This window comes from Lepus europaeus, chromosome 16 (assembly GCF_033115175.1).
Source record: "Lepus europaeus isolate LE1 chromosome 16, mLepTim1.pri, whole genome shotgun sequence".
NCBI lineage: Eukaryota > Metazoa > Chordata > Mammalia > Lagomorpha > Leporidae > Lepus > Lepus europaeus.
In genome coordinates, this window is record NC_084842.1 from 32,389,977 (window position 1) to 32,462,065 (window position 72,089).

The following is a 72,089-nucleotide window of genomic DNA, read 5'->3' on the forward strand; positions in this document are numbered from 1 at the left end:
TATCATAAAATCATTAGAAAATATAATTTCTATTCATTTATATTCTCATCAATTCCTGGCGATGATATTTGTCAAATTAATTAGTTGATCAATATCTGCTTAAAAATAACTAAAAATGAGGCTGGCGCCGTGGCTTAACAGGCTAATCCTCCGCCTTGCGGCGCCGGCACACCCGGTTCTAGTCCCGGTTGGGGTGCCGGATTCTATCCCGGTTGCCCCTCTTCCAGGCCAGCTCTCTGCTATGGCCCGGGAAGGCAGTGGAGGATGGCGCAAGTCCTTGGGCCCTGCACCCACGTGGGAGACCAGGAGAAGCACCTGGCTCCTGGCTTCGGATCAGCGAGATGCGCCGGCCACAGCGGCCATTGGAGAGTGAACCAATGGCAAAAAGGAAGACCTTTCTCTCTGTCTCTCTCTCTCTCACTATCCACTCTGCCTGTCAAAAAAAAAAAAAAAAAAAAAAAAAAAAAAAACCTAAAAATGAATATTAAAATGAAAAAATTAAAATTTAAGATACTAATACATCAATAGTATACAATTGTTTTTTAATTATTAGATTTGACTGTCTTAACTAAAAGGAGGATAAACCAATATCTGTGTTCTATTCAGTTCTATTCCATTTGGGAATTTCCCATAGTCTTATTTATGTATTATATTTGGGACATGCAGAAATAGAGTTTCCTTCTACTGTTCACTCCCAAATGTCCGCAATAACTGGGTTTGGCCAGATCTGTATCCAGGAGCCAGGAACTCAATCCAGGTCTCCAGCATAGATGGTAGGAAACCAATTACTTGAGTTACAACTGTTGCCTCCTAAGGTCTGCATTGGTGGGAAGCTGGCGTCAGCAACCAGAGTGGTACTCAAACCAAGGCCCTACAACCTGATGCAGGCATCTTAATCAATAGGCTAAATGCCCTCTCATACATATGTTCATTAATCTATAGAATATAAAATGCATTTTGATTTATATTTCTTTTTAAATTTTTATTTATTTATTTATTTTGGACAGGCAGAGTGGACAGTGAGAGAGAGAGACAGAGAGAAAGGTCTTCCTTTACCATTGGTTCACCCTCCAATGGCCGCTGTGGCTGGCGTGCTGCGGCTGGTGCACCGCGCTTATCAGAAGCCAGGAGCCAGGTGCTTCTCCTGATCTCCCATGCGGGTGCAGGGCCCAAGCACTTGGGCCATCCTCCACTGCACTCCCTGGCCACAGCAGAGAGCTGACCTGGAAAAGGGGTAACTGGGACAGAATCCGGCGCCCCGACCAGGACTAGAACCTGGGGTGCCGGCTCTGCAGAAGGAGGATTAGCCTATTGAGCCACGGCACCGGCCTGATTTATATTTCTTAATACCTGTTCACTTATATGAAAATAACTCATTATTGGTAATGTGAAAAAACAGAAGCACTGTTTGTACTACACTTCAAATATTACTGAGCCAGCTTTATTACAGTGAGTGCTTGCCCATTTAGACTGCTGATTTCTGCTGTTTTCACAATTACCTGCATGTAAATAGACTGAAAAGTAGTTCTTCCTTTCCTTTTGAATATTCCTGGGGTACTTTTGTACTGACTTTCTTGGTGTTAACAGCACACTATTTTAAAACATAAATAAACATGTTTGTCCTATATGCCATGTGTTTGATTTAAATTTGTAGCTATGAATCTAATTGTGATTAAAATAAAAGCCTGTTGGCATTTTTATGTAAATTAGAATGTTCTTCATTTCCAAATCTGTTTATCTTTTATAATTAGAGGGTTTTTTTTTTCTTTTCATTTCAAAGAATTTAAAATATTTACCTGGAGTTTAAATTAGTTGAGCAGTTTCTTGGGTTCTTGTTAATTAAACCAGACATAATTTTGTTAATATATGATAGATTGCTTTACATTTTCAAATGCCATAAACATCTGAACTTCATCTTAAAGAAGAGTAATATTTGTTTTAAGAGTAGATAGATGACAGACAAGAGATAAAATGTTTACTTTTTGAAATTAGATCACATTGTACTAATACTGTTTTCTCATCAGAATTTCATAATATATTTCAAAATATTATTCACGTGCTAGTCACATTTCATTTTTAAGTTCTATATCTTTAGGTTAGAAATTTATTTATTTAAATACATTTATCTATTTTTTATAAAATCATTCCAAAAAGAAATGTTTCAATATGTTAATGTCCACAACAGCATTAGATGTCTAATAGTCAGACTATAAATGTTTTTATAGGCATCAATGCAATTTTGAAGAATTAGTCCATTTCAAACTTCTTTCCAAATCGGGGAATGCAGTTCCTCTACTTTTCTTCTGTTTTCTTCCCCTGGTCAAAATCAGCATATCTTTCCCTTATTCAACCACTTTGTTAAAGAAAGAATTGAGATGCTGTGGAGCAGCATGTTCAGTACAAGCATACTACACTGAGTGGGTATATCACCTACAACTCTTACAGATGGAAGATGGTTAGATGACATCTTTGGAGAATGAGGTGAGAGCAAATTGTCACTGGTGATACTGCCTGAGGGCGAATCCTGCAGACTACACTGACTTTGAGTCTGGTGGGCAGGGTACTCAGCTAATCCTCTGTACAAAGAGCACGCCTCTTTCACCTGGTCCCTGGACAAGGGTACCTGGTGACCAGCAGGGAGAAAGCACCATTTTAACGCAAGTAGAGGCTGCAGTAGCTCATGTGTGTGCATGACTAGGAAATTTTTATCAGAGAGAGAAACCCATGTTCCCCACTGACTTTGAGTCTGGACTGGAGGGTCGCCAGGAGGTCTGGGTACTCATTTAGGACGCACTCATCCTTCCATTTTTTTTTTAAGATTTATTTATTAATTTGAGAAGTAGAGTTACAGACAGTGAGAGGGAAAGGCAGAGAGAAGTCTTCCTTCTGCTGGTTCACTCCACAAATGGCCGCAACGGCCATTCTTCCTGGTCCCCTGTGTGAGTGCAGGGGCCCAAGCACTTGGGCCATCTTCTACTGCATTCCCAGGCCATAGCAGAGAGCTGGATTGGAAGAGAAACAGCTGGGACTAGAACCGGTGCCCATATGGGATGCTGGCACTGCAGGTGGAGGATTAAACTACTGTGCCATGGCACCAGTCCCATCCCTCCATTCTATCATATCTCCGGGGCTCAAACTGCCAAGGTGGTGAATCCAGAGGCAACTGGCTCTGGGAATGCCTCTGCTGCATGCATGTATGGTACAGGCTCATGGGGCTGAGAATGGATTACCTGCACCCAGTGACTGTGGGAGCCCTGCACACCACGATTGTGGGAAATCTGTGACTGCACAATAGAGCTGGGGGGGTTGGAGCCTCTGAGCAAAGAAATCAAGAAACTCCACAACATCAAAACAAACAACCCACTTAAGAGATGGGCCAAGGACCTCAATAGACATTTTTCCAAAGAGGAAATCCAAATGGCCAACAGACATGAAAAAATGTTCAAGATCACTAGCAATCAGGGAAATACAAATCAAAACCACAATGAGGTTTCACCTCACCCCAGTGAGAATGGCTCACATTCAGAAATCTACCAACAACAGATGCTGGAGAGGATGTGGGGGAAAAAGGACACTAAACCAGTGTTGGTGGGAATGCAAACTGGTTAAGCCACTATGGAAGTCAGTCTGGAGATTCCTCAGAATCCTGAATATAACCCTACCATACAACCCAGCCATCCCACTTCTTGGAGTTTACCCAAAGGAAATTAAATTGGCAAACAAAAAAGCTGTCTTCACCTTAATGTTTATTGCAGCTCAATTCACAATAGCTAAGACCTGGAACCAACACAAATGCCCATCAACAGTAAACTGGATAAAGAAATTATGGGACATGTACTCTATAGAATACTATACAGCAGTCAAAAACAATTAAATCCAGTCATTTGAAACAAGAAGGAGGAATCTGGAAAACATTGTGCTGAGTGAATTAAGCCAGTCCCAAAGGGACAAATATCATGTGTTCTCCCTGATTGGCGACAACTAACTGAGCACCAAAAAGGAAACCTGCTGAAGTGAAATGGACACTATGAGAAACAGTGACTTGATCAGCCCTTGTCCTGACTGTTGATGTACAATGTAATACTTTATCCATTTTAGTATTTTTTTGTTCTAGTACTATTGGTTGAACTCTATAATTAACACACAATTATTCTTAGGTGTTTAAATTTTAACTGAAAAGTGATCCCTGTTAAATATAAGAGTGGGAATAAGAGAGGGAGGAGATGTACAGTTTGGCACATGCTCAATTGGACTTGCCCCAAATGGTGGAGTTAGAAACATGCCAGGGGATTCCAATACAATCCCATCAAGGTGGCATGTACCAATGCCATCTCACTAGTCCAAGTGATCATCTTCGGTTCACAATTGATCACACTGATAGGTCTAAGAGTCAAAGGTATCACACAAACAAGACTAGTGTCTGCTAATACTAACTGATAGAATCAAAAAGGGCGAGAACAATCCATCATGGAAAGCGGGATACACAGGAGACTCATAGAATGGCAGATGTCCTAAATAGCACTTTGGCCTCAGAATCAGCCCTTAAGGCATTTGGATATGGCTGAAGAACCCATGAGAGTATTTTAGGCATGAAAAGCTAAGACACTCAGGGAAAAAAAAAAAAAAAAAACCTAAATGAAAGATCTCTGCAAGTGAGATCCCAGTGGAAAGAACGGGGCCATCAAAGAAGGAGGTACCTTTCTCTGAAAGGAGGAGAGAACTTCCACTTTGACTATGACTCTGTCTGAATAAGATCGAAGTTGGAGAACTCAAAAGGCTTCCATAGCCTTGGCAACTCATGACTAGAGCCTAGGGAGATTTCTGATGCCATAAACAAGAGTGTCAAATTGTTAAGTCAACAACAGGAGTCACTGTGTACTAACTTATCAGGTGGGATCTGTCCTTAATGTGTTGTCCAATGTGAAGTAATGCTATAACTAGTACTGAAACAGTATTTTACACTTTGTGTTTCTATGTGGGTGCAAACTGATGAAATCTTTACTTAATATATACTAAATCGATCTTCTGTATATAAAGAGAATTGAAAATGAATCTTGATGTGAATGGAATGGGAGAGGGAGCGGGAGATGGGATGGTTGCGAGTGGGAGGGAAGTTATGGGGGGGGGGAGGGAATCCATTGTAATCCATAAACTGTACTTTGGAAATTTATATTTACTAAGTTAAAAAAAAAGAAAGAAAAAAAAAAGTGAGAGGAGAGAGAGAAACTCGTGTCCGTATTGGTCACTTTTTTTTTTTCCTCTTTCTTCTATTTAGCCTGGTGAACTTTTCCCCATGGGGTTTCAAGCCTCATTCCCTCTAGTCTCCTCTTTCCGCTTGCCCACCAGTGTCTTGGGCTATTGAGGTTCGGCTCACCTCGCGTTCCAGCGCTGGTGTGTTCATTCTGCCACTGGTGTCCCGAACCATGGGATCCCACGCTCTCCACGCAGGTCCACTGTGAATCACTAGTTCTGGAAGAGTTTCCTCTGCTGTTTCTTCCCCTACTCTTCCTTGAACCTGCAGTATCTCCACTTTTATTAAACTGTCTCTTCCTGGACTATCAGTGTGCTCCCTTCCTATTCTGCCATTTTGCTGCTTAAGGGATAGTACAAAAGCAGTGTGAAGAAGAATGTTTACAGCAATTAGTGTGTCCATCAAGGAAATAGGCATTAAGTAAATTACCTAAAAATGCTTCTCAATTACATAGAAGAAAGAATGTGAAATCAAATCAAAATTAGTTTTATAAAAGAATTAAAAACAAGAAGAAATAACCACAAATGAAACAAAAAATTACAAAAGATCAGTGAAATGAGGAGCTATTTTTTTAAAGAAACTAAAAATTGGCACACCATTAGCCAAATTACCCAAGAAAAGAGGGAGAAGACACAAATCAATAAAATTGGAGATGAAAAAGGAAATTCAACAATGAAAATCATAGAAATGAAATGAATTATCAAGAATTACTACAAACAGTTATATGACCACAAAATTTGAAAATCTAGAAGAAATGAATAGATTTCTGGATGCATGCAATCTACCAAACTTGAGTCATAAAGACACAGAAAACCTAAATAGATCAATAACAAAGATAGAGATAGAATTAGTAATAAAAACGTCCCCAAAAAAGAAAAACTCAGGACAGGATGGCTTCACTGCAGAATTCTTCCAAACTTTTCAAGGAAAAATTAATTCTAATTCTTCTTTAACTATTCTAAACAATCTAAAGGGAGGAAATCTTCCCAAAGCTTCTATGAGGCCAGCACCACTTAACTCCAAATCCAATATCTCTGATAAACACAGATGCAAAAATCCTCAACAAAATACTAACTATTCTAATCCAGCCACATATCAGAAAGGTCATTCACTCAGACCAAGTTGGATTTATCTCTAATATGTATGCATATTTCAACATATGCTAATCCATAAATGTAATACATCACATAGCCCTACTTGGAATGGCCATCATCCAAAAATAAAAAAAAAATGCTTGTGAAGATGTAGGGGAAAAGGTATCCTAGTATATTGTTTGTGGGAATGTAAACTAGTACAACTATTATGGAAGACAGTAAGATTATTCCTCAAAGATCTAAAAATTTGACCCATCCATCCCATTCACTGTAATTTACCCGAACAAAATCATCAGGATATGAAGCAATTATATGTACCTCCATGTTTACTGCAGATCAACTCACAATAGCTAATTTATGGAATCAACCCAGATGCCCATCAACTAATTACTGGATAATGAAAATGTGGAATATATACACATTGGGATATTACTCAGCCTTTAAAAACAATGAAAACCTTTCTTTTACCACAAAATGGTTGCAATAAAATAAATCAGCCTGAAGAAGGTAAATATATATTTTCTCTGAAATGTAGCAGCTAATATAGAATACAAAAATATGCATAGGGATGAATTGGACAGTTTGGGATATGATTTTCATTTTTAGCTCTTATTTTTACTCCTGTGAAACTGTTGTCTTCCTGCTGTTTCCTTGTTGAATATTATTATTAGTGATGAGTTAAGTCTGTGAGTACAGATTGGATTAAAATTAAGTCTTTGTGGAGCCAGCATTGTGGCATAGTGAGTTGGGCTACTGCCTGTGATGCCAACATCTCATAACAGTACCAGATCAAATCCTAGCTGCTCCACTTCTTATACAGATCCCTGCTGAAAAGCCTGAGAAAGCAGCAGAAGATGGTCCAAGTCTTCATTTACTAGTACCCAAGTGGGAAGTCCAGAAGAATCTTGGAGCTCTGGACTCCCGGCTTCTGGCTTTGGCTTGGCCCATCTCTAGCCATTGTGACCATTTGGGAAGTGAGTCAGGGGATGGGATATATATCTCTCCTTCTCTCTCTGTTGCTCTTTCAAATAAAATAAATCTTTAAAAAATATGTCTTTGCAAAAAATGATGAAGAGAAGGGAGGGAGGAGGATTGGCGGGGGTATGGGGGAGTAGGGAAGTATGTTTGTTTTCTTGGAGCTGTATCTGTGGAATGCATGAAATCTGTTCTCTTCATATTAAAAAAATTAAAGAGTCAATTTATTTCTATGAGACTGCACATTATTGCATATTTCCATTTAGTTTTTTATCCCTCTTCCCTGGTTCATTCATTTGGTCACTTGAAAAACATTTATTGAGTGTTACAATATGACAGACATTTTACATGTGACTGAACACACAATAATTATCTGCTTTCATAAAAATTCTGTCTTGCATGATAGGAGGGCAATAAATAAGATGAATAATACAAAAATGAAGAGTATGTTATACTGAAATTGGTAGTAATGACAAAAGTAAATTTGGAGAATGTTAATGTTGAGAAAAGCAATCTTAACTAATTCCCAGGAATAAACATCACTGTCATCTAAGTAATGACTAAAAGGAAGCAGGGAAATGAGCTGTATATCCAGTGGGAAAAGAGAATACCAGGCAGATGGAGTTACAGGAATGACAAAGGTAGATTTCTTGGGAAGAAAAGTTACTTAACAAGGTCAACAAAAATTCATGGTACCCATGAGACTAGCTCAACATAGGAAGTAAGAATAAAGTCACATCAGTAACAGTGAAGCATCTTGGGAAGGCTTTTGATTTATTGTATGAATTTCAGCTTTTTTTTTTTTTTTCTGAGTGTTATGAGAATCTGCTACAACACTGAGCAGTAGCCCGGTCTGATTTAGATTTAATAGGATCACCAACTTCAATGATGAAAATAACATGTTAAGGAGGCAAACAACTGGAAACAGGAACAGATAAGTGGCTTGTACAAAACTGCAAATGAAAGATGATTGGGAACAAGAAAGCTAGTAGGGAGAAGATCCCCTAATTCTTAGCATTTGACTTTTTTATACAGCTTTCAAGTAATTCCCATGCACTGTTAACCAGTTTCCTTTGCCCAAACTACTCTGAAAGCTTAGCAACAATCTTCCAAACACAAAAACTCAGTGTCATAAACTCTATTTCTGTGACTTATGTAAAATATTATTACAGTTGGCTTGGCTTTTATTGTTAAAATGATCTTAATTCTAGTCTTCTGGTAGTATCCACTCTCTCTTTTGCCTATTCATATTCCTTCTTTATACCACATACACACCATCCACCTCAACTCTCATCTATCACAGCATATTCTCATACTCCTTACACAAGAAATGTTCAACTGCTTTACTAACAAAATCAGTTAGGCCCTTTTACGAAATAAATTCTCCCGCAAAAGTTTTCTTGATTCCACCCAAACCCTCATCCTTCATAGCATGATTTATTCAGAATTTTACCAGTTGATCTGTATAAGATCCAGGAATATTATGTCATTTCTAATCTCTACAAAAACATAATCAAGATTATGCAATCCTCCTACCCTCCATAAAGGGCTTTAAGATATAGAGTATAAGTGATGTGTCAAAGCTGTCAAAGGCAGTCCCACTGGTAACATACAGGACTTTAAAACCAGTGCTATTTTACCTCAAAGCTGAAGATTACTTCATGATGCCACATAGCTGCCCCATGTGTAACTTACAACATGTATAAAGTTTAACATATGTGTAATAAAACAGCAATAATTTATGTTAAATGAGAATACTCTGAACTACTTCAGGAATGAACTTTCTCATCTAACTTGAAATTGCCTCCACTGCTCATGTGGAACCTTGATTACAATAAAGATCTTTGTTAGGGGCTAGCATTGTGGCATAGTGAGGTAAGCCACTGCCTGCAACGTCAGCCTACTATATGGTCCATGGTTTAAGCTGCAGCTGTTCCACTTCCAATCTAGCTCTCTGCTAATGTAGCTAGAAAAGCAGCAGAAGATGCCCAAAGTGCTTGGGCCCTTGCATCCTTGTGAGAGAGTTAGAAGAAGCTCCTGGCTCCTGGCTTCAGCCTGGCCCAGACCTGGCTATTGTGACCATTTGGGGAATGAACCAGTGGGTGTAAGATCTCTCTCTCTCTCCTGTATCTGTAACTCTGACATTCAAATAAATACATAAATTTCTTAAAAAAAAATTCTGGAGGAAAGAGGGTGTGAAGAAGAGAGGGGGAGAGGGAGGAAGGGAATATCATTGTGTTCCTAAAAGTGTATGCACAGGCCGGCGCCGTGGCTTAACAGGCTAATCCTCCGCCTTGCAGCCGCCGGCACACCCGGTTCTAGTCCCGGTTGGGGTGCCGGATTCTATCCCGGTTGCCCCTCTTCCAGGCCAGCTCTCTGCTATGGTCCGGGAAAGCAGTGGAGGATGGCCCAAGTGCTTGGGCCCTGCACCCGCATGGGAGACCAGGAGAAGCACCTGGCTCCTGGCTTCGGATCAGCGAGATGCGCCGGCCGCAGCGGCCATTGGAGGGTGAACCAACGGCAAAAAAAAAGGAAGACCTTTCTCTCTGTCTCTCTCTCACTATCCACTCTACCTGTCAAAAAAAAAAAAAAAAAGTGTATGCACAAATCACATGGAATCTGTTGAAAACAATTAAAAATGAAAATGAAAAAAATTTAAAAAGATTTCAGTTAGTTTAAATGTCTCTCTTTTGATAACATTTAATGATATCTTAGCGGTTTACTCTATTAAAAATAAAGTTCCATTATATATGAGTATTGTAATTTTGTATCCATCTCTGCTCTACTTTCACTTTTCCTCTTAAATTTTAATTTACATTTTTTCAAGTGGGGTAAAATGTGGGATATGGGTGCTCATAAGTCTATTCATATCTTAAAATTTAAAAATTAAAATTTATGTAGTGGGTATTGTGGGGCAGTGGGTTAGGCAGTGCTGCTTTGAGTTCTGCCTCTGTCTCTACTTCTGATCAAGCTTTCTGCTAATGTGTGCCCTGGGAGGCAGCAGATGGGCTCAACCACTTAGATTCCTGTCATACAAATGGGAGGTCAGCCAGGAATCCTGGGGCCCAGCTTCACTCTTGTGTAGCCCTGGTTGTTGCAGGCATTTAGGAAGTGAATCAGGTGATAGAAGACCTCTCTGTCTTTTTCCTTCTCTCTGTTTTTCTAACATTCAAATAAATAAAAATTAATAAATTTTAAAACAAAAAGAATTAAAAATGATTAAATAGGTACACTATAATGTACATGTAGTTTAAATAATTCTCAAATTTCATTTGAATCAAGATCTATAATTAAAATTATAATAATACAAATTTGCATCAACTTATATATTACATTTTGAAAGATTTATGGTTAACAATTACCTTGATAACATTATTATCATTAATATGACTACTAAATTTGTGAGATCATTTCAAATGACTAATGCTAGGGATTCTAATTTTAAAATACATATTTTCATATATCTCATAATTTCATTAGTTGAGATATGCCTAAGATTTGACAAAATATCTTAGGAAGATATTGCCAAAACCAAATATTTCGAAGGGAGAGTAAAAAGCTACAGCACCTGTGTTTCTAGAGCAATCCTAAATAAAGATACTCCCTATCCTTCAAAAGCATTAAATGTTTACAGGGAAATGAGAACACATTCTGGGGTTTTACTATAATTATTTAGCTTTCAAATATCATGTTCTAAAGAGCACCTTCAATATTCTCTGTGCAAGAATGTTAATGAAGAACATCTTTAAAATTTTTAAATGTATAAGAAAATAGAAGTATATGACTACCTATTTCTAATTTTATCATATGATTAATTTTAGACTGAACGTCTCTAAGATCAGCAGAATTAAAGAACAAAAGCATAATTAAACACTGAAGGAATTTATCTTTAAAAGTGTAATTTTGATGGCCATGCCATTTCTTTAATTTATCTGTCTAAAACTTCATTAACTCTCTTGGCATTAAGAAAATCTTATACAAAGTTTTGAATAAATGATAAATGGCTATATTTCTTATGTATTTTCAAAGTTGTACATGAAGTCACAGGCTTTTCTCTTATTTTTTTCTAAAAGTTTGATCAACTTAAATATTTAAATTCCTATTGTTGCAGTGGTGTTATGGTAACAGTTATTAAAAGTAATATATATATTATATAAATATTAAGTAAAAGTATTAAAAGTATTACATCTTTATCTATGACTTATAATAACTTAATTCCATTGATAATATTTTTCTCCAAAATTTTTTCTTTAGAGTTGTAGCATTTTTAAATGCTTTGGATTGAACAAGTTATAGTCAAAAGGTCAATTGCTACCATTTTATACCACTGTTTGGTATGGTAAACATTGATGTCAGGAAAATAAAGCCCCTCGATTTAATTATATTTCTCTTACCAATCTGCTTCTTTATTGTAATCCTCATAAACAATCAATTCAATATAGATTTGAGTGCTTTCTGCATCCTATGTGCTAAGCACTTTAGAGAATTTAAAAATGAATGGAAAACTGTGCAATTTATTCTATACTCTATTTTGAAGTGAATTGTACAAAGAGATGTGGTAGACTGAAGAAAAACATGCACACTTTTTATAAAGTATAAATTAAATAAGAAAGTATGTTTCAAAAAGATTATATGATAAAAGTCATATTTAACTAGTAAAATGAAATTTTAATGAAAAGAAATGCATGTAAAACATTCTATAAATGTACCTAAAATTACTGTATGATTATTTCCTGATATCTGTGTGCATGGCATATGTTTCAATTTTGGTACTTCCAATTTGTTTCTCTTTACACAGTACAGATTTGGATATACATTTTGTAACTGATAATATTTTCTTCTTCTAAAAAAAAGATTTATTTATTTATTTATTTATTTGAGAGGTAGAGTTACAGACAGAGGGAAGGAGAGACAGAAAGATAGATATTTCCTCCAGTGGTTCATTCACCAAATGTCTGCGATGACTGGCTGAGCCAATCTGAAGCTAGGAATCAAGGGCTTTTTCCACGTCTCCCATGTGTGTTAGGGGTCCAAGCACATGGACCATTTTCTAGTTCTTTCCCAGGAAATAAGCAGACAGCTGGATCAGAAGAGGAGCAGCCAGGACACAAAGCACGCCCAAATGGGATGCCAGCTCTGCAGGAGGAGCCTTAGTCTACTACACCACAGTGCCAGCCCCAACATTTACCTTTCTTAGTGAGTCTTCATCCATTTATTTTTAATATCATTATTTACATTTCTGCAGAGATTACATTTGTGGTGTATTATTGTTTCTCTTTTCCTCTTTTAATGCATTATTTTTTGAGTAGATGACTTCTACTGTAGTACTTTACTTCCTTAAAGCATTTTAAAATTGTATTTTTCTATTTTTTTCAAATTTTGCATTGACTTGCATCTTACAAAAATCATCTTTATAATAACAATACATTGACAATATGTTTCTCCAATATAGTTCTATCCTTTCCTTTTCTTGCATCATGTATATTAAGCCTACATATTTTTCAAATAAAATAATACAATACTACAGTTATTACTTTATATATTCTTATGTCTTCTTAAAAAATGTAAGAGGAAACCAGCATACTAGGTTAAACCACTGCCTGTGATGCCAGCATCTCAAATGGGCAACAGCTGGTGTCCTAGTTTCTCCACTTCTGATCCAGATCCCTACTAACACACATGGTAAAGCAGCGGAAGATGGTCCAAATGCTTAGGCCCCTATCAACCAAGTGGTAGCCGAAAGCTCCTGGATCCTGGCTGCAGCCTGGCCAAGCCCTGAACATTGAGGCATTTTGGGGAGTGATCCAGCAGATGGAAGATCTCTCTCTCTCTCTCTCTCCCTCTCCCTCTCTCTTAACTCCCTCCAACTCTGTCTTCCAATAAAAAAAAAAAATCTTTTTTTTTTAATGTAAGAGAAGAAGGCAAGTATTTATAAAGTTCTTTATATTAATCTTTCTGTGACTCTATTAAGGCTGCTATCTCAAAATGGCTGGGTGGCTTACCAATGCACTCTTTTTCTCACAATTGTGAGGACTGGAGCATCTAAGAACAGGGCGCTGAAAATTTCAGTGTCTGAGGAGAGCATGCCTCCTGGTTTCAATATTTGCTTTCAACTGTGTCCTCCCGAGATAGAAAGAGCAAACAAGCTTCTTCAGGCTTCATTATATGGGCACTAACCACACATACAAAGACTCTACACTCATGATCTAATTACTTTAAGGAAGCCATACCTATAAGTACATCACATTGGAAATTAGATTTCAATCTACAGATTTGGGAAAGACACAAGCATTCAAGTCATAAGAACTTACTTTTTCCCATTTGTGATTCTGTTCACATTTTCCCCCTAGAAACTCAAGTTACTACCTGATGTTATTTCCTTATTGCCATACATCTTGGTTCTCATCTATATCCACTGTGTTGTCATGGTTAAACGTGAGCTTTCTTCAAAGACTTAATGGAAAATGTGCATTAAAATGACTATGCATGGGGGTGGGCAAGGGAGACACTGATGAAGCTCCTGGATCCCAGTTTCAGCCTGGCCCAGCTCTGGCCTGTTGAGGTCATTTGGAGAATGAACTTGTGGATGGCAGATCTTTGTCTCTCCTTTCTGACTCATTCAAATAAATAAACAAATAAATCTTTTAAATATCAAACAAATAAAATTGTGAAAATAAGAAGTTATTTTAAAATAGATTCATTATATAGAAATATAAATTTTCGTTAACAATTTTATTTCACTCACATCTTTTAGGAAAACGTTGAGAGCTTTACTATGTAAAAGAAGAGTGCTTTCTTTCTAAGACATCTTGCTGCACAACGTCTTAGCTTTTTTTTCTAGTTTAATTATTGAAAAGCAATTCAATGCACTCAAAAATACTTCATTTTCTTTATGATAGCATGGATGTCTTTTAATCCTATTCGCATAGCTTCCAAAATCATTTATTGCTCATTACATTTTATTTCAAGAGTTAGTAGTTACTTTTCTCTTACAGCAATAACCTTTATGCCTACTGATTTACATGACAAGAATGTGTATAATTATGGCTACCTGGTCCGCTAAAATGCCATTTCAACAAAAGCATTACATTTATTTTATCTAGATGCATCCAGATTATGAAACTCAGCTAGTTTTAGATAATCCACATTAATATGAATGTCCGAGTAGGGCTCAAAAGAATAAAATTAATCTTCAGATGTTTGTAAATCAAATCAAATTTATAACATCTGTCATCATAACTGATAGTTATAGTAATTCTTCCAGATGTAAAGGTTTGCACCTTAATGTTAAAGGAAAATTTGTTTCAGCAATTGCATTACTAAGGTCTCCTGATTATAAGTAATAAAATAAAATAAAATAAAATCCAGAGGGGCTAGCTTAAACGATCGAAAAAAAAGCAGGGGGAAATTTATAATTTATTAATTTGTTTCTGATTTACATGCATGAATACTACTATAAAATGCAAATACTATTGTAAATGCAAATACTAATATAAAAAAGAGGGATGTAATTGTGAAATTACAGAGGTGATTCATAGATTTGGGCAGGGGCCGGCGCCGCAGCTCAACAGGCTAATCCTCCGCCTTGCGACGCTGGCACACCAGGTTCTAGTCCCGGTGGGGGCGCCGGTTCTGTCCTGGTTGCCCCTCTTCCTGACCAGCTCTCTGCTGTGGCCCTGGAGTGCAATGGAGGATGGCCTAAGTGATTGGGCCCTGCACCCGCATGGGAGACCAGGAGAAGCACCTGGCTCCTGCCTTTGGATCAGCGCGGTATGCAGGCTGCAGCGCGCCGGCTGCGGCGTCCATTGGAGGGTCAACCAACGGTAAAGGAAGACCTTTCTCTCTGTCTCTCTCTCTCTCACTGTCCACTCTGCCTGTCAAAAAAAAAAAAAAAAAAAAGAATTTGGGCAGGGATGTATTTTGAATTCAGATAGAAACTAAAATTAAAATGAATGTTCTTCAGAGTATTGCTTCCTAAATATTCATTTTATTTAATTAATTATATTTTCATGTGCAAACTACTATTAGCAATGATGTCTGGATAAAATATTTCTCTGGGATTGCCTGTGATCTGGGAAATTGCCTTTCAAATGAGCTCCCAGAAAATATTTATTCCCTCTAATTCACCTTATATACACTGATTAGCAAAGGTCTTGACAACTAAGGAATTCACTGTTGTTTCTTAACATCTAGACTTCAGTTTCCCTGACTAAATGTTTTCTTCCATTAAGTACTGGTTATCTCTTTTCTAGAGAAGAAAACTGAATCATACTTAATCAGTTATATTCCTTCTCTAGACTTTGGGCTGTTGTGCAATAAAGCACAGAGTTTGGGTACTAATGATATGATCTAAGTTGATAATTATTATATGGAATTAGAAAAACTGTGAAGCTTAGGTGCAGATTTTCTAATTATAGAGAAAATTGTACTTAATGTCAATCAATTATAATCGTATCCTCAATGACACATGATAAAGATACGGTACTCTGGAAAACCATACTTATCATTTGGGAATAGAGCTCAGAGAATCCATAAATATCCAAACTTCTCTTTTCAGAGAAGCTAGATAATAATTAATGTAATGTGGAGTTGTCATTATTGAATATGCTGGATTTTTTTTGTATAGCATTATTAATTAAAGAAAAGTATCAGCTTTACCATACTGGACTCAGAGGTTACTAAGAAGATGTAGATAAAGTGAACATTCTTCATCAAACTGTTCTTTATGTCATCAGCTGTGACTTCACTTGAGAAATTCAGAGGCAGAGACAAGTTACCTGTGTTTCTAGAAATAATTCTCTATTCCATTGATTCTTCCTGTGCTCCAGACTATCAGTCTGCTTTGGAAGGTAGCCAAGATAATTCAGAGGCTTCTCTAACTCAAGGAATGTTTTAACTTCCTGGTAGAAAAATATCCCTTCCATTTGGAAGTTTCTACACTCATACATAAATTATTGAGATTTTTTTCTTTATTTCCTAGTATGTGATTGAATTGGTTGTACCTTTTGCATTTTAAATCCCTTAATGCGATTTTCTAGTCACAACTCTCTGAAATTCTTTATTTTGAATAAATAAAATCCTCAAGAATGTATGGGGATGTTCAAAGACTAAAATCTGAATCACTTAAAATCTTAATGATGTTAATGTTTCCTTTGTATCAATTTCAAAACCAGTTATTCTAACTGATAGAATCAAAAAGGGAGAGAAGGATCCAACATGGGAAGCGGGATACACAGCAGACTCAGAGAATGGCAGATGTCCTAAACAGCACTCTGGCCCTCAGAGTCAGCCCTTAAGGCATTTGGATCTCACTAGAAGATCCATGAGAGTTTCTCAGGCATGGAAAGCCAAGATACTCTGGCAAAAAAAAAAAAAAAACCAACCAACCTAAATGAAAGATCTCTGTGAGTGAGATCCCAGTGGAAAGAATGGGCCATCACATCAAAGAAGGAGGTACCTTTTTCTGAAGGGAGGAGAGACCTTCTACATTGACTATGGCTTTGTCTGGACAAGATCGGAGTTTGTGAACTCAGGAGGTTTCCTTAGCCTTGGCAGCTCATGACGGGAGCCTCGGGTGATTGCTGACGTCATGAATGAGAGTGTCAATTGTTGGATCAACAACAGGAGTCACTCTGCACCTGCTCCCCATGCGGGATCTCTGTCCTTACGTGTTGTACTATGTGAATTAACGGTAAAACTACTACTCAAACAGTACTCTGTACTTTGTGTGTCTTTGTGGCTGCAGACTGTTGAAATCTTTACTTAGTATATACTAAGTTGACCTTCTGTATATAAAGATAATTGAAAATGAATCTTGATGCAGAATGGGATGGGAGAGGGAGTGGGAGATGGGATGGTTGTGGGTGGGAGGGAGATTATGGGGGGAAAGCCGCTATAATCCAAAATTTGTACTTTGGAAATTTATATTTATTAAATAAAAGTTGAAAAAAACACTTATGCTAGATTATATTCATAACAATATATCCTTATCTATAAGATCATAATTATTACTGTCATTCAATATCAATAAGTGTGAAGAAATAATAGCAAATAAATTTAGTTTTATTTATAGCCACGTGGAAGTAATTTTCATTGGGAGTCTGTAAAACAGTCAATTTTATGACCATAGACTTTACTGTGATATTTGGAGAATATTTATTTTAGACTTATTCTCAAATTAAAATGTTAAACTAAATGACATATGGACAGCAAAGAACCTAAAATATCTGGTGGAAGTGAAAATCAGGGTGACCAATTTTCACTTTTTAAAAAGATATTGAGTATACATATTTACATATTTATAAACACATACAAACGCGGGAGTATATATACACATAAATAGAAACATAATTTCACATAAATCCTATGTCAATAAATATTGTTTTTAGTTCTATCATCTCTATTTTCATATTACTCATTTCGTATTTTAAGAGGCAATTGCTAGCCGGCACCGCAGCTCACTTGGCTATTCTGCCAGCGTTGCCGGCACTCCGGGTTCTAGTCCCGGTTGGGGCGCCGGTTTGGTTGCTCCTCTTCAAGTCCAGCTCTCTGCTGTGGAGCAGGAAGGCAGTGGAGGATGGCCCAAGTGCTTGGGCCCTTCACCTGCATGAGAGACCAGGAGAAAGCACCTGGCTCCTGGCTTTGGATCGGCTCAGTGCCCGGGCCATAGCAGCCATTTGGGGGGTGAACCAATGGAAAGAAAGACCTTTCTCTCTGTCTCTCTCTCTGTCTAACTCTGCCTGTCAAAAAACTAAAATAAAAAAAGAGACAATTGCTAAATATTACATTAACACAAATGAAAGCTTTAAGGGAAATGTAATATTTCCATACTTCTATTTCATCAATAATAAAATATACATAAGCTTTTGTTCCATGTTAACATCTACTATGAGGAAATTAAATACATATATTTTTTATCCTTTACTATCATGGAGAGATTTTCAAATGATAAACAAGACCTTGAGGATTTTACAAATGCCATGTAATTTTTTTAAAAAAACAATAACATAAAGAATAGATTTTACATATTTCATAGGTTCAAATCTAAGAAGATGATCATAGGTCTCTCCCTTTCTCTCTCCCTCAGTCAATTCCCATCCTGAATTCTTTTTTTTTTTTAATTTTGATAAAAACTTAATTTCAATCCACTATGTAATCACAGGCTTAACACATCACTAACAATAATATTCAACAAGTAAACACTAGAAAACTTCCACAGGAGTATAAACAAGGACTAACCAACAATAAAATCTCAACATGTTCATTTAATTCTTATACTTCTTAATTATATACTAAATATCACATATCAGACAAAACATAGGCTATCTGTATTTTGGGGATTGGCTAATTTCACTAACTAAATAGATACAACTGGAACCATTATGCTTATATAAATCTTGATTATTCTATGGCAAAATAGTTTAAATCTAAGTGGTAATTTTCAAAAATTATTTTAATAAGCATATGTATTTTCACTAACTCAAAACATAATTTATTAAATGAATTTTAAAATATTCTGAATGCTTGGACAAGTAAGATTTTTTCATTATCAATGGAAATGCTGGGTTTTGAATGAAATATCAAAATCAATCATTTGGTGCAGTCTAATTTCCTTGCAACAGTGAATACCTTATAGCTGCTAAAACACTTGTAATATCTATGTTACTCCATATATACTCTGTCTCTAAAAATGCAAACAAAGATGTTGCACAGTCTATTAGTAAATCTGTCATCAAATTATAATACCAGTTCTTTGAAAGGGTTGTTCTAAAATCATTATGAAACTCAATATTTCAACTCATTTTCATTTTTAAAGTTTTAAATGACACATAAAAATTTCACTTAAAGGGTTGGGGACACGGCATAGCAGTTAAGCTGCCATCTGCAGCACTGGTATTGCATATGGACACTGTTTCGAGTCCTGGATGCTCCACTTTTGATCCAGCTTCCTTGTAATGTGTCTGTGAAAGCAGTGGAAGATGGCCCAAGTGCTTGGGCACTGCACCCACATGGAATTCCTGACTCCTGGCTTTGGATTGGTACAGCTCTGGCCGTTGTGGCCATTTGAGGAATGAACCAGTGGGTAGAAGATCTCTCTCTTTCTGTCTTAATCTAACTCTGCCTTCCAAATAAATAAAAATAAATCTTAAAAAAATTATACCTATGTAGTATCATGTGATATTTTGATATATGTATACATTGTGTAATGTCGAATCTTGGTAAACATCTGTTTATTCAAACATTTTATTTTTGACTTAACTTGAATGCTATAAAATATCCTTGAAAACTATTTTCTCTATAACAATTATTTGTGAAATTAATATAATATGTTCAGTTTCTTCTAAAACACATAAGAAACTGTATTTACTCTTTACTGAACATGAGAACGTTCTGCATCCTTATCTTTGTTCCTTATAAGAATTATGCAACAAAAATAGAGATTAATATGTTTATTTTCAGTCCAAAGAATTAATACCTCTTTTATGTTCATTTTAAAAGTAATGTAAAAATCTTATGCTCACATTTTTACTACTTTCTGTCACTTATTATCTTAAGAATTTTGAGAGATATTACACTAGACAGTTTTTAAATAATCAGACTTTGATAATTTAAATAGGTTAATGCCTAATTACCACAATTTAATAAAAAGATTAAATTTTAAGATATGTATAGACCACATACAGTTTTTATTAACTTTTATTTCCCATTATTACTCTTTTGAAATACATTTAGAGTTCATATGTTAGAGTTATGACCTCATAATTGTAGGTATTAGTATCTCTAGGTCAAAGTGTAAGAGAAATTATTCATGTTTTAGTACTTCAATAATAAGATGTAAGATCATAATCTTCTATCAAAGGAGTTGCCAGAAATGACTGAATCTCTAGTGATATGATGTCAAAGCCCTTTAAACGTTGCCCTCTTGACTCAGAAGTCCCTGTTACTCCTTATTCATTTTAAAATATTTTGTATAATACTATGCATGCATATAATCTATAAGCATAATTCAAAATGAAAATAAATTCAGGAAAAATCACATATACACATTTCAAATTATATGTACATATAATTTTGATTTTTATGATATACATAAAAATTTTTTAATAACCTCCAATAAATTGTTAGGACTGCAATAGGTTGCATGACAGAATTCTTTGCTTGATCTGTTGCCTATATATAATGGCTTTGAGGACATTTAAAGTATACAAAGTTATCCACATAATGATTTCATATTCAATGGTGTTTTAATTGAAGGAGCTATAAATTTGCAAAGCACATACCAGTCAGGGTTCCTATACATAAAAAAATCTGGTAGAAAAATGTATATATATATATATATATATATATATATATATATATATATAAACAAAAGATTTGTCTTAATGTCTTGGCTTACAAAATAAAAGGAGAATAGCTATACAAATCTGAAATTCACAGGGCAGGCCATAAGGAAGAGCATTGTAAAACTTTCTGGCAAGAGCTTCAGATGAAGACTGAATCAATAATACAGACCCTTCCAACAAAGAAAAGCCCATGATTGGATGGCTCCACTGCTGAATTCTACCACACATTTAAAGAAATAGTAATTCCAATTCCTCTCAAATTATTCACAATAATTGAAAGGGAGTGAATCCACTCATAATAGATCTTTGATACCAACACCACCATAATTCCAAAACCAGAAAAAATATACGAGGAAGTGAACTGTAGATCAATATCACTGATGAACATAGAATCTAAAATCTTCAACAGAATACTAGCTAATAGAATTCAACAACATATGAGAAAGATCATTCACCTAGACCAATGGGATTTAATCCTGGTATGCAGGGATGCCTGAACATTCACAAATCAATAAGTGCAATACATAACTTTAACAAACTGAGAAACAAAAAACATACAATTATTTCAAGAGATACAGAGAGAGCATTTGATAAAACACAACATCATTTCATGATGAAAACCTGAAGCAAATTTGGTATAGATGCAACATTCTTCAACACAATCCAGGCAATGTATGGTAAACCAAAAGCCAGTACCTTATTGAATGGGGAAAAGCTGGAAACTTTTCCTCTAAGATCCAGAACCACACAAGGAAGCCCACTATCATTATTGCTATTCAATACAGTCCTTGAAGTTTTAACAAGAGCCATTAAAAAAAAAGGAAATAAAAGGGATACAAATTGGAAAGGCAGAATCCAAGTTACCCTTATTTGCCGATGACATGAATCTATATATAGACGAACCAAAAGACTCCACTAGGAGACTATTGAAACTCATAGAAGAGTTTGGTAAACTAGCAGGATACAAAATTAACTTACAAAAATCAGTAGCCTTTGTGTACACAGACAATATCATGACTGAGAAAGAACGTCTAATATCAATCCCATTCATAATAGATCAACACATTCACAATACCTGCAAAAAAATTAAATATCTTAGAAGTAACCCAGGAAGTCAAAGATCTGTATGATGAGAACTATAAAACATAAGAAAGAAATAGAAGACACAAAAACATGGACAATATTCCATATTAATTGATTGGAAGAATTAATATCATCAAAATGCCCATACTACTGAAAGCAATTTACAGATTCAATGGATCCCAAAATACCAATGAAATTCTTCTCATTCCTAGAAAAAAAATGCTAACATTTATATAGAAACACAACAGACCTTGAATACCTGAAGTAATCTTATACAACAAAAACAAAACTGGAGGCATCACAGTAGCAGATTTCAAACATACTACAGAAGAGTTATAATTAAAACAGTCTGGTACTGGCAAAAAGACAAATAGGTATACCAATGGAACAGAATAGAAACAACCAACTTATCTTTGACAAAGGGTCTAAAATCATTTCTGGAGAAAGGACATTCTCTTCCACAAATGGTGCTGGGAAAACTGGAACTCCATATGAAACAAGTATGAAGTATGAAACAAGACCCTTACTTTACACATTACACAAAAATTCACTCAAAATTTATGAAATACATAAATCTATGTCCCAATATCATCAAGTTGAGAACACTGGAGGAAACTCTGCAAGACACTGGCATAATCAAAGACTTTTTGGAAAAGACTTCAGAAACACAGCAATAAAGAAAATATGGGAAATTGTATTATATCAAGCTGAGAATATTCTGCACTGAAAAGGAAACACTCAGCAAAGTGAAGATGCAATCAATAGACTAGGGGATAATATTTGCAAACTGTACAACTGATAAAGGATTGTTATCCATAATCTATAAGGAACTCAAGAAACTCAACAACAAAAACAGAAACAATCCAGTTAAGAAATGGTCAATGAATTTGAACAGGCAATTTTCAAGGGAGGCAATTCAAATGGCCAACAGACACATGAAAAAAAAAATGTTCATGATAACTGGCCATCAGTGAAATGCAAATCAAAGCCACAGTGAAGTTCATCCCAGTTAGAATGGCTTTCATATAGAAATCAACAAACAACAAAAGGCTGGCAAGGATTTGGGAAAAGGCTCCCTAATCCACTGTTGGGAATGTAAACTGACACAGACACTGTGGAAGACAGTATGAAGATACCTTAAAAATCTGAAAATAGGTCTACCACATGACTCACCCATCCCACTCCTGGGAATTCACCCAAACAAAATGAAATCAGAATATGAAAGAGTTATCTGTACCCCCATGTTTCACAATAGCTAAGGTATGGAATCCACCCAGATGACTGGATAAAGAAATTAGTATATATATACACACTATGGAATGCTATTCAGCTGCAAAAATAATGAAATCCTGCCTTTTGCAACAAAATGGATATAACTATAAAGCATTATATTTAGTGAAATAAACCAGTCCCAAAAAAGACAGATACCACATTTCCCTGATATGTGGCAACAAATAGAGTACCTACAATGTAATGTATTTGAGTGAATTGGACATTTTGAGATTCAATGCTTGTTTATAACCCTTGTCTCTAAGGTTGAGAAACAGTGGTTTTTTTTTTTTTATTTTTTCAATACTATTTGCTGAACTCTTAGTGTAGGGTTAAGCTTATGAGTATAAAGTAAACTGAAAATATATCTTTGTAAAAAATAAGAGTGGGTATAGTAGAGGGAAAAGGAAGAAGGGTAGGAATATGGGTATGAGGGAATTTAGGGTGGGAAGTATCTCTGTGCTCTGTGTTCAAATATCAAATACATGAAATTTTTATACCTTAAATAAAATTTTTAAAGAAAGACCTGAAGCCAGAGATACAACTAAAATTCCTTTTTAGGGAAGACTTGGTTCTCTAAATAAGATCTTTCAATTGATTGAATAAAGCTCATCAAAATAATCTGTTACCTAAAATCAAATAATTGTGAATTTTAATCACATTTACAAAATACTTTCACATCAACATCTGTATTAGCATTTGATAGAATACCTGCAATAAATAGGTTGACATAAAAACCTGGCCATTTAGATTATTTCCTGGTTTTATACAATTAAAATTATCTTGATACCAGAAAGATTAAAATATGAATGTTTAAGTCAGCTATCAGCTTATCAGGAGATCTTACACATTTAATACCATGAAAGCATTTATTTTTGCCATGTATTTTGGTATTTTTTACACATTTGAAGACTATAAGGCTAATAGATGCTTAAGATTTTAATCTCTGTTAATCAACATATTTGGACCAAGATCTAGACATACTAGTTTAATTAACTTTGTTTATGGTCAAATAACAAAAATAAATTTATATCAAATTACATCATGTCTATTTTTCCAAATGTAGATATTTTTTTTCTGTATTAGATATGTATACTGATTAACATACCTATGACTAATAACAATGATGTGTCTTGCATATAAGAACAATCTTCTAGTCTACATAGACACCAATATAAATAGATAAAATTAATCTTTAGTTTAAAAATTCATAATTATCACTTTGATAAATAATAGGAAGTAAGACTTCTATCTTTAGGATGTAATTATAAATTGTAGAAAATACATGAAATTATTTCAAAAAGTTTGAGGTACATGAAATGTAAGAGTATATTTATTTTGGTGTAAAAATTATTAAGATCCATGCATATTTTTTCATAATATATGTATTCTATGAGCTTTTTGAAGAAGCTTTTTATCATTTGTCTCTTTATTGCTTTTTCTTTTTTAAAAATTTATTTATTTGAAAGGCAGAGTGACAGAGAGGCAGAGGCAGAGATAGAATGAAAAAGAGAGAGAGGTCTTGCATCCGCTGGTTCACTCCCCAGATGGCTGCAACAGCTGGACCTGCATTCATCTGCAACCAGGAGGCAGGAGATTGTTCTGGGTCTCCCACACAGGTGCAGGGGCCCAAGAACTTAAGTCATCTTCTACCACTTTCCTAGGCCATAGGCGAATGATAGATCAGAAATGGAGCAGCTAGGAGTTGAATCGGCGTCCATATGGGATGCCAGCATTCCAGGCAGTGGCTTTACTCGCTATACCACAGCACTGGCCCCACCTTTTTTCTTACAAATAATATATTTTTATTTAACAAATATCATAGTATTTCTCTAAATCCCTACATTTGTTTTCTTTATGTTATGTGTTATTTATTGTTGTATAACAATTTGTACATGTTTAAGCAATACAAATTTCTTATCTGATAATTTCTATGCATCAGTATTCTAGGTAAGTCTTATGGGCTCATCTGATATTAATCTCTTACTTATGTGTCAGCCAGGGCTGTCATCCCAGCTCACTAGTGTCAGAATTCATTTCCTGGCAGTTGTAGAATAGAAGTCTTCTCCCTTTTTTTTTTTTTTTTGTTTCTTTTTGCTGGCTGTTGGAATTAAGCTTGTTCAAAGCAACTAAAAGCTGCCTTTAGATTCTTATCACATGACAATCTTTTTGGTAGATCACAATACTTGTTTGTTTCTCAAAAGCTAAGAGGAGTACCTCTTTTTCTTTGGATTTTTTCTGCTACTTTGAGATTACTTAAATTCCATCCAGGATAATTAATTAAAACAAAGCCAACTGATTAAGTATCTTAGTTACATTTGCAAAACAACTTTTCCCAATGTAATTGAACTACAAGAGTGATAACCTGTCACATTCACAAGTTTTGCCCATGCAAAGAAGAGATTATGCAATAATCTGAAAGATCATAGAAATTTGTCTATCAGGGTCTGGCACTGTGGCACAGTGGGGTAAACTGTAACTTGTGATGCCACCATCCCACATCAAGGGTGCCAGTTAGAGCCCAACGGCTCTGCTTCTGATCCAGCCAGCATCCTACTTGGAAAAGCAGTAGATGATGACCCGAGTCCTTGGGCCTATACCAGCAGATAAAAAATCTCTGTCTCTGACTCTTTCTCACTCACTGGTGCTCTGCCTTTGAAATAAGTAAATGATTTTTAAAAAGGAAATTTGCCTATCATGTCCTAAAATAAAAGTTCTCAACAGCATGTTAAAATAGCATGGTAATATACACAAATTTGCTTATAGATGACTTGTTTCAGGATTGTGTTTATGATAGGCTCTTATGAATACATAAAAGTATTAATAAATGAATACATCTCTCTATTCCTTTTAATAGTCTTATGAACAAAAGCTAACTACTGAGCCTGTGACTTACTAGACTATCTGTTCAAAGATAAATAATGCTTGCTTGTGAATTCCAGAAACTAGCCTTGGGAAAGCCAACTAAACTTGCAAAGTAATCTGGTAACCTGCCATCAGCATAATCAGAGGACTGAATTTATTATATGAAGGTAAAGGTGAATAAATAACTAAGAACACAAAACCATCAGCTCTGGGCTGACTGGGTTTTATCCTGTTTAAATAAACACTGAAGACTTAAAATAATACTTCCCCTCTTTTAGATCCCAGCCAGGTAACAACATTTTATAGGTACTCAGGTGTGCTGAACATTCTACTATAACCTCATGATAAAGTCAAGCTATCAAGCAAGTTTCTAAAGAAACTGTGTTGACATCCAAAATCGATAAAATGCCCTGTTAGCAGACTGACAACTAGCTTCAGCACCCGACTATCTACTGCTTACTTGCCATTAGTCAAAGTCATCAGCACCCAGCCTCCCTTTTGCACTTCTTCAAAACCCCAGACAGCACTAAGGAGCTGAACTGCATTCCTTGAGACTTTCAGTCTGCCTGCATTTTCATCTTCATGAAGATTAAACCTTCTCTTTGCTTTATCCTCAACTCTTTTTCTTTATTACTTTCATTTAGCATTGTTGACAAGGACTGGATTTTCAGTAACAGGTTAAATAGGAATTTTTAAAGTCAGCATTTCAAAGATATAATCAACTATTAGAAATCACATTTTTCTTTCTGCTATGATTTAGATATGAATTTGTCCTCAGTGAACATATAGTTGAAGTTTAGTCCCCATTGTGGTAACATTGAGAAAATAGAACTCTTAAGAAGTTAGGCCTGTTGCAAAGCAATTAGGTCATGGATCTGCTAAATTCATGAGTTAGTTCTCTCTTGAGTAAATGCAGAGTGTCTAGTAGGAGTGTATTAGTTTGTGTGACAGCAGCTATTGCAAAAAGGAGCAGTACTAGCCCCTTCCCAGACTTGTGCTTCCAGTTCAGCAATTTGACCTCTGTTTCCCTCTGTGCAGGAACTCCTGCCATTCCTATGCCATCTAATATGAAAAGTCCAGCAGAGGTAAGCAGATGCCACTGTCATGCTGTTGAATGCCATAACTTTGAGTTAAATAAAATTATTTTATCTAGACTCAGGTATTTTGTTATAGTAATCCAAACAGATGAAGACACCTTCATTTAGTCAACTCTGAGTTAATATGCAGCCTTACATGAAAAATGTAAAAATATTCAGCAGGCAGAATCAGTTTTCAGGCAGATATATTGCTTTTATCCACTAAAAAAATAAATAAATAAAAATTGGGCCAAACTGTGGTATGGCTGCCTAAGCTGTGGCCTACAATATTGGCATTTCATTTTGGGGCAGCAGTCCAGTTCTAGGTTCACTGATCCAGTTCCCTGAAAATGTGTTCAGGAAAGCAGTGGAGGATAACTTAAATACTTGGGCCGCAGTCACCCACATGACAGACCTGGATGGAGATCCACACTCTTGGCCTTAAAACTGGTGAAATCCAAGCCATTGCAATCATTTGGGAGGAAAACACTGAATGGAAGACCTCTCTCTCTCTCTCTCTTCTCTTTCTTTCTTTCTTTCTTTCTTTCTTTCTTTCTTTCTTTCTTTCTTTCTTTCTTTCTTTTTCTTCCTTCCTTCCTTCCTTCCTTCCTTCCTTCCTTCCTTCCTTCCTTCCTTCCTTCCTCTCTTTCTTTCTTTCTTTCTTTCCTTCTTTCTTTCTTTCTTTCTTTCTTTCTTTCTTTCTTTCTTTCTTTCTTTCTTTTCTTTCTCTCTCCCTCCTTCCCTCCCTCCCTCCCTCCCTCCCTTTGTCCCTCCTTCTCTCCCTCCTTTCCTACTTTTCATTTCTGTTAAAGTTTTCTTTATATAAGGTGAACAAATTTCATGTAATTCACATCTACAGAGTAAATAGCATAATCATACTTCCCACCTTGTTCTCCCTCCCACTCATGCTCCTAACCCTCTCTTCTCCTTTCTTTTAATTTTTAAAAATATTTATTTATTTATTTGAAAAGGAGAGATAGAGAGAGTCAGGGGCAGAGGCAGAGGTGGAGAGAGAGAGAGCGAGGGAGAGGGAGGAAGGGAGGGAGGGAGAGAAAGAGAAAGAGAAAAAGAGAGAGAGAGAGAGAGAGAGAGAGAGATTGAGACTTCCATCTGCTGGTTCAATTCCCATCTGGGCCAATCTGAAACCAGGAGCCAGGAGCTTCTTTCAGGTCTCCCACACGGGTGTAGGGGCCCAAGCACTTGGGCCATCTTCTACTGCTTTCCCAGGCCATCAGTAGAGAGATGCGGAAGTGGAGCATCCAGAACTTGAACTGCTGCCTATTTGTATGCCAGCACTGCAGGCTGAGGCTCAACCTACTCCACCACAGCGCCTGTCCCATCTGGCTTTATTTTTATTGTTTTAGATTACTATAGCTATTTTGAATTTTTTGTGCTTCCCTATGTATTTTATCACTTTTTAACAATATCTAAGAAGAGTATCATTGATATTTTGATTGAGATTGCATTGAGTCTCTTACTTGCTTTAGATAATATGAACATATTGATATTAATTCTTTTAATTCATGAATTTTGGAAGATTTTTCCAATTTTTTTTATTAAACTTTTATTTAATGAATATAAATTTCCAAAGTATAGCTTATGGGTTACAATGGCTTCCCCCCTCCCATAACTTCCTTCCCGCCCGCAACCCTCCCCTTTCCCGCTCCCTTTCCCCTTCCATTCATGTAAAGATTCATTTTCAATTCTCTTTGTATACAGAAAATCAGTTTAGTATATATTAGGTAAAGATTTCAACATTTTGCCCATATAGCAACATAAAGTGAAAAAACTACCATTGGATTACTAATTATAGCATTAAATAGCAATGTACAGCACATTAAAGACAGAGATCCTACATAATTTTTTTTTCAAATTAATTAATTTTCTATGCCATTTCCATTTTAACACCAGGTTGTTTTTTTTTTTTTTTCATTTCCAATTCTCTTTAGATACAGAAGATCACTTCAGTATATAATTAGCAAAGACCTCATCAGTTTGTGCCCACACAGAAACGCAAAGTATAAAAATACTGTTTCAGTCCTAGTTATAGCATCACTTGGCTTTAGACGACACATTAGGGACAGATCCCACATGGGGTGTAAGTACACAGTGACTCCTGTTGCTGATTTAACAATGTGATACTCCTGTTCATGGCGTCAGTAATCTCCCTAGGCTCTAGTCATGAGTTGCCAGGGCTATGGAAGCCTTTAGAGTTCGCTGACTTTGATCTTATTCCGATAGGGTCATAGTCAAAGTGGAAGTTCTCTCCTCCCTTCGGAGAAGGGTACCTCCATCTTTGATGGCCCCGTTCTTTCCACTGGGATCTCACTCACAGAGATCATTCATTTAGGTCTTTTTTTTTTTTTTCCATGATATCTTGGCTTTCCATGCCTGCTATACTCTCATGGGCTTTTCAGCCAGATCTGAATGCCTTGAGGGTTGATTCTGAAGCCAGAGTGTTGTTTAGGACATCTGCCATCCTATGAGTCTGCTGTGTATCCCACTTCCCATGTTGGATCTTTCTCTCCCTTTTTGATTCTATCAGTTAGTATTAGCAGATACTTGTCTTGTTTGTGTGATCTCTTTGACTCTTAGAGCTATCAGAGCTATCAATTGTGAGCTGAAATTGATCACTTGGACTAGTGCGATGGCATTGGTACATGCCATCTTGATGGGATTGTGTTGGAATCCCCTGGCACATTTCTAACTCAACCATTTGCGGCCAGTCCGATTGAGCATGTTCCAAATTGTTCATCTCCTCCCTCTCTTTTTCCACTCTTAGATTTAACAGGGATCACTTTTCAGTTAAAATTTAAACACCTAAGAATAATTGTGTGTTAATTACTGAGTTCAACCAATAGTACTAGAACAACAACAACAACAACAAATACTAAAAAGGATAAAGTATTACATTGTACATCTAAAGTCAGGACAGGAGCTGATCAGTTCATTGTTGCTTATAGTGTCCATTTCACTTAACAGGTTTCCCCTTTGGCGCTCAGTTGTCACCGATCAGGGAAAACAAATGATATTTTTCTCTTTGGGATTGGCTTAATTCACTCAGCATGATGTTTTCCAGATTGCTCCATCTTGTTGCAAATGACTGGGTTTCGTTGTTTCTCCAATTTTTGTATCTTCTATTTCTTTCCTTATTGTTTTGTAATTTTCATTTTAGAGATTTTTCTCATCCTTGGTTAATTTGATTCCAAGGTATTTAATTTTTTGTAGCTATTGTGAATGACGTTGACCTTATAAGTTCTTTCTCAGCCATCACATTATCTGTGTACACAAACTTTTGCTTTTGTGTGTTAGTTTTATATCCTGTGACTTTATGAAATTCTCTTTTGAGTTCCATTAGTCTCATAGTGGGGTATTTTTGTTGCCCTATATGTAGGATTCATGTCATCTGCAATCAGGGATAATTTGACTTACTTGTTTCCAATTTGTATCCCTTTGATTTCTTTTTCTTGATTAATGGCTCTAACACTTACAGAATTATATTAAAGAGCAACGTTGAGAGTGGGCATGCTCAACTGGTTCCTGATCTTAGTGGAAATGATGCTGGCTGCAGGGTTGTTATATACTGCTTTGATTGTGTTCATGAATGTTCCTTCAATACCCAATTTTCTTACAGTTTGTAATATGAAATGATTCTGCATTTTATCAACTGCTTCATCTGCATCTATTGATATCATATGGTTTTTACTCTTCAATTTTCTACTGTGATTGATCACATTTATTGAATTATTGAATCATCCCTATTTACCAGGTTAAATCCAGCTGGGTCCAGGTGAGTGATCTTTTTGATGTGTTGTTGGATTGGATTAGCCAGTATTTTGTTGAGGATTTTTGCATCTATGTTTATCGGGGATATTACTCTATAGTTTTCTTTCTTTCTTGTATCTTTTTCTGATTTTGGAATTAATGTGATGCCAGCCTTATACACGGAGATTGAGAGGATACCCTCTTTCAACTCTTAATAATAGCTTGAGAACAACCGGAATCATTTTTCTTTAAAAGTTTGATAGAATTCAGCAGTGAAGCCGTCCAGTCATGGAATTTCTTTGTTGGGAGTGTCTTTATTACTGGTTCAATCTGTCTTGGTTATTGGTCTCTTTAGGCTATCTTTCTCTTCATGACTCAATTTTGGTAGATTGTATGTGTTCAGGAATCTATCCATTTCTTCTAGATGTTCTAATTTGATTGGATATAGTTCTTTATAATACTTCATGATGATTCTTTTCATTTCTGTAGTATTCATTGTAATATCCTTTTCATCTGATTTGATTAACATGGGTCTACTCTGTCTTCTTAATGTGTGTCAATTAAGTTTACTTTTTCAAAGAAAACCTGCTCTTAACTTCATTGATCTTTTGTTTTTTCTTCAGTTTCAATTTTATTTCTTCTCTAGTGTTAACTCTGTCTTTCCTTCTACTAATTTTGGCATTGGTTCTTGTTTTTTGAGGTCCATGAGATGCACTGTTAGATCATTTGTTGGATGTCTTTCCAATTTTGATGTAGACAGTAGTTGCTACAACCTTCCCTCTTAACAATGCTTTTGCTGCTATCCCATAAGTTTTGATTTGCTGTGTTGTCATCCTCAACCACGTCTGGGAATTTTTGCATTTCCCCTTTGTTTTCTTCTTGTTTTCTTCTATGACCCTCTGTTCATTTAGGAGCATGTTGTTTAGTATCCATGCATTTGCTTATTTTCTAGAAATTCTTATGTTATTAATTTCCAGCCTCAATCCATTGTGATCAGAAAATATATATGGTATGATTTCAAGTCTTTTGAATTTGTTGAAACTTTCTTTAGGGACCAGAATATAGTCCATCCTACAGAAAGAAAGTTCCATGCCCAGATGAAAACATTCTGCAACTGTGGGATGAAACGTTATGTAGATATCAATTAGGTCCATTTGGTCCACTTACGTCCACTTGGTCTGTTGCTTTTTGTTGATTTTCTGTGTATCTGATCAGTTCATTGATGAAAGTGGGATGTTGAATTAACCACTACTAATTTTTAAGATTTTATTTATTTTTTGAGCAGTAGAGTTACAGAGAAAAGTGGAAACACAAAGGTCCAGCGCAACTCCTGCGGTTGTGGCCATCTGAGGTATGAACCAGCAGGTGGAAGACTCTCTCTGTCTCTACCTATCTTTGTAACTCTGTCTTTAAAATAAATAAAAAATAAATCTTAAAAAAATGTAAAAGAATAGGACAAGAGAATGGAATTTTAAGTAGATTTTTAAATCTGCTATTTTTGAATAATGCATATTTAAAGAAAATAAGAATAGCAAAATATTTATTTCTATCTTTAAAAATTTAGCTTTAAGGTAAATCATAAGTATATCATAGATATGAAATGCTTTAGGGGATCTATACTTCACTTATATACTATAATAAATATACTGTTCTTTTCAATTACTATGTATTATTAAAATTTTCAACATAGTTATGTCTTGCTTTATGGCCCTTAAATACAGAGTTTTTTCATGTAATATATTTCAGTTTTATATTAAACAGTAAAGGTTTAATCAAATTTCACTTTATAAGAAATTGATTTCCTTTGACTCATACAACTGATAATACTCACTGTATATTATTCATTGCTTTAATGTGTTTGATATTGCCCTTTGTGAAAAAATGCCTCTGTCTCAAATTCTTACAGTAGTGCAAAGTAGTTCTATGCCCTTGTAGAAACAAATAGTATATGTTGTGAAGTAATTTGAAAATACATTAGAAATTATAATTTTTGAGTTTAAAAACATGTATTTATGAGAAACAGAATAGTGTTACAAAACATTAAATATAAGAATTAATTACTTTCATCAGACTGTATAAATTTCAAGTCACATTTGAGTAATTCACTACAAAAATAGGCAGATAATTAACTTTAATAAAAATTATAGGGTTTTTATTTCATGTAATTAATCACAAATAATGCAAACTATTTGCTCATAATAAAATAATTATTATAAAATAATTTACTTTATTAAAAATAATTTATTTGTTACTGTGATAATTTTTAAGAAGTACTAATACATAAATTTTTAATATCCTATTATTAAAGCTAAATAAGCATGCACATTCATAAGTAAAAATTAATGATATATAATACTGGTGACAATATAGTTAGGAATATTAAAAATGCTTAGATAAATTTTTTTAAAGCAATCTTAATGGATTGTTGCCATTACTCATTATTCTTGGATAAAGTTGTATGCTACATCATAAAATGTGTGCTTTGCAAAATAATATGACATTGAAACACCATATGAGTCTGAATAGTAAACCTTTGGGAAATGATCTAATGGTACCAATTACACAACATATAACAGAATCAAAGTTCAACCATATGAATATTGATGGTAATTATCTAAGAATTAAATGCATGGTTAATACTGTAAGTGCCATAAGAGAATTAAATACTTCAGAAGAAATATTGTTTGGAAATATAATGAGACACAATTTTATAAAATGGTACAATATTATAAATGCATCATTACATAGAGATTTCAATTTGATAGTCTTAGAGCAGGTTACACAGTTCATTCAAAAATGAAATGATGCTCTTGGGGGAATTCAGAAGTAGCTTGAACACATACAAAATTATGAAACAGTAGCTTATATAAGTATAGCACCTAAGTACTAATATTTAATTTAAAAATATCAAGTTGAAAAAATATTGTTTCATGAAAAAAAATTACAAGTCTTCATGTACATTGTATTATGAGATTATTCAATGTCATGTGTGAAAAATTTGAAATTAATATTATCTGCAAATCAGCAATATTATTTTAGTTTAAATGTACAGTCACATTTCAATTTTATCATGCATTATATTCAAAGTTGTATAAGACACAAACTTTTACAGACTCCTTAGATTTATTTGCATTTTTAAGAGAAGTTATGGTATTCACTTTACTATAATTACGTCACTTGACTAATTACCATAAACATAAATTTTGCATGTAGAATTGATTCACTATTTTTTAAAAAAGATTCATTTTTGATAACAATAATCACATTACATATGAACGAAAATATCTAATAAGATCATATATTTTCAGAAAATAATATTTATTTTAAATGGTATAAGATATTCCTCTAGTGCATTGTTTCAGATTTAATACCATAGTAATTTTCGTCAATAACAAGCAAATGTGGTTAAATAATTTCAGTAAACAATGTATTTGTAAAAGATTTTGTAACCAAACAAAAAATAAAAATATTTTCTATTTGTAGTAATTTTAAAAAGTCATAGGGGAAATGTACTTTCTAAAATGCAATCTAAAATAATAGAAAGGAGAAAAATTATTTAAGAGTTTTGTTCTGGCTTAGGTACTCCCCTCAATGTAATGTACATCTATTTTTTCAAATTATTGTGGCTTATAAACTCCTTATTGAAGACTAAAACACAACTTAACAAGAGCCACAACAAAAAGACCACTGATGTGTATGCTAATTAAAGTTCTGTTGAAGAAAACACATTTTAAAATAAGGTAAAAAGCAAAATTCTTCTGTTATACTCACTGAGGATTATTTGAGCTTAACAATGGTTTGACATACTTAATGACAACAACAACAAATTACTGCTGGACTCATGTATTTGTAGAAAGTAAAAAAAAAAAAAGAGAGAGCGAGAGAAAGAAAGAGTAGAACCAAAAATGAAGACATAAATATCATTCTCTGTAATACATCAGTGATTATTTTCTTCATTGGATAAACGACTTTAAATTGACTCTAAAACAAGACACTTTCTGAACTGTCTCAATTTTGTTTTCTTTCAAGTTTTAATTAGATTCATATATTTCTATGAATTTTATGTTTGAAAAATTGAGGCATTTCTGCTCTGTATTACGCTTCTTAGTAGAGTGCAATTAAATGCATATTCAGTTTTTGATTTGCTGGCTTCACTGCTTTCAGGTAATACTGTTTTTAAAACCAGATTATAGTGATTTTCATTTTACAATTGCTAAGCCATTAGAAATTCGTACAGATTTACTTCCATACAAGTGATACACTTAATACTGTTTTAAATTTTTTGCTATGAAAAGGATGTTTTGGTTGATTCATGGCTGGAAATATTTCATGGAGAAAGGACTAATGAGTATGTGATTGTGTTAGGGCAGAAAAAGGTAAGACACAGAAAGTCATGCAGAGAATGATGGCTATGCCAATGATGATAACTAGCCTTAATTGTTATCTATCTGTGTAGCAGGCACTAAACAAATACATAAAATAATTTAGTCCTCACAATCCTATGAAATACACAATCCTAAGGAATACACAATTAATATTGCTGGTTTTCTGATGTGTACCATTAGAGATCTAACACTTAGCCAAGTCCAAATAATACAACACATTTAATCAACACAATATTCATGCAAATAAATGTGTAATTATAATAGCTGATTGCATAATGGAAAAAATAACCTAAAAAAAAAAAAACACTTAGATAGGAGAAGAATCCCTTAGAAAGGATCATTAGGTTGATATCCAAAGAAAGAACTCACAAAGGCTGCTTAAGCACTATTTACATGTCTATTTGAAAATTAACAACACCAAAATCATAGAGAAAATATTCTAATATCTAAGTAAGTAAACAGGAGCTACATTGTGAAAAGATATTGACAAGGAAGAGGGGTGTGTATGTAAATTCAAAAATAGTCTCTTTTGGTTGGAGAATGGACATAGATGGTATAAAATATATATCATGGCATTATATTAAAAGACATCAATATGAATCGAATGTGAAAATCATAGGGAATAGTGTGACAGAATAGGACTGGAGTAGCAGAAAGCAGACTGGGCAGTCTTCTGTTATGTGTGATATTTAATTTTTTTTCTTGGACCGAATGAAATTCACCAAATATTTTTAAGCAGGTGTAATGTAGCATAATCACAAATGTATTTTGAAGACAACACCCTGGCTGTAATGGATGTGGGAATACAGGTAAGGAAGCTAAGTGTTGAAGTAAGAGGGAATAAAAGTTTGGAAAAAGAGTGAAAATGGAAACTGAAATGACATAAAAATTGACAGATTAGAGGATGCTTTGGGTTTCTTGCCATAATCCACACAGTTTGTGTCAAGTTCCATACATGTTGAGAGAACACTGTGTATCTCTGTCTCAAAATGTTTTCTTGCCAACAGAAAATGTTCTAACAATTTGTGGAGCAGGTGGGATCAGCTACAGAATTAATGTTCCAGTAACAGATCCTCAGATGGAAGGAGGCTGATGGAAGAACATATAAATTCTTCATCCTTCCAAAAACAGGAACAACTTGGAGGTGTACATTATGTGTCTATCACAGGTTCCCGAGAAAGTATTTGCAGTAGTAATCTCCCTGATGGCACAACTATTACTGCCCTTTCTCCTTTCCTATTAATAATCCATACATCCTTCCCACAGAGCTTGATAAATTCTTTCCCCAAATAAAATCCTTTCTATCCAATTCATCTTTTAAGCATATCTTTGTTGGAAACACAAACAAAAATGATAAGATGTGGTGATTCACTGGCTATGGAAAAGCAGGATAAAAGGAAAAAGGTGCTAATGATTCTGACATCTCTGCCAGCAGGACAAATGTTGCAATTTTCTCAATAGGGATCATTGGAGAATGCTTATGAGATTCATGTTTTAACATTTCGTGCTTGACTTGTGGAGACAGTAATGACAACATCAGAGTGCAAATCTATTTGCATGGATATAGGACAGAGTTAAGAGTCTTTAGAAATCATTAGCATATATGTGATAAAATTCTGGATGAAATTGCCCAGGCAGAGAGTATACCAAAAGATGAGGATCTAGAAGGTAGTCACAGAATCATCACATTTCAATAGCAATTGGAGAAGACTTAACTTGAAGAAAATATGGGAAATAGCAGATTAACTCACATCTGAGAAAATGAGAGTGAGATATCAGAGAAACAAGAAAAGACTGCCTTCTTCCACACTGTGAGTCTTACTGCAAATATCCAGGGGATTTTCAAGGCATATAAGGGACTGTGCATGGGAACAATTCACTGACTTCAGATTTTTTTTTTCCTTTTAGAGAATCAGCTAATTACAAATTTAGAATATGCTACTTTAATTCTATATTTAACAGTCCTGTGTAAAACACGGACATCATTACCATTTTTTTACATTTTATGCATACTAATGCACAGTACAGTGATGCTTTTACTCACTGTCAAAAGAAAGGCCATCTAGAAAAAGGCAGGACTCATTTAAATTACAATCTCCTTGGATTGTATAAAAGAAATAATTACAGAGCAATCACCAGCAGAAATGCTTGAGTCATTTCTGGTGAAAAATTACAGAACTAAAAATCTAAAACTTTTATTTTTAATGTATCATTAATCGCATTTTTATTTCCTTTTCCAAAGGGAGGCTTATTAGGGGAAGGGTTAATGACATTGACCTTGAACACCTGCAGTTATGTTCATTTAATCTATATCACTTGTCCAGAAAAGAGTATGACTAATAATTCTATGCATGCATGGCTTATTAGCTTATTGGTCCATCAGTGCTATTTTGAGTTTATAAAATGTCCTATTACTAATATTGCCTAAATATTTAATAATCTTATTCATAATCAGTAGAGGAACATCTGAGAAACTATTGAATCATATATGATTACTCAAAACTCAAGTGATGGTCTTCTGATTGGGGGTAATTCAGGATATTGAATAAAATATTTAAAAGAAAAATTATCACATTTTTGATGTGGGATGAATAGGCAGGAAGCTAGATAGGTATGCATAGCTGAAGTCTGTAAAGTCCAAATGCAATTCCAAATGTGCTACTTGTTAATCAAAATGACCCTCTTCAAGGATGCACTTGTTCAATACAGGAATATGAGAAGATTTGGAGAAAAAACAGAATAGTTGATGTAGTATAAACTTGAAGGATTAACAAGAAGTCCTAACTGTGACTAGGATATTTTTGAGAATTTTTTATTATTTTAAGTATTTTTCATATTTTAAAGAAAGAGAGGGATGTCCCATTTCCTGATTTCTTCCACCAAATGCCTACAACAGTTAAGGCTGGGTCAGACTGAAGTCAGGAATCTGGAACTCAATCCAGGTCTTCCAGATGGATAGCATGGAGCCACACTCTGCTATCTCCCAGGACCTGCATTAGCAGAATTAGGAAGCAGAGCAGATTCCTCTTCTTGTGCACCCACAGGTGCAAAATTTCTCAACAAAGTAGTAGCAAACTCAATTCAAGAATGCATTAAAAGGATCATCTGCCCTAATCAAGTGGTGATTTCTTTTGAATGCAAGAGTTTATTCCTACCTGAAAATAATTTCCAAACCAACTTGGAACAAAATACACAAAATCAGTAGCATCATTTATCTGGTTTCAAATCCACAGCAAGTCTACAGCAATCAAAACATTATGATCTTGGTATAAAAATGGACACTTAGACCCAATGTACAGAATAGAGGGCTCAGAAATAAATCCACACATTTATTTTAAGAAAATCATGCGTACTAGACATGGCTGTCACAGTCTAAAACATTTAAGAGATAAAAGAAAGAAGCAGAGATCTCTAGGATTATGTCTGATATAACGTATTAGAAACTTATTGACAGATGCATATCATAGGCAGCAGCAAGGTATGAGTTCCCAACACCACAACAAAGAAGAAAAAGGGTTTATAAGGTAAAGAAAGCTGACCTACATCCAATCATAATGTACATGGCCTTTTTCAAGAAAGATGAACATTTATGAGATATTCAAGTTGTCATATGAAATATATTCCAAGTATTAGACAAGAACAGAATATTATCTTAATAGCATTATTTATCCTATAGGGATTGGGATAACTGCCAGAGACATTAAGATGGCAAAGTTGTGGTAATAATCAGGATGGCCTCTGTCATAGCGAGCTGGGCACCTATAACATTCTTAGTTGATTCATTTTCAACACAGAGGTCAAGAACACTCAATGGGGGAAAAAGTAAATGCTAATAAATAGCACTGGGAGATCTGCTTACAGAAGAATAAAACTAGATGTATTTAATACTATGTGTTAAAATCATGTAAAATGGAATATGAAATGCATTCAATTTTATAATTCAATGAAAGAAGAGGTATCACTACAGAAGTGGTGAAAATTAAAAGCATAATATGGAATGTTACTGCTCTATGTAAACATGTGATAACTCAGAAGAAATGAGCTAATTCCTTCCTTAATCACACAATCTGGCAGAATTAAGTGCATTTTATAATCAGCAGGTATCTACTGAAGAAATTGAAATAATTATTAATACCATTTCAAAATAGAAAGTATAAACCCAAATGGGTTCACTCTTAAATGTTTCCACACACATTAAATGAAGAAATTTTATCTATTATCTGTAATTGAAGGATGGATAAAAAGAATACTTATTTATTCAATATATAAGGCCAGCATTACAATAATAACCCTGATACCCCCAAATTTAGACAAAAAAGAGAGAAAATCAGCAGGCCAATATCACTCATAAATATACATGCAAAATTTCTAAAATAAATATTAGAACACTGAATTCAGCAGTGTATAGAAAAATGTTTATATTAGGATCAAATGAGTGATATTTATTGCAAGTATGACAAACCAATTCCATATTCAGAAATCAAGTAATCTATTTTATTTATTTATTTATTTATTTATTTATTTTATTGACAGGCAGAGTGGACAGTGAGAGAGAGACAGAGAGAAAGATCTTCCTTTACCGTTGGTTCATCCTCCAATGGCCGGCGCAGCCGGCACACCGCGCTGATCCGAAGGCAGGAGCCAGGTGCTTCTCCTGGTCTCCCATGCGGGTGCAGGGCCCAAGCACTTGGGCCACGGCAGAGAGCTGGCCTGGAAGAGGGGCAACCGGGACAGAATTTGTCGCCCCAACCGAGACTAGAACCTGGTGTGCCGGCGCCGCAAGGCGGAGGATTAGCCTATTGAGCCGCAGCATCAGCCAGAAATCAAGTAATCTAATCCATCACACCTATACATTCAGAGAAAGCATTTTAAATAAAAATGCACCTTCTGTTTGATGTCAATAGAAAACCCAGAGCTACTTACTAAGAGAAAATACAAGTGTATCCAAAAGGATCAGGACAGAGGTAAGGGTATCCTCTATCACTACTCCTGTCACATCATACAGAACTTGTACTTAGTGCAATAAGACAAGAAAAGTAAAAATAAGGTATTCATACTAGAAAAGAGAAAATATTTTCTCTTCACTTTCAACTGACATGATCATCTTTGTAGAAAGTTTTTACATTAACAGATTATAACTAAAAAGTAATAACAAAAAGGTAAAAGATTACAAAGCTAATATATAAAGCTACTTTCTTTCCTACCTATTTATCATAAACAAATGAAATTCAAAAATTCAATATAAAATACAATTAACATTAATACTATAGAAAAATAAATCTAACAAGATATGTATAAGATCTATATAAGAAAGAGTACAAGACTCCAATGAAAGATGGCCTAAATGAAAGATCTCTGCAAGTGAGATCCCAGTAGAAAGAACAGGGCCATCAAAAAAGGAGGTTCCTTTTTCTGAAGGGAGGAAAGAACTTCTACATTGACTATGACTTTGTCTGAATAAGATCGGCGAACTCAAAAGGCTTCCATAGCCTTGGCAACTCATGACTAGAGCCTAGGGAGATTACTGATGCCATAAACAAGAGTGTCAAATTGTTAAGTCAACAACAGGAGTCACTGTGTACTTACTTCTCATGTGGAATCTCTGTCCTTAATGTGTTGTCTAATGTGAATTAATTCTATAACTAGTACTGAAACAGTATTTTATACTTTATGATCTGTTTGGGTACAAACTGATGAAATCTTTACTTAATATATACTAAATTGATCTTCTGTATATAGAGATAATTGAAAATGAATCTTGATGTGAATGGAATGGGAGAGGGAGTGGGAGATGGGAGGGGTGCGAGTGGGAGGGGAGTTATGGGGGGGAAGCCATTGTAATCCATATACTGAACTTTGGAAATTTATATTTACTAAATGAAAGTTAAAAAACAAAAACAAAAAAATGAAAGAATTAAATACAGAGAGACATTGCAAGTTTATGAATAGAAAGCCTCAGTATTTTCAAATGTCACATTTCCCACCTTGATATATGGATTCAATGTTATCTGAGTTAAAATTCTGGCAAGTTATTGCATGAATATTGGCTTGAAAATTTATATGGGGAGACAAAAAAATCTCAAGCAGCTAGAAAAATGATGAAGGGTAAAAAAGTGGGGGGACTGACATTAAGAAAGACAGTGTGGTACTAGAGGAAGAAATATGCTAAATAAGTCAGTGAAACAGAACACAGTGCCCACACCTTGACATACATAGATAGATGATAGAGAGAGAGAGAGGGAGGGGGGGAGAGAGATATAGAGAGATGCTATCAATATAGCACCTGAGAGTTATGATGTGAAAAGAGCACCAAACATGCATGTGGCTCAAAATAAGCAATGAATATATTAATTATCTGTAAACTATGTCTCTAAAATTTAACTAGGAGCTGAAACTATTCTCTTTTTTTGTACTTTGGAAATTTATATTTATTAAATAAAAGTTGAAAAAAATGTAATGAGGGTGAAACAAAATCATTATTTTTCTATACAAACTTTTTACATTTGCAAAAGCACAGTATCTGTTTTTTTTAAAGATTTATTCACAGGCTGGCGCCACGGCTCAATAGGCTAATCCTCCGCCTGCGGCACCAGCACCCAGGGTTCTAGTCCCGGTCGGGGCGCCGGATTCTGTCCTGGTTGCTCCTCTTCCAGTCCAGCCATCTGCTGTGGCCCAGGAGTGTAGTGGTGGATGGCCCAGGTCCTTGGGCCCTGCACCCCATGGGAGACCAGGAGAAGCACCTGGCTCCTGCCTTCGGATCAGTGCAGTGCACCGGCCGCAGCACGCAGGCCCCAGTAGCCATTGCGGGGTGAACCAACGGAAGAGGAAGACCTTTCTCTCTGTCTCTCTCTCTCTCACTGTCCACTCTGCCTGTCAAAAAAAAAAAAAAAAGATTTATTCACTTATTTGAAAGTCATAGTTAAACAGAGAGAGGAGGCAGAGAGAGAGCGAGGTCTTCCATCCACTGGTTTACTCCCCAGGTGGCCGCTCTGTTCAGAGCTGCACTGATCCGAAGCCAGGAGCCAGGAGCTTCCTCCAGGCCCCCCACATGGGTGCAGGGGCCCAAGGACTTAGGCTATCTTCCCCTGCTTTCCCAGGCCACAGCAGAGAGCTGGACGGGAAGAGGAGAACTGGCTCCCATATGGGATGCTGGCGCCTCAGGTCAAGGCGTTAACCTGCTGCACCATAGCGCCAGCCTCTGAAACCATTCTTTGAAGTTGTATTTTTACACTTAAAATTCTTAATCTGCAACCATAGGTGAAAAGTTATCCAAAATCTGCAGCTACAAGGAAAATGAACATCTTTGTTAAGTATAGTTGCAGAGTAGAATATATACTTCAATTTGTTATTGAAATTACTTAAAAATCATCTCATTTATGCAGTGACATGTCTTCATTAGGGATATTTCAGGACCTGCTTATAGGTTTTGGATTGGTTTATCAAGAATTTTACAAATGAATTATATAAAATACAAAATGAAAACAATTTATAAAATGAAAAACAATTGTTTTACAAAATGAAAACAATTGTTTTTTCTTAGTACAACATTCTAGAAAGTATCGAGCATAAATATTACCTACTGTTTCTCTAAAGATTTTTTCATAAGATGCAAAACTAAATTTAGTACATGAACTAAGTTTCATTCACTGAGAATTCAACAATGATAAATATTAATTAAAATTTTCTTTTAATTGTAAAAAGGGAAAACAAGCTGTGAAAAATAATGCATCAAATTTACAGAGCCTATTTTTTTAAAGATTAAAAACTAAGTGAATGCTTCGTTGCTCTTTGAGTACAAAGCTAAATTGATAAATCTCAAAGTCTGCTGTGTTGTAAAATACAAAGAGCAAAAAAGTTGCAGAGCAATGATGACTAAGTTAGTGGATTTCCTCTAGGACAGCTAGATTCAAACCTCCCCATTCAGATCTGTTCTCTTACAGATGATAAGTTTTTACTCATCCATCTTTTGTCAAGAATCTAGATTGTAGCTGTTTCTTTTTAGACAGTTTTTACAAACTTCACTGTACTTAATTTTATTACATATATGATCAAGATTTATGTATAATTGTCATATGGAAGTCTTTCAATTTTCTTTTCCTGGAAGACTTGAGGTAAGTAATTTTGAATTTGCTCATTAATTTTCTAAGGTAACACACTCTGGCTTTAATATGGTTCTGACAAGTGAATGCTGCACTATCTTGGAAATCATTGATCATTCGAAATGATTTTACCATTTTAATTATAATGTGAGTGATTTTTCTGAAGTAAAATATTTTTCCAAATGTTAGAAATACCATATAACATCATACTATGCATATCAATTTCCATTTGCCCATTATCTTAGCATTTTAATCAATATAATGTATACTTCATATCATTTACATTATCATTTAATATGTAAAGCATTATATATTTACATTTACATTACAACTTAATATGTAGACATACAAATTTATGACATTCATACATTCTGAAAGACAGATACAGAATCTCCCTTAGAGCAGAGGGAAGTCTGGGAAAAGCATTATACAAATATGTGCACAGAAGTATTGCAAGGATTTGAGGAAGTATTAGGTGTGCAAAAGGAAGTGGGGAAAGGGCCGGCTCAGTGGCTCACTTGGTTAATCTTCCACCTGCAGTGCTGGCATCCCATAAGGGTGCCAGGTTCTAGTCCCAGCTCTCTGCTGTGGCCCAGGGGGGCAGTGGAGGATGGCCCACGTGCTTGGGCCCCTGCACCAGCATGGGAGACCGGGGGGAAGCACCTGGCTCCTGGCTTCGGATCGGCACAATTCCAGCCGTAGCAGCCATTTGGGGGGTGAACCAAAGGAAGGAAAACTTTTTTCTCTGTCTTTTTTTCTCACTGTCTATAACTCTACCTGTCAAATAAATTTAAAAAAAAGGGGGGGGGGTGGAGATACATGCTTTTGGTCTGGTGGTTTCCTCTGCTTGAGACACCCCCAACCCATATGGGAGTGCCTGGATTCTAGTCAACACTCTGCTTCTGATTCTAACACATACTTGGGAGGTTGAAGTGATGGCTCAAATACTTGGGTCCCTGCCCCCAACTGGGAGTGAGCCAGTGGATAGAGCTTTCCCCATGTTTCTCTGTCCCCAAACTTAAAAAAATAATTAATGAATTAATCAATTTTAAAAAATGTAGAAAGGAAAATAAATTTTAAAAAAAGGCAAAGGCATTCTAGTTAAAGAGGGACATAAGCAGAAGATATGACACAAAGTAACATGATATGCTTGAGAAAAATCAAACTTCAGTGTACCTAGAGTGTGGAGAAAAATAGTTGGATATGAAGCTGGACCAATGGGCAGTATTGATCTCAAGAGGTATTTTTGCATAATCAGGCATTTATATCCATCTTGACAATAAGGGAGGCAATGACCTTGTCAGACTGGCATTTCACAAAGACCATGCAGCTTGTGATATAAAATCTATTCAAAGCTGGGAGACAGGAAGGTGAGAACGGGAATCATATTATAAAATCAGTACAAAATGTCAGAAGAAAAAGTATATTTGAAAGATAAAGAGAGAAAAGGACAATACTTAAATTATAGTTTGGGGCAGTATCATCAAGTTTTGGTGATTACTTGATTGGCAGTGTGCATGTGAGGAAATCTGGGAATGCAGATTACAGATTTTGGCAGCAAAGTGATTTTTCTCTACATTAAACAAGACAGAGACTCCTAGTAATGAAAAGAGGCTGGGTGAATGTTACTCCCTTAGGCACTCAGGAATGGAAGTTTCTGTGGGGATATCCAAAAGAATATAACCAAAAATTTAGGGTTGATATGTGAATTTGGAAATGAGTACTTCACATATGATAATGTAAACAGAATTGAAAGTATCAGAAGTAAAAAGGCCAAGAATGTTGCATTAGGGAGAAATTCAGGGGGAAATGACCCCCACTCCCAGTTAAAGAGTTCTCAGATGAAGACAAGCCCATGAAGAAAATTGAAAATGGATATCCAGGGAGTTATGAAAGAACTATAATAGAATGATGTCAATTAGTAATATTTCTTGACCTTTGTAACAATTATGTTGTTCTTGATGACTAAGATCATTAGTCTAATAATGATAATTAGTTATAATTATGCAAAATGGGAATGTAATTTAATGTGTTCTCTACTTACTGTTCTCAATAGATCTCATTAATAGTGTTTATGAACAAAGTGTTTATCTACATTCTTAGACCATCTCTAAGGTCCTTCCAGCTATAAAACTAAGAGGCACATGAATTCATGCTATATTTAGAACTAAAGATTGTTTACTAGGCATGTAAGTGACTAACATAGGACTCCATATATAACAGCTGCTGAAAAACTTTAAGGGACTCATTTAACAGATAAGTAAATCAAGCCCAGAAAGGTAATTCAAAAGTTCAAAAGGATATCAATTGTCAGAGTTAGGATGACAACAGAGATACATTTATTTCCTGTGTTATCATCCATGTTTTTTTCTCACAATAGTATACCTCCTCCTCTTAGACCATTAGGGGTATTTTCAAATCAATAATTCTTAAGTGATGATAATGGAAACTATTAAATGAAATGTGATTTTTAATAATATGCTAAACTTACATTGCTCCAAATACCCATTTTTTGTTTTTAATCACTTAATATGATGTCTTGATATTACATAAACATAGATGACTCTGACCTTTACAAATAGCATACCTATCCCCATAGTCATAAATAAATGGTAGGCTAAGCATTTTCTTTCTTATTATGTTGTCTTATCTAGTAGCCAATTTACTTTACACGTATACTTTATCTTTAAATTGGCTCATAGTGATTGTAGGTAAATATAGGGTACACTGTGACAGTTTCTGTATATAATGAATAATGATCATTTCCTTGTGCTGCAAACATTCAAAATTGTTGATAGCAGATTTTTAAAATAAATTCATTGAATTGTTGTCAACCCATATTTAAATTTATGACTCACTCATCCTATCCAGTTGCTTCCCCGTACCCTTTAACCATCCTCTCTTCACATTCTTTTCCCTTCCTAGACATCATTCCGGATCATTGCTGGAACTATATGAAAAGCTAGGTAAACAGGTTGACTAATAGTGTCAAGATTGCATGCTCCTAGGCCTTCTAATCTATGCCTCTATGGCACCTGGGCAGGTCCCAGTGATAGATACATTTTCTCCTGGTCAGTAGGCCCAGTAAGGCTTATACATCTTCTGCTAGGGAACTCCTTGGCTAATGGCCACGACTGTTTAATCCTGTATGTGAAGAGTCAACCCTTGTGGTCTGCTTCTGCTGTGTTCTTGTCATCTATGTGCAGTTGCTACTCCTGGCTGAATGGAAAATGACTCATCATACCTATAGCTCCACAAGTGTTCTTTCAGTTCCCAGCCTCAAGTGCCTCATTGTCCAGAAGGCAGAGGACAGGTTCATCATCACTATCCTTTTCTCTACTTCCATTAAATCAAATTTTGAGCTTCAAATATAAATGAGAAGATACAGTGCTTTGCTAAGCACTTTAAGATTATAAGATATTCCTATTACATCCTATGAACTAAGTTATTTTCATCTATTTCTACTCTATATGTGTCTACACCTCTAATTGTACTGAGAAAATCAACTTTGAGCCCAACTGATATGAGGGTGCAAGAACCCCAGCACATGGAAAAACCATTAAGCCAAACCATCCAGAACTCCATGCCAATCTACCACTTAGTCCTCTACATTGGTACCATAGCTGAAATACAAACTGAACAGATTCTGTTTTATATATCACTTTCCAAGGTGCTAAATTTTGTGGGCTTTTTGAGGGGATATATTGCTATTTATGGATTATAGAATATATATAAATACAAAAACTAAGGGGTGCTTAGAAGCATCTGATAAAACTGTCCAAATAGTGGTTCTCTACCTTTCCTGCTGAGTTATACTTTCATGATACACAAGATTAGTGGTATCTGAATACCAAAGGGTAATATATCTTTAAAATAATTCGTGTTGGGGTCAATATCGTGGTAAAGTGCGTTGAGCTGCAGCCTGCTCTGCTTCCAATTCAGCTCCCTGTTAATGCACCCTGGAAAGCATCAGAGAAGGTTCCAAGTTATTTGTGCCCTTGACACCCAAGTGGGAGACCTGGATGGATTTCCTGGCTTTTGGCTTTGGTCTGGCCCAGCCCCAGCTGTTGCAGCCATTTGGTTAGTTAATCAGTAGAAGGAAAAATTTCTATATCTATCATCTATTTGTGTGTGTGTGTTCCTCTGTCTCTGTAACTCTGCCTTTCAATAAAATAAATCTTAAAAAATCCTTGTCAAATATTTATAAATAGATGAAATATTTATAGTATATTCTACTCTTCAAACTGAAAAAGTTGAGTATTTCATAACACTTTTAAATACACTGATCCTTAAAATATTCTTTTAACTAATAATTATTGATTGTGAAAGTGAACATAAATATATGAATACAAATCATGTTAGCAATTGTAATGGTATAATGGGAAGCAGACATTTTTCATTCAACTATCCACATAGGTAGTCAACTACTTTTACACACACTAAAGATGCATTTGTGCAACAGTCTACCTTAATTTTAATGAAAGCTCTTTCTAAAGGTAATTTGTATTGGAAAAAATAGGTTTGCTATAAAAACATGGAAACATAAGATGTTTATAAAACCATAAAAATGAACATATCAGGATTCTTTGAGCATTTATTTATCATACAAGAAATTGAGTTTACAGTGTATTAAAGTCCATTTACTTATAAAACATCAAAACAAGATATGTGATTTTCATACTTAAGCTAAAAGCATTTTTAAAAATAGTATTTTGTGTTTATTCTGAGGAGCCTCACAAATCTCCAAATACTTAAATGTATTGTATAATAAAAATTGATATTAAAAAGAGCGTATTGAGTACTCTGAAACTGCTGTAGCTACATACACAAGATATTTAAAGCCATCAATCTACAAAGTATATACACAAGACTAGACGATCTTTACAATCAAAAGAGGAAAAATGTCACAACTAAAGTGCTTCTACTCTGCAAAGTCTCTAAAAATCTTGCACGATTTTGTGTGATCATTTAAATGGTAGAAAAAAATAAGGATGAATATTGAAAAGCAATATAATATCCTTTTGTATGTTAACTCTAATAGTCCCTTAATAAAGCAGCTAATAAATTCTGAAATATTTCACTCTGTAAATCAAATTTGTTTTTCATGCAGTTCTTGTAACTTGTTTGAGAGACGATTCACATTGATGTTTAAAATTACTGAAACTCAAATAGAGTTTATATAGAGGTTATAAGTCCAAGTAAGATCAGAACTGACATTAGGAGTCTGACAGTCAACTTAGTCCCTTGTCCTCTAATCTTCCTCAAACCTTCTTCCTTCTACAAAATCCTCTTGCTAACTTAGAAACTGGGAAAAGCTGTTTTGATAAAGAAATCTTTCTTTTTCCCCCAATATCATTAAGCCTTTGGAAAAAAATTTATTTCTTTACACAAATTCTTATATCTGTTTAATTGGCCTTCAAGCAACTCACAGCACTGGCCTTTATTTTCTGATATAAAAAATTAAACTAAAATTGATTTTGTCCTCATAAAGTAGTATTTTAGGACTGTGTAATTTAATGTTTCACTTAGAAATTGAGGAACCATCATTGTTTAATGATTCTAGAATCACCAGTCATGTATGAGTTTTGAAAGAAGAAAGGAACTTGATAGTGTGCATACCATGGCACGGATCTCTTTTGGGTCATCGTAAGGGAAGTAATTTATTAGATAGAAGACATTATACTAAGTCACATATTTTAAAAGAACCATTAATATACTGATGTAGAAATACCTAATACTGCAAGAATACAGAAGTCTCAAACTTCTGCTGACTTGAAACATTCAATAAAACAAAATTTAAAAACAGTTTCCACCTCACAAATTCCAAGGTTTTAGCAGAGAGAAACTCAATTACAAAAAAAAAAAATGAGTGTGATTGCCTAGAAGCAGCTTACAGGCTTCATTTAACATATTTGTTGGCAGCCTCTGTGGAGGAACTAATTATTAGGGAGAAAAGCAAGCAAATAGAAAAAAAAAAAAAAAGATGAAACCAACTTAAGCACCAGTGTGAGGCTATCACTTCTTTTACGGAATGACAATCTATAATATTAGAATTCAAATGACCTTTCCAAAGTACTGAAAACACAAATACAGAAACAAATTTGGATGAGCTTTATGATCCCAACTGTAGAGAAAAAGGAAAACAAAAACCAAAGCCTTGGACCTAGGACATAAAGAAATCCTGAACGTTTTTACAAGTACTAAAATTTTATAGATGTGGTCCTTTGGAACAGTGCAAAAGATATGAAAACAAAAAAATGATACTTAAAAAATCCCTAATGACCTAGAAATTAGACTTCAGAATATCTGAAGAGTTAAAGAAAAAAATGACTGGGGCCAGCGCTGTGGTGCAGGTTAATCATCCGCCTGCGGTGCCAGCATCCCATATGGGCATCGGTTCTAGTTCCGGCTGCGCCTCTTCCAATCCAGCTCTCTGCTATGGCCTGGGAAAGCAGTACAAGAGGGCCCAAGTGCTTGGGCCCCTGCACCCTCATGGGAGACTAGGAAGAAACACCTGGATCCTGGCTTTGGATCAGCACAGCTCCGGCCATTGCAGCCATTTGGGGAATGAACCAATAGAAGAAAGACCTCTCTGTTTCTCCCTCTCACTGTGTGTAACTCTACCTCTCAAATAAATAAATAAAAATCTTAAGAAAAAAATTAAAAAATGATATGAGAAAACATTTTGAAAAACTGATAAAGTCTATATTAAAATTGTATATGACAGCTAATACACTGTCTATAAGAAAATCTTTTGTCTTAAATGCATTTCTTAGCAATGAAAATTGAAAAGTTAAGTTCTGAAACCTCCTCTTAACAATTTAGGGAATAACAGAAAATCAACATAAAGAAAAGAAACAAATCACAAAGACAAGATCTGAAATTAATGAAATAGAAAAAACAAAGCTAAAAAGTAAATCAACACAGACAACAGTATATTATTGATTTAAACAATGTTAAGTCAATTAATTTGTCATTCAGAATGCAATAAAGGGGTACCACACTGTGGTGTAGAAGGTTTAGCCTCTGCTTACAGTGTCAACATCCAACATGAGGGCACTGGTTTCAGTCTCAGCTGCTCTACTTCCAATCCAGCTCCCTGCTGTTGCACCTGGGAAAGCAGCAGAATGGTCCAAGTGCTTGGACCCCCGCACCCAGGTGGGAGACATGGAGGAAGCTCCTATTTGGGCAATGAACCAGTAGATGGACAATCTCTGTTTCTGTCTCTCTCTCTTTCTCTCTCTCTCTCCTTCTTTCTGTATGTCTACCTTTCAAATAAATAAATCTTCAAATAAAAGAATGCAGTAGGAAATTTATCAAAAAGGCAGCATTATTTTCAATATCATCAAATAGTTAATACCTAAATCCACTGGCAAAAGTTATGTAGATTATGTTATTTATTTATTTGAAAGGCAGAGCAACAGAGAGGGAGGATGTGGGAGAGAGAGAGAGAGAGAGAGAGAGAGAGAGATTCAATCTTTCCTTAACTTTTTCACTCTCCAAAGGCCCACAACAGCCAGAATTTGGCCAGGTTGAAGCCAAGAACCATATACTCCACCACAGACACATAAACAAGAAGGTGGATAAGAAGCAGGGTAACTGGAATTTGAACCACCACACGTACATGCTAGGGTTGTATGCAGCAGCTTAACATTCTACACATGTGCCCAGGCAAAAAATCTTAAAATCACAAAATTATTTTGAGGTAATATAAAGAGTCTATATTAATGCAAGAAGCATATCATGTTTATAGAAGTTTAATACTATACAAATAACCATAATTTTCTAAACAGTTAACTATTGTTAATGAAATTCAATTTAAAGCCAGTCACATTTGTGGGAGAGCAGGTAATAGACAAGCTATTTCTAAAATTTACATAAAATAGTGAATGGCCAATAATAGCCATAGTGGTCACAGAAAAGAACAAAACTGGAAGATATACTTTATCAAGATCAAGAAAACATAGAGGCTAGAAACAGAGCCATAATTCTAGATCCATTTTACAAATGATAAAAGCTATAGAATGCTATGAGAAAAGCATTCTTCAATAAATTTGTCTAGTTTAATTAGATATTCTTGTTAAAAATAAAATGTATTGTGATCCATATCTTAACCTCTATATATACATACATTCAAAAGATGAATACAAATGATAAAATAGATATCTACAGATGGAAACACAAATTAACAACTCTGTAACATTTTTTTAAGATTTATTTTATTTATTTCAAAGATAGAGTTACAGAGAGAGGTAGAGACAGAGAGAGAGGTCTTCTATCTGCTGGTTCACTCCCCAGATGGCCGCAATGGCCAGAGTTGTGCTGATCCAAAGCTAGGAGCCAGGAGCTTCTGACAGGTCTCCCACGTGGGTGCAGGGGTCCAAGGACTTGGGCCATCTATACTGCTTTCCTAGGCCATAGCAGAGAGCTGGATTGGAAGTAGAGCAACTGGGTCTAGAACTGGCGCCCATATGGGATGCCAGCACTTCAGACCAGGGCATTAACCCTCTGTGCCACAGTGCTGGCCCCCAACTCCATAACTTTGATGTAGGGAAACTTTTATCAAAGAAAAAGAACCAACTACAGAGGGAAAATAATACATGGAGATGTACTCAGATTATTGAGATGCATTCATCAAGATACATTATTAAATGAATGAAAAGGTATGCTACAGGGGTCCAGCACTGTGGCTCAGTAGGCTAAGCCTCTGCCTGTGGTGCCAACATTCCATATGGGTGCTGGTTCAAGTCCCAGCTGCTTCTCTTCCCATCCAGCTCTCTGCTATGGCCTGGGAAAGCAGTGGAAGGTGGCCCAAGTGCTTGGGCCCCTACATCTGCATACAAGACCCTGAAAATGCTTCTGGCTCCTGGCTTCGGATCAGCCCAGCTCCAGCCTTTGTGGCCATCTGGGGAGTAAATGAGTGGATGGAAAACATTTCTGTCTCTCTCTCACTCTGTCACTCTACCTGTCTCAAAAAAAAAAAAAAAAAAAGTAAGCTACAATATGGGAGGAGATATTATTTTGCAATAACAGATTGCTTCCAAAAAAGTAAAACAAAATTATAAACTCATTCAACAATTTATTCAAATTGGCAGTAAATGCATAAAAATATGCTGCAACCTTCCTTAACTATAAGGCAAGTGCAAACAAGATAGGCGGTAATGCATTTGTAACAAAATTACTAAAATAAAGAAAGGGTAAATTCTTGTTCATGGCTGGTGAGTAAACTACTACAGTCACTTTGAAGTTATCTGACAGAATGAGGTGCTTCAGAATGTTCAAGGGTACACCTATTTAGAAAAATAACTGCATGAAGAATTTAAAAATGTCTTCTAGCAAAACTGACTTCTTGTTTTATTTAACCAATCATTTGATTATTTTATTTGAAAGAGAAACAGAGAGAAAGGTAGACCAAGATGGATAGAGATCTTCCATTGGCTGCTTCATTCCCATGGGTGGAAGGGAGGGGATTTTTACAAAATCCATCGTCAATGAAAATATTTTTTTATATTCTTCATTGAAACCTAGAGTAGTTTAAAACTCTTTAAATGAGCTTTGAAAAATATTGCACCTTTAAAAACATTCCAAAGCAAGAAACAAGCTATAGATTTGGTTGACATTTTACAATCTCCTCCTGCTTGTAAAGCCTTGGGTTGAAAAACAATTTGTTTCCCTATCAATGGCTTATAATGAGGGTCACCCTGGCTGACCCCAGGCATAACAAATTAGGCGTAGCTTTTATAATTAATTGTTGTGATTTATGGTCCTCACACTCAGATATAAATAAGCTATAATTTTGTTTTCTCTAAATCAATTCAATCTTTGACTCTGAATCATTATTCACTTGCATCATTTGGAAAACCAGACCTCAACTGTTTTCTAATATTCATACTGTCCTAAGGACCTGAAATGCCCTCTTGCTCATTGCTGTAGACTCAATTTTCCTTCCAGTTACTTCTTAAACAAAAAGGCATTCTCCTTCCTATCCATGGCATTTGTACATGCCACACCCCTGGCATTTGCCCTAGTTACAATTCTGTAGATCCTGCAGTCTCAGATGTCCTCAATATTACTTTTTAAAATTGCAAATCTTCTGGCAAAGATATTGGGGGGGAGGTACCCTAATACACTGTTGGTGGGAATGTAAACTAGTGCAGCCAAGTGGAAGACAGTAAAGGGATTCCTCAGAAACCTCAAAATACATCTACCATATGACCCAGCTCTCCCACTCGTGGAAGTTTACCCAATTGAAATTAAGTCAGCATATGAAAGATTTGCCCGTACCCTATGTTTACTGCAGATTAACTTACAAGAGCTAAGATGTGGAATCAACAATCAACCCAGATGTCTATCGATCATCAATGATGACTGAATAAAAAAATTGTGGGATATATATATATATATATGTGCGTGTGTGTGTGTCTATATATATCCATATTTATCCCATATATGTTTATATATCATATATATATATATATATAACTCAGCCATTAAAAAGAATGAAATCCTACTTTTGCAACAAAGTGAATGAAACTGGAATTCATTATACCAAGTGAAATAAGCCAGTCCCAAAATGAAAAATACCATATATTCTCCCTGATCTGTGGTAACTAACAGAGTACCAAACATGTAATTTATTGGAGTGAAATGGATATATTGAGATTTGATTATTGTTTATAGCCCTTGTCTCCACTGTTGAGGAACAGTGTTTTTTACTTCATACTATTTGTTGAACTCTTTAATTAGTGTAGGGTTAATCTTTTTAGTATAAAGTAAACTGAAAATAGATCCTTATAAAAATTAAGAGAGGAAGGAAGAAGTAGGAGGGAGGTGGGACTGTGGGTGGGAGTTTAGGTAGGGTGGGAAGTATCACTATGTTCCTAAATCTGTGTATATGAAATTTGGTCACCTTATATAGCTAAAAATATTGCAAACCTTCAACATTCACTATAGCCACTTCACTGCACCATGTTTTTTGACAGTAGTTATCATCATCTCACTTCATACATTATATTCTATATTAACCATCTCCCTTTTTCCTAATCCCCTGTAGCTTTCTTTTCAGCATCTAGTGTGATGCCTGGCACAGAGAAAATGTTAACAGAATACTTCTTGAATAACTGAATTAAAGAATTGTGCAGCAGCAGTGCATCTAAAAGTATTTCATTTCAGGTCCCAGTCTTTGATTCCTAAGGTCCAAGTTTAGCTACCCATCACTAAGTCTACATGGTGCTCAGAAAGCATTGGTTGGTTCTCTGTAACCTGTATGCAAACTGTGAAGCACAGTAAACTTACATTGCCTTTGATTGTCCTGGTGACCCAGGTTCTTCCACAAAGCTATTTTTCACCCCACTTTTGCAGCTGCCCTAATAATACCACTTAAAAGGAAGTTATAATTTTACTTTGCTTTTGACTGGGGATTTCTTATTCTATACTTTCAAAGAACTAACTTTCTAATAATGTATGCACTTCTTAAAATATTTAAAATTTTTCACCCATGTAAAATTGGTCATGCTCCCATGTCTTGATCATACAGCTTAAGAAATAGAAACTAAGCTTGTTTTATAAAAGACTGTGTGCATCCTATTTATCCATGTACATTCTAAAACATTGTATTTTACTTGTCCTCAATAATTTCTTATGTTCAGTTTCTTTATCATATACAGAAAATGCCAGTTTAATACATAACCCTAGATTTTAGATACAATAAATCAAGGCACTCTCACAGGAATGTGATTGGTACACTATGATCAAAGTAGCAAATAGTTGAAATTATTTTTAGACTTTTTCCTAAGGTATATTCTACTATGAACATATTAGAGTACTTTAAAAAGTTCATTAAAACATAATTAAAGAATAAGTATATTTTGGAACAAAACAGTTTTGAAATACATTTTCATAGTATTCATTCTCATGAATTTTGGGGTCTCCTCATAGATTCAAAATTATATTTTAAGATCTCATGAAAAAAATCCTCAGGATGTATTATGCAAAAGGCACATATACTAATATTAGTTTTATTTTCTTAATATCATTAGTGATTAACATTTTAGTAATGTAGAATTTTTATTTATGGAAAGGATTTATAAAATTCAAAATCAAATTCTCTGAAAAAAGTAAACTTCAAAAAATTTGGCTTCTAATCTTGATTATCTCTAAACTGGGCACTTTAATTCTTATGCCTCTACCTTATGTGTAACCATTTAAAAAAACAATTTGGAGATACACAGACAAGACACACACGTATGTACACACATCGTCTAAATGGATTTAAATTCTTAGATAAGTAGTGACATATTATACACACTGTAGTGTGCTTTTAAAATAACGTATATTGAAAATAATCTCATAGATCATATATAAAAATACATCTTCCTTTTCATGGCTGCCTAATACCTCATTATATGTACCATGGTTTCTTTAATGATTTTCTGATTGATACACACTTGGAGTATTTTTGTAAATACTACAAAAATAAACGTAAACACTAATACTAACTTAAAGACAATTCAAAGTTACTGTAAACAAGAAAGATGCCAATACATACACAAAAGTTTTTGTACCAACTATGATGCTTGACACACTTTTTCCCAGTTGACTATATTATATTTATATATTTTTTTATTTGACAGGTAGAGTTACAGACAGTGAGAGAAAAAGAGAGAGAGAAATGTCTTCCTTCCGTTGGTTCACTCCCCAAATGGCCGCCACAGACGGTGCTGCGCCGATCCAAAGCCAAGAGCCAGAAGCTTCCTCCTGGTGTCTTATGCGGGTGCAGGGGTCCAAGCACCTGGGCCATCCTCCACTGCCTTCCCGGGCCATAGCAGAGAGCTGGACTGGAAGAGGAGCAACCAGGACTAGAACCTGGCACCCATATGGGATGCCGGCACTGCAGGCGGAGGATTAACCAAGTGAGTCACGGTGCCGGCCCCATATTTGTATTATTTTGATTGAGCTATAAATCCCTGGGCATGCTGAGTCAGATGCTATTTTAGTTACTAACATGCTAAATGCAGTGTTGAACATCAGTTAGCTATTGCTCACACTGTAGGCAATCCTCTGAGTGAAGGAGGGGACAACTGAACCTCCAATGATGCCGAATCCTAGAACGTAAGTTGCAGGATAATGGGTACTTGGTGGCTTCTGTCTAAAGTCAGCTGCCCAGTGGGAGTACCTCATTGTATTTATAAGCCTTTTAATTACCTTCTGCTATACAAAAATTGCAGGTTAATTATGAAATCTTGTCACAAATATCATTCATATTCTTTACATACAAAGAAAAATCCATGTTTGCTAGTTCCTAATTTATGAGAGGAAAACTTATATAAATGGTGAGAAATTCTTTTCTAACAAAGGAACTTTCAGCAGAGATTTAAATACATTACTTTTTCCCTCGTCATAAGGGTAGACCTAGGCTGTTTTTAATAATGGGACACCAAAATTTAGCAAACCTTAAGAATATGGTTACGGTCTAACAGTCCTATTACTTTCTGCAAAGAGAAACAATTTCAATGGTCTAGTTAAGTCCTGAATCCAAATCTGAAGAACTATCTGATAGTCTTACATAATTGCAAGAAAAACAGAATGGTTTTGCAAATCCAGTCTTTATCAAATTTCTGTATTAAAAAGACTTTAGTGATTTAGCTTATTCAAAAGTCTCCATTGGAAAATATTCAATAGTTTTCACATTAGCTGCTTTAGATGTACATGTCTAATGCATGTTTTAAAAAATATACTATTGTTTATTATTATCATTTCATTCTTTTAGGTGAAAAACCTTGAATATTTATCATATGGAATTAATCCCTAGTATCAGTATGCTCTTACATATAGAAAATTCCATTTTAATTATAACTACTATGGTTGCTGCTAATGTTCAGCTACTTTCCAAAATAAAAACTGAAAACAATCTGGAAGTGATAATCTGGTGATTTAGAAATGAAAAAAAAAACATTATCTTTTTTATTGAGACTATTGTGTACTTCATTAAAAAATATTTTGGTAGGGGAAATTTGGGAAGAAATTTCCTTTTTATCTACCTTTCAATTCTTTGAGATAGCCTTCTTTTGATTAACTAGATTTATCTTATTAATGCAGTATTTTTGTAACTAAATAGGATTTCTTTTCAGTTTTAATGGTTAAAACTAAAAACATAAAAATGTGGAGCAACTCTAGCATTCTTAGTGTAAATGATGTTTCTGAATATTTTATGTGCTTATTGTTTTACCTTTCTCTTTTGTTTAAGATCGAATTTTTAATATCTGATTCACTAATAAATCTGCATTTTATTAATGAAGGAGATATATTATTAATATCATGAAATTGTTACTAATGAGAAGAATAATAATTATGCTTTATGTCCAACAATCTGTATTCATAATGCCAAAATCTGATCAATTTATTTTAAAAGTTGATACATTAAAAGACAGTCTATATTTCTTAAGTCTACAGATATGTAACCAAGTAAGATTCTTAACTAGAAATTTACATATGAGAAAAGAGAATTTTCTCTTGTATTTATTGAAGTCTTTTAGCATATGTAATTAAAGTATATTCTTTTGAGGTTGTCAGCAGGAAATGATAAATCAGTGAGTAAATGATGACTTCATAACCTGCAATTATGCACATAAATAAATTAGAACAAAATGAAGCATTATCAATCTTAATGCACAGTACAAAATTGATAGAAACATTTGTACAATGACAGCAAATTAGTTGTTTGAGAATCAGTGATGTTAGATTTACTAAGACATATTTCATAAATAGTGCCTATATAGTGAGATGCTAAATCCCATCTCCAACCCCTTAAATATAGCTCACACATTATTTGACCACAAAACATTTGAAAGAGACTTTATATACAACTGGGAGTTTCAATAAAAGGCTATTAATGATCCCAGAAAGAGGCCTACTCTTCATGTATCCTAGTGATTTTTTCAGAAAGAGAGCACACATTGCATAAAGTAAAATAGCATAACGCATTACCGAACATTTTACCTATACTCAGAACTAATAATTTTGCAGAAATGATGTTGCAAAAATATTATTCAGAAGACTCTCAAATTTCAGATAAATTTTGTAATAATTTCTCATAATTCCCTTAACATAATAAACACAATACTACATGATAATAATTAGGTTATCTACTTTGTTAAGAATAAGTAAAATTGAAAAAAGTAGTTTACTCATGATTGCATATGGTCTTGCAATTTCTTATGCATCTTACCAATTTAGGTATATATTGCAATAAGACTATATAATCTTGAATTTTATAGTGTCTTTTCACCTAGACACAATAAAATAGAATGCTTTACTCATAAAAATATAGAACACGACAGACACAGAATGGTCTAGTATGAGAACTTGATTATGTTTAGCTATACATTTGGTAACATTACCTGTTATATAAATATTACAAATATCCCCATTAGGAATCCTGGTTTTACATCTCAAAATGTCAGAAGATAAACATGAGAACTTTAACCCTCTCTAACCTTGTTAAAATTTGTAAATGGGCTTTATTTTTATATTAGATGTATAATACTCCTGTTCTTACTGTTACAATAGCTTCCATGTAGTTTATTCCTGTGTTTTTATGTTTGCCTGCCTCCTATTGGTTATTCCTCTCCCCAAAATGTATATTATGTATTATATATTATGTATAATTATGGGAGGTTATTATTATATAATGTATTATATATTGTAATATATATTACATAATATATATTAAATATATATTTTATAATATTATACAATACATAATACATTATATAATAATAATCCCCCATAATGCACATTGTGTATATGTACCATTTTCCTCTGTCAGATCTTGATATTGTGTCAGCAATTGATTTAATGATGGTCCATCAAATGATTTATATATCTTATATACATTATTTTATAGTTTTCATAAAACCTGGAATTTTTGCAGTCACTGTTTTTTGAAATATTTTTTGATTCTCCATCATTTTAGTACTCTAATTTATTTTATGTTAAACTAGGGATCTCTTTTGGTGTGTATCTGAAAATCTGTTTATTATTTTTAGTCAAGAATTCCTTTTTGAGAGTCTATTACTATGTGCTCAGTTGACTAACATTTTATTCTATGATGCCCCATCTAACGTTATTTAAACCCAGTTAATTTTCTATTTCCAATGTCATACTTTTAAAATGTTTCAGAGATTAACATATATATTTGTGTATATAACTTGCTAATACAATCATCTTTCATTTGTGAACTCCCTTATATTGTGAGGCATATTTTCTTGAATTTTGATTAATATAAAGTGAAGCAATTTCATAATTCTAAGAATATATCCATACCTTCTTTGCCCATCATCCTCCTGAATTCCCTTATTCTTTTCTTGTATTCTTTTAACTTTTGCAAAAATGTAATTTAATTCACTCTGTAAATATAGACTTAAAGCACCACTAACCATAATATTTAAGAAGTAAATAATTAGAAAGACCAGAGTTCAACAGGAGCATAAACAAGAGCTAAAAACAGCAATCAAATCACAAGATGTCTGTTATATTCCTACACATTTTTCTATCCTACATTAACTATCATATATCAGAAAAGACACAACAGTTGTCTTTTTGGGACTGGCTTATTTCACTAAGCATAATGACTTACATTTGCATCCATTTGTCACAAAAGACAGGATTTCATTCTTTTTTACAGTTGTGTGGTATTCCATGGTGTATATATACATTTCTTTATCCAGTCACCAATTGATGGACATCTGGGGTGATTCCATATCTTAACTATTGTGAATTGGACTCACCAAACATGGGAGTACAAATAACTATTTCTTTTTCTTTTTTTTTTTTTGACAGGCAGAGTGAACAGTGAGAGAGAGAGAGACAGAGAGAAAGGTCTCCCTTTGCCGTTGCTTCACCCTCCAATGGCCATGGTAGCCGGTGCACTGCGGCTGGCGCACCGCACCAATCCAAAGCCAGGAGCCTGGTACTTCCTCCTGGTCTCCCATGTGGGTGCAGGGCGCAAATAACTATTTCATATGCGGGTTGCATTTCATTTTAGTAAATATCCTGGAGTAGCATACGTGGAACATAGAGTAGATATAATTTCAGATCTCTGAGGAATCTCTTACAGTCTTCCATAAATGCTGCACCAGTTTACATTCCCACCAACAGTGTATTAGGGTACCTTTCCTCCACATCCTCACTAGCACTTATTATGCTTCGATGATAGCCATTCTGTTTTTTTTTTGTTTTTTTTTATAAATTTTTTATTTAGTAAAAATAGATTTCCAATGTACAGTTTATGGATTACTTTGGCTCCCCCCACCCATATTTTCCCTCCCACTCATACCCCTCCCATCTCCCACTCCCTCTCCCATTCCATTCACATCAAGATTCATTTTCAATTATCTTTATATACAGAAGATTGATTTAGTGTATATTAAGTAAAGATTTCATCAGTTTGCACCCACACAGAAACACAAAGTGTATAATACTGTTTCAGTACTAGTTATAGCATTACTTCACATTGGGCCACAATTTAAGGACAGATCCCACATGAGAAATAAGTACACAGTGACTCCTGTTGTTGACTTAACAATTTGACACTCTTGTTTATGGCGTCAGTAATCTCCCTAGGCTCTAGTCATGAGTTTCCAAGGCTATGGAGGCCTTTTGAGTTTGCCAACTTAGGCATGGAAAGCCAAGACACTGTGGCAAAACAAAAAAAAAAAAAAAAAAAAAAAAAAAGAAGAAGAAGAAGAAGAAGACCTAAATGAAAGATCTCTGCGAGTGAGATCCCAGTGGAAAGAACGGGGCCATCAAAGAAGGAGATGCCTTTCTCTGAAGGGAGGAGAGAACTTCCACTTTGACTATGACCCTGTCGATGATAGCCATTCTAACTGGAGTGAAGTGAAACCTTATTATAGTTTTTATTTGCATTTCCCTGATGGCTAATGATCCGAAGCTTGTTTTTTTTTTTTTTTTTTTTTTTTTTTTTTTTTTTTTTTTTTTTTTATCTGTCCAGTAACCATTTGAATTTAATTCTCTGAAAAACACCACTTTGTGTCCTCTGGGCATTTCTTAACTGGACTGTATTTTTTGTTGTTGTTTTGAGTTTCTTTTTTTAAGGATATATTCATTTATTTATTTTGAATAGCAGAATTATAGATCCTGAGAGAGAGAGAATGGGGAGACAGAGAGAGAGAAAGAGATGCTGCAATGGCTAGTGAGGGACCATTCCAAAGCCAGGAGTGAGGAGTTTCTTCCAGGTCTCCCACATAGGTTGCAGAGGCCCAGGCACTTTGACCACCCTCTGCTTTCCAAGGATTATAAGTGGAACAATCAGGACATGAACCAGTGCCCGCATGAGATGCTCACATTATCGGTGGAAATTTAACCCATTATGATATAATGTCAGCTCTGTTGTTGAGTTTTGTGATCTCTTTACAGACCCTGGAAATTAATCTTTTTTCATTGCATAGACTGCAAATATCTTCCTCCATTCTGTCAGCAGTCTCATCATTTTGTTGTGTGCTTCTTTCACTGTGCAGAAGCTTCTTAGATATATGTAATCTCATTTGTCTGTTTTTAGTTTTATTCCCTGTGCTTTTGGGTTCTTTTTCAAGAAGGCTTTGGTTTGCCTAGACCAATACCTTGGAGTTTCCCCAATATTTTCCCCTAGTAATTTGATGGTATCACTTTATAGATTTAGATCCATGATCCTTTTTGAGTTGATTTTTTGATAAGGTTTAAGACAGTGATCTTGTTTCATACTTCTGTACATATAGATCCAATTTTCCCAACACCATTTGTTTAGGTGACTTTCCTTTCTCCAGGATTCAATTTTAGCTTTTTTATCAAATATTAGTTGGTTGTAGATGCATGGATTAATTTCTGGGGTTTCTATTCTCTTTCATTAGTCTACATGTCTACTTTTGTGCCAGGACCAGGCTGTTTTGTTTATAACTGCCTTGTAGTATGTCTTTAAAGCTACCATTTTGAGCTTGACTTATTTTTTTGTTGTTGTTGTTTAAGATTGCTATAGCTATCAGAGTCTCTTGTGTTTCCATATGAATTTTAGCATTGTTTTTTCCAGATATGAAGTCTTCAATAAAATACAACATCCTTTCATGATAAAAACCTAAAGTAAATTAGAATAGGAGGAACGTTCCTCAAAACAATCAAGGAAATATATGACAAACTCACTGCCAGCATCATACTGAACAGAGAAAAGTTGGAAGCATTTCCACTAAGATCCACTGGTGGTCCATATAGTCCTGGAAGTTTTAGCCAGAGCCAGTAGGCAAGAAAAATATATCAAAGGGATACACATTGGAAGAAGGCAATCAGATAACATAATTCTACATATAGGAGAACCAAAAGACTCCACTAAGAACTATTGGAACTCATAAAAGAGTCTGGTAAATTGGCATGACATGAAACTAACACACAAAACTCAACAGCTTTTATATGCACAAGTAATGCTATGACATAGAAAGACTAGCACGATCAGTACCATTCACAACAGCTAGCAAAAAATTAAATACCTTTGAATAAATTTAACCAAGGATGTAAAAGATCTATTATGAAAATTATAAAACATTAGAGAAAGAAATAGAAAAAGACACAGAAATGGAAAAAAACTACATGTCAATTGACTGGAAAAATTAGTTTTTTTAAAAATGCGTTCCTTTTCCTGTAAGGCAATTACCATATAACATATCGGTTTGATTGTTTGTATAATTTTTTGAAATTTATCTATGTATTTTAAAGGCAAAGTGCCAAAGAGGCAGCTACAGATGACTCAAGTGTTTGGGTCCCTGTCATCCATGTGGGAGACCAATATGGAATTAATGGCTCCTAGATTTGGCCTGGCCCAGACCTGGCTTTTGTGACCACTTAGGAAGTGAGCCACTTGATGGAAAATCAAGACTGAGAGACTAATCTTTCTCTGGCTCTCTCTGCTTCACAATCCTGTCATCCTCATACTCACCCATTCCCTCTCCTTCTCCCTCTCTTTTTGTGACTCTTTCAAATAAAAAAATAGATACATCTTTAAAAAAATAAGAATTCATTCTTGCCTGTTCTTGTGAGGTTTCATGAGAAACTTTGTATTTAGCCAAAAATCAAAGAGCTAAAAACAGCGACCGAATTACAATATTTTTTTTAGATTTATTTCATTACATAGCCTTCTCCTGTGTGGAATTCCACTCTACAAATTCCAAATGTCTCAGGAGTGTTTAAAGTATATTATTCTGACATCTCAGATATTTAACTTAAAGACACATGAAAAGCAGTAAGTGTAAATACATCATTTTGACCTCTGTGCTGTTTCCTTAAGAGCAGAATGTGAAATTGCCATATAGGAGAAGGAAATGCAACAACATCCTGAGCCTCAAGGGAGAGTAGTTAAAACAAAAAGAATTCCTTACAGACTCCCCACATATCAACATGATATCTACGCTTCATAAAAAACAAATCATGATGGCTGCTATCATATTAACAGTGTACCATGAGGCACAAAATATTTGCTAGTTGGTGTTTCTTACAGCAATCCATTAATTTATGAATAATATGATGTTCTCCCATTAATGGCAGTTTTAACAACAAAATATTGTAAGCATCTTTGAAAAAACTTTGTTTTTCCTAACTTGTGTAATAATGGCTTACAGCTTTCCTCCAAACATGTATATAGTTTTCCATTCTATGAACCAACGTTGCCATTTTCAATTGCTGTTGGTAAGAAAAATGTCAGTTTATTTCCAAACTTTTAAATTCTATTCTGAGAAGCATTAAAAAAAACTAATATTTTATTTTCACACATCTTTGCTTGTTTATCTATATGGATTTTAAAAGTAAGCAGTCTTTGGAGCTCTCTATTTTACAATGACTATTATGAGAGTGATAAATATTAGGTCTAGGAAGTGTTTAGGCATTTGAATACCCCATTTCTTAGTAGTCTATAAATAAAAGGTAGCAACATAACAGTTGTTCAAAATGTATATCAACAGGAAAGCAATTTAACAATAGTGTTTTTTAAAAGAACTCTGCCATTCATGCTTCAGTATATTATTTAATCTCCATTCCCACAGAACTGCATTTTCTACATCTTTCTGTTTTATGATTGTCTATTGTGTATCTGAAGTTTAAAATGTATATAACTCATACAATTCTCTTTACATTGCTTCTACTGTTAATTCCTTTTAGTCTTTCCATTTTTTGAACTAGTTTTAACAATCTAATACTTTACAAAACTTACAAGCTTAACTATCTGTCTCTCTCCATTGGAGAGTGTTATCAAAGAGATCTCTGCATCTTACTTGCACTGTGTTCCAGTTATCTTATATATTATCTAGCACAGTGCAGTCATGTAAAAATGTTTGTTAATTTGGATATTTCAGAAATAGCTCACAGGTTGGCGCCACGGCTCACTAGGCTAATTCTCCGCCTGCAGCACTGGCACCCCGGGTTCTAGTCCTGGTCGGGGCGCCGGATTCTGTGCACTGGATTCTGTCCTGGTTGCCCCTCTTCCAGTCCAGCCATCTGCTGTGGCCCGGGAGTGCAGTGGAGGATGGCCCAGGTCCTTGGGCCCTGCACCCACATGGGAGACCAGGAGAAGCACCTGGCTCCTGGCTTCAGATGGGTGCAGTACGATGGTCGTGGTGGCCACTGAGGGGGTGAACCAATGGAAAAGGAAGACCTTTCTGTCTCTCTCTCTCACTGTCCACTCTGCCTTTCAAAAAATAAATAAATAAAAAATAAATAATTAAATAAATAAAAAAGAAATAGATCACAGAAAAACTAACTGCTGATAATAATACATCTAGATGTGCCCAATATTGTATACTTTGCTCTACCCAAAGTTGCTTCACGAGGGAGACTCACACTTTGTTTTAGATTACAAACAGATTGAATTCCTACTAGTTCACAACTCAAACTAAATAGACAAACTTGCATTTAAAAAAATACACAAAAATACTATAATGAACTCCTAGTAACCTAATTAAATTGCATACCCCATTTGTATTAAATCAGGTGAGATTAGGGGTAAAGGAAACAGACATCATGGCTAAGCCTCATCACAAACATGTTATGAGCATTACACGGTAGGATAGCAATGAGGTTAGCCCCCGCTGAAAAGCAAAATTGAGAAGAGAGTGTAGAGTTTAATTCCCAAAGCGAATAAGGAATGGCTCTTCAGCAAATAGTCATTATAAATACTAAGTTGCTAGAACAGAGTTAGCTTTTAGAAATCACAATGAAAAATGCACATTCATCTATAATTATACAACTATGATTAACTTAGATAATATTAAAATCAGCTACATAAATAATCTCATATTAACTGACAACCATTTGCCATTCCTTCTTGTTATTCCTTATTTGAAAATTTGTTAAAAGAATGTGTTACTATGTATGTTACTTTACTGAATTTATTTGTTTACATTTCTTTTTTTTTAAGATTTATTTACTTCAAAGTCAGAGTTACACAGAGAGGAGAGGCAGAGAGAGAGAGAGAGAGAGAGAGAGAGAGAGAGAGGTCTTCCATTCGATGGGTCACTCCCCAATGGACCGCAATGGCCAGAGCAGCGGCCAAACCAAAGCCAGGAGCCAGGAGCTTCTTCCGGGTCTCCCACGTGGGTGCAGGAGCCCAAGGACTTGGGCTATCCTCCACTGCTTACCCGGGCCATAGCAGAGAGCTGTATTGGAAGTGGAATAGACAGGTCTCAAAGGGGCGCCCATATGGGATGCCAGCACTGCAGGCCAGGGCCTTAACCTGCTGTGTTACAGCACCAGCCCCTTTGTTTACATTTTCACAAACTGATTGAAAGTTATAGTTTGGTGCTTACACTTTAGATGTGTGGTAAACAGTTAAAATATTATTGTATTGAAAAATTTATATGTGGGCCGGCACTGTGGGCTCACTAGGCTAATCCTCTGCCTGCGGCACCAGCACTCCAGGTTCTAGTCCCTGTCGGGTTGCCGATTCTGTCCTGGTTGCTCCTCTTCCATTCCAGCTTTCTGTTGTAGTTCGGGAAGGCAGTGGAGGATGGCCCAGGTCCTTGGTCCTTGCACCCAAATGGGAGACCAGGAGGAAGCACCTGGCTCCTGGCTTCGGATCAGCGCAGCGCGCCAGCAATTTTGGGGGGTGAAACAATGGAAGGAAGACCTTTCTCTCTGTCTCTCTCTCTCACTGTCTAGCTCTGCCTGTCAAAAAGAAAAGAAAAGAAAAGAAAAGAAAAGAAAAGAAAAGAAAAGAAAAGAAAAGAAAAGAAAAGGAAAATTTATATGTAAATTCCATTAATAGGAGAGGTAGGAAAATTTTTCTTTCTCTTTAATATAAACACATACACATCAAATACATAGAAAAAGTAGAAGATATTGAGAGTAAAATAGCAAGTGGTAGAAAAGAATGAATAGCATTCATCTCCAGATAATTAGTATCATATATGCACTATATATTTAGATATATTGATCTTCTGATATAGATGGATAGAGAGATAATCTCTTGAAAATGGTTTTCTGTCAAGGCATGTAAAAATGTAAAATAGTTTAGAAAGAGTATTTGAGATTTAATAAAGCAAAAAAAAAAAAAAATCTAGTAAAGAATTCCTGAGCTCGCTCTCTCTCACACACACACAGACATCTTTGTATATTATTTGTTATTCTAAAAGGAACAGAATTAATAAAAATTATAGAAAATGCATGAGATAAAAACAAACATATGGAGGTGTTTTAATTAAATTGTCAAAATTACATCATTTGCATCTTAAGAAGCTATTTTAAACAACTGTCAAATTAAAACATGGAAGTAGAAAATAATAAAGGCAATAATTAATTAATTTAAAGCCAAGAAAACAACAGAACTGACATTGTGAGACTTGATTACTTTTTCCTTTTTGGTCACAAAGTCTATTCTAGAATACACAGAAGTATGGTAATTTAACAAATGCTTTCAGCCCTAAAGAGATGTCTAGTCATAGTATAGAACACTATTCTATTTCCATTGAAACATTTTTTGATCTGACACCCATAGTTGGCCTTTCCCTTATAATTGTTTAATTTAAAGTAACTTTTCATTTCCTCTCCCTTAAATAAACCTGTGAACACGTTACTTGTAAACTTTACCATCTTCTTTAATAAATTACAAAGAGCTCTTTCTGCCTCTTACCAGCTACATGGCCATTGTGGAACTCATTCCTTCATTAAAAATGGTTGTTTCCATGTCTCTCACCTCTTTGTGCTCTGAGCCTTCTGAGCATAGGTTTTTTTGTCCCCTTCATTCATTGCCTGTAAGATGTGTTGAATATAGGGAAAACTAATTTGTATTCATTGAATTAATGAATGAGTGTGTGTGTGTGAGAGAGAGAAATATACAGAGACAGAGAGAAAGGAGAGTTAACTCAAAGGTGCATTGCATATAAGTAGGTGTGACTAACTACTTAAGTTGACAGATGGGGGTAAGTTTGATCCAGCATAATACACATATTATCAGATATACTTTTCTTCATTGAATATTTTCAGGCTTTTGTAACCATCATTATACAGTATCAAACAATCTTGATTTCAGCTCTATCGAAATATATGGCAATATATACCATTCCAGGTATAAAAAAAACCTAATTGTATATTTCGTTGTACTTTCTATATTTAACATTATCTGTAAATAATGAATAACCAAAAGCCAGAATTTTTGCTTAAAATAAATGAATTTTACAAGTGTAATCATAACTGGCATTGTTGAAGTTCCTAGAGTGAGTTTAAATCAAGAGCAAAGAATGTTTTATTGATTAGTGTCTCCTTTCCTGCCAAACAAATAACTTAGTTGTCTCCTGAAACCTCACAATATTCCAATGAACATTCAGGGAAGTTCTGTGGTAGGTTTTTCATAAACAAGAAGATACAGATATCACATGATGTGCTCTACCTTTTTTTTCATTTTTTGGTACAAAATTTAAAGTACAACTTAAATGTATGGAAAGACCTTGCCCAAAGCTAGAGATACAAATGATCACCTATGCAGAGAAATACTTTTAATCATTAGATTATCCAACAGGAAGGTAAAATTCTTGCTTGTTCAGCAGTTTGGCAGAGCATTTCTGTAGGTTATTCTATTCACAAATACTAAAAATATCTTTCCAACTTCCCCTGGCACTTGTTTCATTACTTTTAATTCCTCTACATGTATAGGAAATGCACCTTTCACTCAAATAAATTAGACTGCAAATCTCCTAAGTGCTTTTTTCTCAATTTACTGCAACAACAGATAAGGAAACAACAGGATTATAATTTCAGTTCTTATATCCTATTTTAAAATTATAGAACCATTATATTAGAATTGTATCTATGAACTATGATGAATCTGCTCTTTAATATTACATTGGCATGAGACTTGATTAGAAAAATAATGATAATCATAGGTTCTAAGACATCGACTCCTCTTTTTCAAGTTTTTAGTAACAAAAATGTGTTATAATTAAAGCACACACACACACACAGAAATTTCGTCTTGAAAGATGATTTGATGATAGTGTCATACTGGATTTGTGTTTTTAATTTTTGTGGTTTTTTCTATTTATTTAATTAATTTTAAATGCTGAGAGTTTGATTGATTGCTTAATTGACTGGTTTTCCATCTGCAAAAGCAGTGATTTGGAAAACAATGCAAGTCTTTCAAGTGGGTGGCAAGAACTCAAGTACTTGTGACATTATCAACTGCCTTTCCCTGGAATGCATTAGTAGGAAACTAGATCAGAAATGGAGGCAGGACTCAATTTCGAGCCCTCCAATATGGAATGTGGATGTTTCAAGCATTGGCTTTATGTACTGTGCCACAGCATCAATTCCTCATTTTTCCATCAACAATAATTTTACATATTTTTGAGTACAGTTCAAGATTTCAATACATGTATACAATAGGTACTGATCAAATTAGGATAATCAACGTTTCCCTGTCATTGACATCACTTTATGATTGAAGTATTTGCTCATAAAATACATGAGTTTACTGTGAACAGTTGTTACCCTAGTGTGCTATTTAAAACCAGGAACATAGTCTTTCAAAACAACTCTGATAGCTTCACTTACTCTGAAAAGTATTTTTAATATATTTATGAATATTGTGATATAAACAGGTTTGATTTCTATCTTGGAAAAATATTAATTTTTGTTCAGAAGACAAAAGAAAATTATGGAAATAATTCAATTCTAATAGTAAAAAAATTTTGTTGAAACCAGTAATTATCAGTTGTATCTGCTAGCAAATTTTTTATATCAATCATTATATTTTTCAGACAACCTTGAAACTGTCTCATGATCTTCTAATCATATCACTAGATTATTAGATAATCTCTTTAATTTCAAACAGCAAAACATAGGTGATATATTAAGATCTGATGTGACTTTCTACCAGCTCAAATTTAAAATGCTCTTAAATACAGACAAAAAATTCATCCCTAAAATATGTTTCTTTGGAATAAGGATTACTAAAGTACTAAAGGCTCTGATAAAACAATAGATCTAAGAAAGGCATTCTAATCTCCTTTATTTTTCCCTAAAACATGAGATCAAAAAAGCATATACAAGATGACCTCCTGCACCATGAGAAAATAACTTTCTTGTGATGGGGAGATGTAGCCACAAGAATGAGGCACAAACATATTTGAAAAATAATCCTTGGGGGTGACGCTGTAGCACAGGGGGTTACAGCCCTGGCCTGCAGTACTGGCTTTCCACTTACTCATTGGTTTGAGTACTGGCTGCTTCAATTCCTACCCAGCTCCCTGCTAATGGCCTGAGAAAGCAGTGGAGGATGGATCAAGTCCTTGGGCCCCTGTACCTACTTGTGAGACCTGGACGAAGTGCCTGGCTCCTGGTTTTGGATTGGCCCAGCTCTGGGAATTGTGGTCATCTGGGGAGTGAACCAGCGAATGGAAGACCTCTTTCTCTGTCTCTATCTCTCTCTGTACCTGTGTTTTTCAAATAAATAAAGTAAATCTTTGAAAAACTTAATAATCTTTATCTTTCCTGTGCAATTGAGGTACTTTTCTTCAACTGCCTCATTTTCTTCATCTGAATATAAAGGCATTTAGTTCTTTGGTCTCCATTGTATTATGAGGACTCCTGTGTCACATTAAAACTTAAATGCATTTTATTTCATCCTATTAATCTTTCTACAACCTTAATTCTCAGACCAGTTGGAAACACAGAGTAGATGATAAACTTTTCCTTTCCTGACTTTACAAAACAAGGAAATAAAGAAGAAATTTAAAAAGGAATGAGAAAATAAGAAATAAAATTATTATCCACATAGCTCTTACTTTCTTTTCTTCACTCCCCATATACTATAAATTTTTCTTTTATGGCTCTTATTTCTCAGGTTAGGAAAAATAAAATAAAAAGAAGATAAATCACATCAAATGCAATTCATGGAAGTATTTCAGTATGAAAATGTAAGAGCAAGGAAGAAAATAAAATGGAAGAAACATTGTTCCTGAAGAAATAAACAGTTGAATTTAGAAATAAAAGTTTAATATATAAAAGTGATTACAAAAGTAAAATTAGGAAGTATATATCAAAAAGGTATAAACATTTTAATATATTATTAAGCAATATAAATCGAACACTGCTGATGCTCATCTGTGTTCCAATTATATTTTAACTCAAATCCACTTGTCTACTTTCTCAGTTCCATGTACATAAAATCAGAATTGGGCAAATATTAAAAATGTCTGAAGTAATCTACATTTCTGCATTTTGAAATTCAAATATCTATGCACATTAAATAATACTATTCCAAACAACAACAAAAGAAGTCTCCAATTTCTACAACCAAAGCACCCTCTGAAACAGGTTGGGAAAGATGTCTGAAGATGCTACATCATAACGCTTTTCATCTGTTTCATGAAGAAGCTGTGCCCATTCAGTGGAGAGCCAAAGGCCAGCAATAACTGATAGGCTTCAGTTAAGTGCACCAAAATCAACATCATCAACCAGTTGGCGTTACATTTGGGTTCTGTCAGGTGCAGTTGATTCAAAGGTTTTCAATGTGGCTGTGGTATCAGAGACACTGGAGTTTGCAAAACTCTTTGAATCAAAATCTGAAGAGGTCCAGTATTCATTAAGAATGACCAGTCGGGCCACTGCTGTGGCATAGTGGGTAAAGCCACTGCCTGAGGGCTGGCATCCCATATGGGCACTGGTTCATGTCCCAGCTGCTCCTGTTCCAATCCAGCTCTCTGCTATGGCCTGGCAAAGCTGTAGAAGATGGCCCAAGTTCTTGGGCCTCTGCACCCGCGTGGGAGACCCAGAAGAAGCTCCTAGCTCCTGGCTTCAGATCGGCCCAGCTCCAGTCATTGAGGCCAATTGGGGAGTGAACCAGCAGATGGAAGCTCGCTCGCTCTCTCTCTCTCTCTCTCTCTCTCCCTGCCTCTCCTTCTCTCTCTGTGTAACTCTGCCTTTCAAATAAATAAATAAATCTTAAAAAAAAAATGATGAGTTTGATTAGCTTTAGAGGTTGGCATAGTTTGTATCAAAACTGTGAAAGAGGAGCAAACATAGGACATGTGAAATGTGATAGACAACAGGTGAACGTGAAGGGGTAAATAACCTTTAAAAATGCATATTGCATAGCTTTATCAAGTATAGCCTTTGGGCAAGGCAGGGATTGGGAATTATTTTAATTTTAGGAGCTATACGAAACTACTACAAAGATTAAAAATAGAGTGACATGATAAATGTTGCATATTTTAGGATACTGACTGCGATGCAGAAAATATGAGCTTGGGAAAATTATAGAACCTGAGTGACCAGAGAGGTGTCTATTGTATTTGCCCAGGAGAGAGATTGTGATTGATTCAAAGAAGGTACCAGTAGACAGACTCAAGAAACATTTGGGAG